The sequence below is a fragment of the Squalius cephalus genome (assembly GCF_949319135.1).
Source record: "Squalius cephalus genome assembly, chromosome: 1".
NCBI lineage: Eukaryota > Metazoa > Chordata > Actinopteri > Cypriniformes > Leuciscidae > Squalius > Squalius cephalus.
The window spans coordinates 11779931-11852019 of record NC_137122.1 but is presented as its reverse complement, the minus strand read 5'-3'; the positions used below and the strand labels follow the sequence as shown (position 1 = coordinate 11852019).

Here is a 72089-nt window from a genome sequence, read left to right as displayed (position 1 = left end):
CACCGGCCTCACGCCGTTCTCCCACTGCCCTCAGCCTCGTCCTGCTCGCCACACAGAACAAATTATAAGAAATCCTTTAGATTACAAGGAAAATGTTAAATATATTATGCTGTACAAAGACAGTGCTGCAGTAATCAATGAAGTAAACCTAACTCAGAGATTAGGTTTAAGGAGACGAAGCAAAAAGAACAAGGTGAGCGAACACTTCCTCGATGTTGTCCAGCTTCTCTCAACATGATTTTTGTATATTTTCCTCTTGATTTTCTTCTTGAGTTGTGTGATGATATGCAGTTCTTCATGAATTGAGCTCAAACAACATGCTGTAATAATTGTGGGTTGAAACAACTGTGATGTTCATTCAGGTTCGCTGTGATGATAAAGTGACTTATGCTTCCATCAGAGGAGCAAAAGCTGGAGCTCAGGAGAACTGCAGTCAACTTTATGCCTCTGTGAACAAGAACAAATCAGGCAAATAATCATACAAAACCCACTTGAGCAGAGGAATATCAATCTAATATAACTCAATCCTAATGGGTTCATTCATTGTTAATACTTTCAAAGTCTTTTACATGTTAACAAACAAACTGTATCAGATTGTTGTATTTTGTCCTCTTTGTGTTTTGGCTTTGAGTTCTAGCGCTTCCAGAACTATTTTAATAACCTTTGGTCTAGTTTTAATTGAGCAATGTGGAACTAGTGTGACTACGTATTTTCAGGAGTATTTTCAGAGCGGTGAACTCACTGTTGAGGTTTGGGAACATGTTTCTGCTGAGTGTGAGAACTCTGTTAGTTTAACCACACGTTTTTAGAGAAACACGTGTGGTTAATGAAGAAAGAAAGAAGAGGAACTGACATCTTAACCCACACAGAACTGATCATCTCTGAACCCAGTTTGGACTGAACCTGGTCAAACAAAAATAACTTATTTAATGGATAAATACAAGTATTTGTCTGGTACCTTTTATTTGATGCTGAACAATACAAAACATTTTAAAATGTACTTATTATTCAGTCCCATAAGTACATAAAAACAGTTATTTGTACATAATCACATTAATAACCTTATTAATATTGCAAGAGTAAATTAACTTCCATAAATTGCAGATCCTTTACAGTTTCATGTTTTCAGATTCGAAGTTTATGTATAATCTTATTACTCTTTTAATTCTTTTTATAACTGTATCCACTGTATGTCCGACTGATTGCACTGTATTCCTCCTCTTGATTCTAAACTGAACTCAAATGGCCCTGAGAATTGGGTAAGAGACAAGCATAAACCACTGAATTGGGGAACTTGAGAGATGAAACCCTGCTGATGGCCTGGGTCTGTGGTTTAGTAGTTAGTTTGAGTTTGATGTGTCAGTTAAACTCGAGGTTCTGTGGGTGCGGACTGGATCGACTCCATTCCTAGAGCTTCCCAACAAATGGGTTTTTGGGGGTTGGACTGATGGGTTAGTGAACCCGAGGTTACCCCGTGAGTCAGTCCTAGAGCTCCTCCTGTCCGAGTTTAGGGAAAGGTCCATCGGAGACGTCCAATAGATTTCTTAGGCGGAAGAACTCCTCAGACACAGTGAAATCACAATGGGAAAATCTCACAGTAAAACTGGGAGTTGTGAAAAATAAGACAGACCGGTGTTTTGCCAGATGAGAAGTTTATATATGCATCATCTTTTTACTCTTTTAATTCTATTTATAACTGTATCATATATCTCTTTTAATTTCTTTTATAACTGTTTTAATTTTCCTTGGTTTTATTTTGTGATTATTTTAATTCCTTTCTGTGTAAAGCACTTTGAATTTCCATAGTGTATGAAATGTGCTAAATAAATAAACGTGCCTTGCCTATTTAATATGATTTAAGGGTGGGAAAAAATTAAGTTTGAATTGAGGCTGAATGAACGTACATTTTGAAATTGTGAGAAATGTACAGTATGTGTCATAAGCAATCGCTTCCGCCTTCTTTTTGATCACATATATTAGATGATTATACACTAGGCTATATATTGATAGACATTTTTAACACACTGATTTGAAATAAGGTGAAATAATACGTCTTTATTATTAATTAATGGTCTGCAGGCTAGAAAATGAGGACAGTTTTACCGTCTTATATCATTCTCATTAAATCATCTATGTTCTAAAGCAGTTCATTAACTGTCATCTTGCACTTATTATGAGAACAGGCAAAGCTTGATGATGTTTTAAGCGTTTATCACAATATGACAGGAATGATAATTTGGTGTTTGGACCCCACATAGCAAACAGACTTGGCCCAAATGTGGCCTCATCATGGCACTGTTGGCGTGTTGCCGGCACTGGCATGTCAGCCAACTGTGGGCCATGTGTGGCAATGATGGCATTGCATGCATGACGGCAGACAACATTTGGGCCGATTGTGCATGGGAGGTGTGTGGCCCAGATCAGTGTAGCGATTATGGGCCATACTTTGTGTACTGGACAATTATAAGCCTGCTACTATATTTTCAAGGCAAGATTATTCTCCCCTACCCGTTCTGAAAAAGATGTAAAGATTTTAATAATTAATAATAATAATATTAATTGACTTATAAATGAGTCAGTGTAAAAATATATGTCCAATTGTTTAAAAAATGATCAATGTTCACAATGTTTTTTTTTTATTATTATTATTATTTATTTTAATTTGTTTTTATAAATTTGTAATAAAAAATAAAAATAAAAAAATCCACATACAAGTCTACGTTTTCCATACTTTTTATTTTAAGTACCACAAAATCATGTTAAAAACTTAATATCTATATTTTTTTCTAAATAACAGTTTATTTAAAAATATGTACAGTTACAACTGCAGTCAACTATTGTTTATTTTGGCGCGATCTCCACGGTAACAGCAGCTTTTCTGGTTGGTGAATGAGGTTCACATGATGCGTCGGTTGAAATTTCTCCCGCTGATAGTCCAGGCAAAGTAACTCATTTTGGAGCCAAAAATAGAACTAATTGTAAAAGAGTTTTTTGCAGCTTAAATCATTTCTATGTGATGTCCAGAACAACATACTAAAAATTCTAAGAAATCCTAGTTGAGGAAATATGTTAAATTCTCATCAATCCAAGATGTGTACCAATAAGGCCAGGCAACAATACATCCCAATGGGGCTATTTTTTTTCCTTTACTCCTATCAAAATGAAACTTCACACAATGAAAGTACCCATGAAAAGTAAAATATTTTGTATTACAAGTTTCTTTGAAAATGAATTTTAATATGCAAATGAGCTATACACTAATCGAATATGCCCAAAATACACCCAAATAGGCTTAATGTTTTCCTTTACTCCTACCACAATAAAACTTTACACAATAAAAGTCTACAAGAAAAGTAAAACATTTTGTATTATAAGTTTCTTTGAAAATGAATTTGAATATGCAAATGAGCAATATAATAATCGAATATGCCCAAAATACACCCTAATGGACTTATTTTTTCCTTTACTCCTATCACAATCAAACCTCACACAGTGAAAGTATACATGAAAAGTAACATTTTTGTTTTACAAGTTTCTTTGAAAAATCTATTTTAAATATGCAAATGAGCTCAACACTAGGCCTAATTGACTTATGGCTGAGAAACCATAAAGTCACAAGTAGAAAAAACAGGGGCCAAATAACTAACACATTCATGTCCATTCAGTAAGTTAACCTATGCATAAACACGATAAATTTGAAGTCACTTGCCACACTTACCTGGGTCACTTGCCACAAAAAGACTTATATTGACCTTAAGAATTGATTGCACAATCTTGCCTCCAGTTGCTTTCAAATTTTTTTTTTTTTTTTTTTTTTGTTTTTTTGGCGAACAAGCCTTACCTAATGACATTCCCCCACAGATAACATCAGAAGAAAGTCAGAATAGCCACCTTAGTCATTAGTAACATGGTGAGATTAAATTTTGGGCTGGTAGATTTACAAATGATTGGTATTGTTGGTAAGATTACGAGATTACAGGCAGAAGTCATTCTTACCAACTAAACGATTCACTCTCACACAGAAGACAGATGAAAAACCAGATAGACACACTTTCCAGACATTCCAGCTCTTTAAAATAATTTTGCCAGACACCAAAATTGCTTCTCTTTTTGTAGTTAGCAAGTATTTCAGACCAGGCGGGCCACATATCAGACTTCCACCGTTTGTAAAGTAGCTTTGCAGTGTTATGAGAAGCTAGCAACAGCAATATCTAGGTCAGTTGAAGAAAAACTAAAAAAACACCAAAAAGAAACCTCCCCTGTTGTTGCTACCTTGTCGTGGTGGGGAGGCTTGTGTGCCTCCGTGACCCTGAAGACTATATAGGCGGGGGTTATACCCCTGGCAGGTACCACCAAGCCAGGCAGTTTTCAGGTTAGAGGCCAGTCTAAAAGCAGCATTGCCATCACCCATTGGCAGTAGGATGATTGGATGAAGATCGGGCCGATGTATTTGTCATACATATGAATGGTGTTTCTGCCTATGCAAATTAGGACATATTCAATAAGTGTGGCACTCATGTGCATATTCAAATTCATTTCAAAAGAAACTTGTAATACAAAAAAACTTTTCATGTATACTTTTACTATGTAAAGTTTTATTGTGGTAGGAGTAAAGGAAAAAAATTAAGCCTATTTGGGTGTATTTTGGGCATAATCGATTAGTGTATAGCTCATTTGCATATTAAAATTCATTTTCAAAGAAACTTGTAATACAAAATATGTTACTTTTCATGGGTACTTTCATTGTGTGAAGTTTCATTTTGATAGGAGTTGTAACAGGCTCAGGCCTGTGTACTACTACTACACTCCACCAGAAGCGATAGGGTGCTTTAGTGGATGGTATATAACCAGATGGGTAGTAGAACAAGTCAGATTTGTTGGGCAGAGGAAGCATGGCTTACCTGTTGTGATACCACAAACCACTTTAAGTCCTGATTAGGGATGGCGAAAACTAAAAAATTTCTTGACCGACCACCGAGCCTCATTAGCCGGTTGAAACCGGTTAACCGATTAGTTTAAATTAATATGCTACGCTATTTGAAATAACAGCCATTTAGAGCCGCGCCTGCAATTTCGCAACTCTGTCGCATCTCTCTGCCGCTCTGCCTCCCGCTCACGTCACTTTTTTTAAATCCCCTACAGTGCGAAACATGAGTCCTGCAAACGCGGCGCCGAGGAGCTTTTATGTAATCGGAGGACAAATGGCTCCTTAGTTTCGAAATGGTTTGGGTACAAGGTGATCGCGTTGAAAATAAAGGCGTTGTTTGTCTAGCGTTAGAAGCTCATTTGAAACATTGCCGCGGCTCATTTAAGAAAATGACAGCTCCGAAGAGACGCCGCTTTAGTTTGAGGTAGTGCTAACAATAATAAAGAAAGATGATGATCATCATCACCTGTATCATAGATGATGTGCTACTACTGTATTTAAGCACTGTATCACACAAGTTGCAACTTACATCTGTGTCATTCCTTTTGGTGAAATGGTCCAACACACTACTTTTCTTTGCACGCTTCATCCTGTCATCTGCCCTGGCTCTAACCTCGAGTGTTTTAGCCTGTAGCCTTTACTTTTCACAAACCTTGTGAGCACGCGAACCCAAACGCTGTGACCTCGCCAAATGTTTTTATTGGTACAAACAGGCGAGTTATGAAAAATTGAGTGTGAGGGATTTGTTCACTTCACACAAAAAGATCTTGGAATGAGATGGCTAACTGTAGTAGAGTAAAGTCCACTGTCTATAATAGCCTAATTTAGAGATCACTTTTTTTTTTTTTTTACCGACTACCGAAAACTTTGATCGGTTAACGTTGATACGGTCAACCATCGGTTAAACGGTCATCGGTTAACATCCCTAGTCCTGATTGGGAAACTTTGGTTTCAAGCTCAATCAAAGTAAGATTTATTTATTCTACATATTTTTTGGGTGTGGTTTCTGTATTAGTTTGTAGCCATTGCACATACTTTTTCTGTGTTCTTTACGATTGTTTGTTAACTGGGTGCACTGCTAATGTCAAGTTTGTATCTTTTTGTTGTTGTTGTAGAAGGACTCTTTGTAGCCACTAACCCTTATAATACTGTAGTTCATCCATTGGAGATCAAAAGAGGATTTCCGTTCACAAACTGTTTCATTACTTCACTTTGTGGATCGCTTGGATCTTATGCACAAGGATTGTAACGAGACCACCATCTTCATCTTCAACAGGCTATATTGTGTATCCATGGACTATACCAGATAAGGCTTTCATGTAACTTTGGACTCATGCTATGTGGTTGCACTGACTCCAGATCCATACCCCATGCTGCTGAGCCTGTTTACATCAAAACAGCTGGTTTTCTTTCTTCTATACTCATTGTTTGTTTTGTTTTCCACATTCACCCAGGTCTACTGTATTTTTGGGTGGTTTACATAAACTGACAAAAACACATTTTACTGCCTGACTCGTTCATGTAATTTATACCTGGTTTAGTTTAGTACTATGTAAAAGTAAGTTGGTGGTTCCCTTCCTAAAAATCAGATTTATAGCAGTCCTAAACTTAACGTGGTTGAGGCAGTTATAGAGTAAAGGAAAAAAATAGCCCCATTGGAGTGTATTGTTGCCTGGCCTTATTGGCACACATCTCAGATTGATGAGAATTTAACATATTTCCTCAACTAGGATTTCTTAGGACTTTTAGTATGTTGTTCTGGACATCACATAGAAATGATCTAAGCTTTAAAAAATTATTTTACAAATAGTCTGTCGTAAAACGCTACTTTGCCTGGACTATGAAGGTTGAAGAAGACGTCTCAGACAACCGCTGTTCAGGTAAGTGAAGTTCACTCTCTTTTTTTTTTTTTTTTTTAATACCTTATTTCAAACTCGGATGCCACTTTTTTCTTTATTGAAGTGAACTTTTGCCTATATGGTAGCTGATTCACTGCCCCTGAACTTGAGAATGCCAATACAGATGCGAACGGGGTGCGATAGTACAATGTAATGTACTGCTGTCTGGTTTGGTGTTTCAGGTTTGGTTTGGTGTTTCTGCTGAGTGTGAGAACTCTGTTAGTTTAACCACACGTTTTTAGAGAAACACACGTGGTTAATGAAGAAAGAAAGAAGAGGAACTGACATCTTAACCCACACAGAACTGGTCATCTCTGAACCCAGTTTGGACTGAACCTGGTCAAACAAAAATAACTTATTTAATGAATAAATACAAGTATTTGTCTGGTACCTTTTATTGGAGTCAGTGACGGTCGGTTTAGCCAGTCTGTCTGCTAACTGAGCTGAAAGACATAATCATGTTTCGCTCAAAGTTGCATTGGATTATCTCCTCAGCGTAAAGGTGTTACGTTATAACTAAAGGTGAGGACTCAAATGCGGAAAGAATGATTAATTTAAAGGTCCCGTTCTTCGTGATCCCATGTTTCAAACTTTAGTGTGTAATGTTGTTGTTAGAGTATAAATAATATCTGTAAAATTATAAAGCTCAAAGTTCAATGCCAAGCGAGATATTTTATTTAACAGAAGTCGCCTACAAAAAACGGCTGGATTGGACTACATCTCTCTACTTCCTTCTTTAATGACGTCACTAGAACCGTAACCTCCACCCACATGAATACAGGCGTATTGATGGCGAAATGTCAACAGGCGTATTGATGTTTATCTATAATCGGATACCGCAAAAGTTTAATTCGAAGTTGTTAGTTTGCTCTGTCCATTTCACCACGGACTGTTTTTCTAACCTGGGATAATATCAAGCAGGCTTCTCTCAGCGTTTCATACTGACGAAGGGGGCAATTTCAACTATATTCCAGCAAGCGGTAAGTACAAGTAGTGATTTAATATGGAAGTAGCGATCAACTTCACATCGTTTCTCTTAGTAGGATGAAAATAATCTTACTTAAACTGTGATTAATATACAGAAAGCGATCACAGAACAATCCCTTTCCAATCGCCCAAGCTGTCAATCACACAGCGCGAGTTTATATGGACACTTGCCAAAACTCGTTATGAAATCAATGACGCTGTTACACTGCACAACGAAGCTCTTACTGTATTTATATGCCTCATGTTTGCATTGGTGAAATCATTAGTGAGTGCAGAAACTGCGTTGCAATAAGATCTTTTTTCACGCGATCAATAGGCTGTCATCTGCTCAATGCTCATAACTGCAAACTTTATGTGATGGTAATAGATCTAAATACTTAAACTTCTCACGATTCGTTAATCCCGATAGCTGTAATAGTAAAAACGTATAATAGCTGTAATAGTAAAAGTTTTCCAGATAGTTCCACATGTAATGCCAGATATTTCATATGCAAGCATGTCAGCCAATCACAGCAGAGGGCGTTTACATTGAAGTCTCACAGCAGACACGCCCCTTCAAACAGAGCGTTCAAATCAGGGAATGAAATCAGGCTAGGAAATATGCCTTTTATTTCTAAATTATAAAAAATTTTGATCTAAAAAACATACTAACATTATAAGGGCACCCCTGGAAAATTATAAAATAATCCATGGAATGGGACCTTTAATAAAAGAAACAAAGTAAAACAAAAACCCACAAGGGGGAAAAACATAATATAAAACAAAACAACAGACAACAAGACAACAATCCGACACAGACTGCAAACAAAGGAACTTATAAAAGGGACAAATCAGGCAGGTGATGAGGGAACAACAGGTGGGGAAAATGAAACCAAAAATGAGATAAGGAGGGTTGGGATCAAGACAGAGACACCAAACACCACATGTGCTACACGAGACAGGACAGGCATGTGACAAAAAGTTAAGAGGTCCATCTATTTCATGTTTTCCATGTTCGTCGAGTTAGTTTCTGGAGTAAATATATGGGCTATAATCTGTGCGTTTACACAGCTTTTTAAAAAAAATGACGGGTGCCATTTTCAGCCAATTAGCGTACAGTAACGTCACGATAGTTGCTATATGCTGATTTCACACAGCCGTTATTTTGAAATCGAAAGCGAGGCTCCGGTGGGAAGAAAACCGGAAGTGTCGCCTTTAATCACAGGAGAGTCGTGAATGCGATGGCGTATTGTTGTGTTTAATGATGTTGTGTCAATTCTAAAATTGTACATACATTTCTTTTATACTTTAGACTATATACAGTGAAATTCATTTATAAATAAAATATTTTTTTTATATAATTCAGAAAGTAAAAAAAGAAGCAGGAATGAACTATATACATATCCTATATTGGATATTAACATCCAAAAGTGTAAATCGCGGCAGCAGCTTCAGGTTGGTAGTCCAAAGGCATTGTTGTTTATCTTTACTTCCGGGGTTTTTCCCACCGGAGCCTCACTTTCGATTTCAAAATGGCGGCTGCGTGAAATCAGCGTATAGTGCTGGTTTAGACCCAACTCTGAAGTAGGAGTAAATGAGTTCCTCCAAAAGGAGTTCCTAAAAAGATTATATATATATATATATATATAATGTCCTGGCTCTTCCAAGCTGTCAGGTTTGCACACATGAAGCAGACAAGATGGTAGGTTTGATATTTTAATAGCAGAATGGATTGGACACAGCGTGAAAGGTGAATAAACAGGAAGTAAATAATCAGATGAAGCTTAACTGAATGATAACCAAGTCTATCTCTCTTTAGCAGATGAAGCTGATGAAGTTTCTCTGAAGACGGAATGAAGACAGGCTGAAGAAGATCTGGATCGCCGGTGAGTATGCAGGTAGGTAATGTAGAGGGTCTGTGTGTCATGAATCAACAAGACCAGACGATGACTGAAGGGTGAGTGCTGAATATAAAGGGGTGAGATGACGAGGTACAGGTGATGATGATAATTACTCAGGGGAGAGTGAGTGCAGGTGCGCCAAAGAGGATCCTGGGGAGTGTAGTGCAGAGAAGACAGACAGTGAAGGTGGTGAATGTGACACAAACTTTATAAACATATTATGCCTTTACACTCAGATCTTGAAGAATTTGCAGTCCTGTGGCTCCCTCTAGTGCACAACATTAGTGGGTTATGAGTCGCATTGATATATATGGCATTTTTTTTTAATAATTACACATTTTTTAATGATTACTTTTTACTGATACTATACCCACATTAAGCTCAAATTCACTAATTCGTGGAACCTTATTTCATGCTTTAACAGTTGAATTATAAACTTGCTGTGAACTCTAAACAACCAAGTTTTAAAAAAATAAAAATAATTTTTTTTTTTTTGTGTGATCATGTTGATGTTTATAGATGTTTTATCTGTTTTGTTCATTTATTATGACAGACAAAATATGTTTAAAACACAGGCATGAAAACATAATTTCAAAATCTCCTGTAGACATCACATGTATGTTAAAATAATGTATCAATTTAGGCTATAAGAACTATAAAAATTGAATAAATAAAAACAGAAGAATAATCAATATTAACAATTAAAACAGATAAATAACTCAATTCTGCTCATTCTCCTTACATTTTTTGTTCTGATAGCTCTGTAAACCTCCAAGACTTACAAAATAAAGAGTGTTTTCAGCAAATCTGTTAATATTGATTAAGAAATAACAGTATTATCTTTTTTCAGTCGAGCAGTTTTAGTCTTTTATCATATATCCTAATTCAAATAATGTGTTTCTAGCAGAAAACATATAAAGTATAAAAACAAACCCAGTAACTGAAATATTTTTGATTTTGGCAGATCAGCCCCTCCCACACTGTAATTCATCATCAGTTAAGCTCCTCCCACATCAGTCACATCATCAGTGAAGCTCCTCCCACATCAATTATCCAATAAATGCTGGAATATTCCCATCAGCTAGTGAAGTGAAGACAAGCATCAAGGAAGAGCTGAAATCTGTAAAGACTGAGTTTATTAAAGAGGACAGTGAGAACGTCTCGGTTACGTATGTAACGGCAATGAATGCCATGGGTCTGCGGAATTTGCAATTTTCTAATATATTGAAGGTGATAGGCTTTCTAAGTGAAACCCCATTCGTTGTCACTGACGTAACTCGTAGTGACCACGAAAGGGAACATGAGTGATCCAGAACCCTGCAGAATGAAACACACTGAAGATCCTGAAGAACAAAGAGGTTGGTGTTTATTCTTCATTCATTCATGATGCTGAACAACATTCATGTTAGAAACGTTCAAGCACTTCATCACATTATACTCTCTGTTGTCCATGTTTATTTGTCTGGACACAATACAAACGCTGCCTGGTATCGGTTGTTGGTTTCGGAACATTTTTACGAGTACGAGTACATGAGCTCAGTATCGGGCCCGATAGGTATCGGTGCATCCCTACTGTTTGGCATACACTTTTGTTGTGGTTTTTAATTTAGCTTGGTAGGGTTCAACATTGACTGTGTCATCTTTCAATTTTGACCATAATTTTGAATTCACTTCCTCAGCTGTAGGCCCCTGTGTGTGTGTGTGAATGGTGCTCAGTACCTGTGGTTTCCTGTTCAGCAGTCAGCTCAACCGCATCTTCTAAATTTGGTAATGGCTCAACAGAAAGCTACAAGCTTGAGAGAAGAGACAAACAGACTGTTTTTTCATCAAATGTAGATTCCATTCCTAACTTATGCTTAATATTTCTTCCTAAAAGGTTCAAAGGTGAGTCAGGAATTATGGTACATTTATGGAAAAAGGGTCTCCCATCAGGAGGTTTAACCTCCAGCGGGGGTGTCACTGGGCAATGTACGTCAGTTCCAGATATTCCCACAGAGCATACAATTTGGTTTGCAACTGGCCCCTCATATTCAAGCCCAGAAATTGAAGAACTTTAATTGCAGAACTGAAAAAACTTAACGTTAAGACTGCTTTCATTTCCCACTCTGTTTTCATCTCCCACTCATTTCCCACTATTTCAATTTCAGGTTTTACCTTTGCGGATCATGCAACCCTAATAACAGACCAACATTGAATCAACATTGACAAACAAGATAACAAACAACTTAACAAAATAAATCAAGATCAACATAAAATCGATATTTGTTGAACTTAAATTAAATCCTTTCATTTACATTGAATCATAATGAAAACCGTATCAAATCAATCTTGCTTTATGTACAGCAGGATTCTATGCCAGTATATCTATTTTTTAAATAGAGTTGTATGTCTTATTTATTCTTGTTATGAATAATAATACCATTTGGTTCGTTAGTAGGGCTGGGTATTGACACAAATTTCACAATTCGATTCAATTTCGATTCACAAGCTTGCAATTCGATTCGATTTCGATTACGATTCGATTCGATTCAATATCGATTATTTTGGATATCAGGTACAATACATTGCAAATTTTCTCAAGGAAAACAAATCTCTTAAAGGAGAACTCCGGTCAATTTTAACATTGAGCTAATTTTTTTGTACATTTGGAGTGCTGTCAATACAGAGAACAACGACAAAAATCGGTGTTGCCTACACCGAGTTATTCTATTTTTAAAATTTGCACCCTGTTGACTTCAATGGGGCAATGTTTAAACCTGCTTTTAGCCTCTTAACATCCTTGATGTGTCATTACAAGTGCACAGAAAATGTGAGTGATTCCTTCTGAGTGAACACGAGTGAATCTGACTGCAGTAGATGTGAAAGAAATGTATAAAAATTATGTTATTTAAGCCAGCGCAAATACCTTTGTTTACATCCTGTTTTTCGGTTGAAGTCCAAAGTAGTCGATTGCCGAGTTCACGCGCGTGATCATAGGTATTAAACCTATGCGTGTGAACTCTGCAATCGACTACTTTGGACTTCAACCGAAAAACAGGATGTAAACAAAGGTATTTGCGCTGGCTTAAATAACATCATTTTTATACATTTCTTTCATGAGCTCAATGTTAAAATTGACCGGAGTTCTCCTTTAACTAATGCTGTAAACTATGGGAGTCAGTTGTAGCCTAGGCTTCATTAGCCTATTATAATATTGAAGGTAAAAATTAACTGATTTGTATACAAACACTTAAAATACACATTTTTATAATAATAAAGTTATATGAAATTATATAAAAATTTAAATGGTGGCTGTCATAAAAAACTTTCCAGATTTATTCAAACATGCATTAAATATTGAAGAACATTAAACATTATAATGAATATGTAATATGGTGCATATTTAACTAAATGCTCCTCTCTAGAGTACATTTTTCTAGCTGACTAACGAGTTTATGGTCACTGGATATATGGTTTTTCTGAGGTAAATGTGACGTTACATGACATTGTTTACTAACGTCTTTCCACGGTTGAAACACAGATTGAGCGATTCCATGTGACATGATACGGACTTCGATAAGTTGTACTCTATCTTTTAACACACTTTCAGATGCTCATTCATGTTTATTTCGCGCTGTAACTGGTATTATTAAGGCGGAAGTGAAGATCATGTGCGCTCCGCGCTGCTGCTTCTCTTGAGCTGAGCTGCGCCAGAGTGATCTCACGCCACAGCGCCAAAACGGTAATTATGTTTTTGAATTTCGTAAGAAAATGGACGTAATTTGAAATCTGAGACTTTGTTTCATATCAATAATAACAAAGCACAAAGATGATTGCGATTTATTGGATTGGATCGGATGCGCGCAACAATGTTCCATTCATTCATCAACTGAAAACAGGATGACTAATCGATTCTTGGGATTTAAAGGGGTGATGAACTGAGAAATCAAAGTTTCCTTGAGCTTTTGACATATAAGAGATCATCATACTATAATAATATCCTGTAAGTTTCAGAACTGAAAACTACCTTGTTAGTCCAATAAAAGCTTTTATAGACATCAGGCTCAGCAAACGACTCGTTTTTCAAAGTGGGGAACAATGACGTCAAAGAGGATAAAACACCGCCTCCACAAAAGAAGATCAACGCCTTCTTCAACACGGCCTGTTTAGCCCCGCCCACCGATTCGCACAAACATGCTAAATAACATAGGACGACATGATAATTGCTACCGGATCGAGCTACTTCCAAGCAATAAACATGCTGTTTACTAAATATTGTGCGTGCCTGTTTGTGGAAGAAGACAGTCTGCATAAGCTTCCTTCGGATTCCAGCATGGTTAAACTTTATTAAATCAGTCAATCACAATTTCCCGACACGGATCTGCCAGCAACATGTAAGTAACCATGTGTATTCTAATGCCTGATCTGCGATCAGTGATTTCGGTGTAATTATTCAAGTTCAGATATTTCTCTTAAAATCGTTCAATACTGTTTATGCATCAGTGCTAAACGATCAACTTCACATAATTTCTCGTAGTATTATGAAAATAATCTTTTTTTAAACTGTTATTAAATTATATAGCCTACAGAAAGCGATCAAAGAACGATCCCTTTCGCCCAAGCTGTCAATCAAACAGCACAGCGCGAGCCGCGAGAGGTATCTGGACACTTACCAAACTCGTGATGACATAATGACACTGTTACACTACACAACGAAGCTCTTACTGTGTATTCACATCGTGTTTGCATTGTGATTTGGTGTAAGCATTTGTGAGAGTGCAAAAATTGCGTTGCAATGATAAGATCTTTATTCACGCGATCAACAGACTGTCTGTCATCTGCTCAGTCAGTGCTCATCATGCTGCAACCTTTCATGTGATGGAATAGATTTAAATATAATGCTTTAAACGATACTTTTCAGGATTTGTTAATCTCGATAGCTGTAATAGTAAAAACGTAGTAAAAGTTTTCGAGAGAGTTCCTGTAATAATAGCTATTTCATTGCAAGCATGTCAGCCAATCACAGCAGTGGGCGTTTGCACTGCAGTCTCACAGCAGACACGCCCCTTAAAACAGAGTGTTCAAATCTGAGGCTGAAATCAGGCTTGGAAAAATGGCTTTTATTTATAAATTATGACAATTTTTTATGTAAAAATCATACTAACATTATAAGGGCACCCCAGGCAACATTATAAAATAATAAAACAATCCAGTTCATGACCCCTTTAAGAATCGATATCGTTTCGTAAAAATGAGAATCGATTAAAATCGAGAAATCGATATTTTTTGCCCAGCCCTATTCGTTAGTCTGTTGGGTTGGTTTCACTCCTCAAGCAAACCGCCCCAGAGTTCATTTGCAATTGGGCCAAGACCACCTCATTCAGGCGGTCTAGTAGCGATTGTTTTGGTGCAGATCCGAGCGTGACTGCCGTATGCTTAAATGAACCGAACCAAGCGAGACAATGCACCAGATCCCGAAACAAACGCACATGTGTTAAAGCACCCTGAAATGGCTAATGTCTCACCCAAACATGTCTGGCCAGCTGGCTCAGTGGGCTCTCCAATTGCAGGACTCCTGTACTTTGTGGATGACAAAGCGTTCACCCTATGAAGCGCCTGAAACTGCCCACCTACAGCCATTAATGGATGGAATCTCATGGTGTTGTATATAAACGAAGCCCTGAAGAGGTAAGAAATAAGTGGAGGGACATTGGAAATGTCACAAAGCGGAGGGTTACAGCATAAAAAAGAGAAGCAAACAAGACTGGTGGAGGAACCAGTTCTGCTCCTCCTCTGAGTACCGAGGAAGGGAAACCTTTGGCCATCCTTGGGCATCCGAGGCATTGGAAGGGATCTGTGGAGGCATAGACCCATGTGCTTTAACCAGCAATGTGATTCCCCAAAAGTCTTTTGTAATATGAATTTTTTAAATACGCTTTTCTAATAAAAATGTAAGCAATTGTTAAATGAAGCTGAAGCATGTCGTAAATGCTTTTAAAGGGGTGGTATAATGCCCTTTTCACAAGACGTAAAATAAGTCTATGATGTCCCCAGAGTGTGTATGTGAAGTTTTAGCTCAAAATACCCCACAGATATTTTTATATAACATGTTAAAATTGTCACTTTTTGAGGGTGAGCAAAAACGGACCGTTTTGTGTCTGTTCCTTTAAATGCAAATGAGCTGCTGCTCCCAGCACAGAGGGCGGAGCTACAACAGCTTGCACTCACACAGACATGCAATGAAAATTTCAAAAACTTTTAGCCTTTAATGTTCAACCCGGATTCAGACAAAGATGGAGAGACTCAAGAAGTGACAACATGTAGAAGCAACAGGACATTTCTGAATGGTTAGTTGATGAATTTATGTAGCTTATGTGTAGATCTTCTAGTCATTGATTAGCATATTCTGTCATGATAATCTATAAATCGTGTTCCGGGGGTGGGGTTTATGTAAATTTTAGGGTTGGTGATGTCACTAACTCGGGAGGAATGTTGTGTAGTCTCTACCAGCCGTTTGTTGAAGTCCTTAAAAAGTGATTTCTTTAAAAGCAAATATCTCCCTTTGCTTTGACCTTTGAGCATTGCAACTTTGCAGATGTTGTTTATGCTCAAACAGCAACATTACACACTAACTAAAGTTAGAAAAGTGAAATCATAATCAACCACCCCTTTAAATGATTAAATGCCTGAATAATGTGACTAAAATATGTTGATTATGAAGCATATGCGTGAAATGAAATAGAAACTTTAATTTTCAGCATAAGCCACCTTCACATACACTACAACCAGCAAATAACTGAAGTTGGCTAAGTGAAGATTTTGTCAAAACACGTCAAAAACAAGCCAAACATGACACAAAACACATCTTTGATTGAAGCACTCGTTTAATTCTTAAGAGTGGTTTTCTTAAAGGGGACATATTATGCCCCCTTTCACAAGATGTAAAATAAGTCTCTGATGTCCCCAGGGTGTGTATGTGAAGTTTTAGCTCAAAATACACAACAGATCATTTTTTACAGCATGTTTAAATTGTCACTTTTTGGGGCTCAGAAAAACGCGCTGTTTTAGTGTGTGCCCTTTAAATGCAAATAAGCTGCTGCTGGACGGCACAGGGGGCGGAGCTTCATGAGCTTGCGCTCAGTCTGTCCAAGCGTGCCGCACAAGCCCTGAAAAGTGAAGCCAAAACGTCTTGATCGCCCCCCGGTGACTGGTCCTAGTATAGGTCATAAGCCCCGCCTCCCCGTGTTATTCAACGGGACGTGAGACCAACTAAACAATTAAATTACACTTCAAATATCTTTTTTCCAAAGGTGGTTTCTTTCATTTGCTGTCGTTTTTATCATGCTGATGTAAGTTCAAGTGTCTGTTTCAAAAATAAGTTGGTTTTTAGTTAGTTACGTGATGCGGTGGTGTAACGTCATGATTGACAGCTGTGATTGACAGGTTCTCTGAGTGAAGTAGTCACTGAAGCACCAATGGACATTTTTTTCGGGACTGAGGAGATTGTATTTACTTTATTTTAACAAGCCTCTTGTCGTACTGCAATCAATTTTTAAAAAAGTGTGCAGAATCCACTCTCCCTGAGCGCATTCTGCGAGAGTGAGGGCGGAGCGTTGATTTCACGGCTTTACTTCCTGCTCACGACTGCGCAGGTCTGGTCCCGAGATCGCTACTGCGCAGACTCAAGTTCCAATATGTCAGCGCCATATCGGGACACTAGCGGCTTCAGTTCTCATCAATGGAAGAGAGCGAAGGGGCGTCGTCCATCTTTTGTTACAGTCTATGAGTCTGTCTCAGGACAATATCACCTCACGGAATGATGATAATATCAGAAACTCTCAGTAACGGTGTTCACTTCGACCCGGAGTTGGACAATAATGCCTACAGATTCAGAGTGCTGTATGAAGTTGGAACAGGTATAGTTTAGTTTAATTACGGTTATAACGTATTTGTCATCTGCTTGTATGTATCCACTATTAATATTAATAGCCTACAAGTCTGCCGTTTCGGACCAGGTCCGAATGATGATCAAACTGATGAGTTTAATAAAGTTTATTGTACATCACACAAAAGATGAAGCGTCAGTTTTACTTCAGAAAATCACTGTAAGAGCTGAGTAAACACAGTAAGTTATAAGAAGTGTGCAAGTACATAAACGAATTTCGGTAGAGTTGAGGGAGCATTTTCTTTAAAAACTAAATAATTCCACCTCGTCTTCAGCGGCTGCCTCAGATTTTGGGAGTAAATAGAGAGAGCTATGTGGATTAATACATCCAGCCACACAACACCTACAACGCTTGGGAGACATTCTCGTCAGTGCAGCAGCTGTGAACTTGATCAAGGCGGGTCTATGTTGAAACGGCAGTGTCTGTCAACACTCGTCGGGGGCGGGGCCTGTGCTGTAGTGACGTCACTAAAGCCGCATTATGAAAACAGGTCGTTGGGAGACACTGCTGATGATTTATGGGGATTAATAAAAAATGAGTGAGTGGATTTGTATCACTATTGGGTGGTTGTCTACACACACTGCCAACACACATTTATGTCCAAACAGCATGCAAAAGTGAATTTTGCATAATAGGTCCCCTTTAAGTCAACACATGAAAACTATGAAAAAACAGCATGACAATCATTGATCCCATCATTGATGAATCTCTAACATTTAGTTAATTTAGAATTATTAGCCTCTGAGGTGTGTCTGTCCATCGCTCAGGTGAAGCAATTATAGCAATAAATGACCTCTAAATGTCTTAAAACCAAAGATTGGGCATTGATGGTGGACTGGTGTTGAATCCAGTTGTTTGACAATTGATTTTTGGTGTCATGTTGAATGTGCATGTTTGCATAACTTTGTATTATACATGACTCATAAGAAAATCTATGTTGGTCCCTTATTTTATGTGACATCAAAATTCTAAGAGAGAGGTTTTACAACCAGCTGTTGTAACATACAGTATGATTTATCATCGAGGTCCTCATGATGATGTCTCGTCCCTACTTTGCATCCCTGGATCTTATGTCATAAACCACAAAAGCAACAGCAGCCACGCCCACCAGAGCAGTGATAACCAATCGGGTCACAGGTTCAGTAAAACCACAACAGTAGATTTCTAAAGGAAAAAATTAGAACTTCAGTTTAAAAAAAAATAATAATAATTACTGTAATTTATATTACTGTAGTTACCAAAGAAACGCTGACATACCAGGACATGGCTGACAGAATTGACTGATGTCCAGATGTTTGGTGTGGTTTCTGATGGGATTGTTGAGCACACAGCTGTAGGTGTTTGTATCCTGACTTTCCACCTCCAGATGTAAAGAGATGCTGCTTCTGAGATCAGACACACTGATGCTGGACAATAAACTGTTTCCTTTGTACCAGGAGAGAGTCACATGATTCACATTCAACACTGAACACAGCAATGAACAATTTGATGATGACGATGATGACGAAGAACATTGTGAAGAGTCTCTGGTGATGGCAGGAACAGGCAGACGAGCTGGAGAATAAACAGAAATAATCACTTTTGGCTAATACACCAATGTATTTGTAAAATACAGAAAAATATTTATTTAAGAAATTAATCATTTGCAGTAATCACTGGGTATCAATTGACACTGTATCTGTGTCCGAATTCAGAGGCTGCGTCCTTCGACGGCCACATTTGAAGGCCGACTGTGTCACTGTGGCACAATGAATTCTGTTCCAATTCAAAGTGCATTTCACGGGTAGCCTAATGAATGATTCAACAGATGGATCCTGTGCGGCCTCCCTTATCCCAGAATTCATTGCGCGCCAGTGACAAAAGTATTTTTTTTTTTTGAGAAATTGCCAAATTACACCTTAGACACACATCTGGTACCAGATGTGGGCTGGATCTGGGCTGTCTGGGATTTTAAATGTAAGTATTAGGTTCTACTTACTCGAATAATGTAATGTATCTAAAGATACTAATTTAAAAGTGAAAAAATATATATGTATAAAGTGGTTAAAATGTTGACATTTTACCAAGATACGATTTTATTTTGTTTATACTCGACACAAATATAAAGTATCCTCAACAAACTCGTCTCCATACCAGCGTAATGACTCCAATCTTCAACCAGATGAACTGGATAATATTCTGAATGTTCCAATCCAATCTGACTTCTGACCTGTAATGCTGCCTGGATCATAATCATACACTGTTTGCGCGTTGGCCAGAGGAGAACTGAGCGACTGAGCCTGGGTTATTATTTTTTTTCGGTTTTGTCACTATTGGCTTTTGGCTTGCTTAGTTGGGGGCATTTATTTGAATATTTAATATTATTACATGGCTTGGTTAAATTCTAATGTAAAATGCAGTGTGTTATTTCTTGATAACAGACCACTGCTAAGTATAACACACTGTTGCCATGAAAAATAGAGCGTTGCTATGGACGCAGGATTCTAACCATAGAGACGGAACAGACTATTTTCTTTAGCGGAAGCAATACAATCCTTTTTAAATCAATATTTTGTGTCAAATTATTGATTTATTTGGTGGGTAGCCATGTAATAAGCAGGATAATGTAGAGCGAGGCGGTTGTTATAGCGAATACTACATTTTTAATTTTAAATTTTTTTTTACAACAAAGCTTACTTCAGCTGGACTGTAACGCTATTTTCTTCTGGAAACAAACTTTGTTGCATTATTTTCCTGTTATCTCTGGAAAGCTGCTTTGAAACATTCTGTATTGTAAGAAAGAGCAATCCAAATAAAGGTTTTAAAAAGTAGGTTTTCCAGAAAAATAAAAAGGAAGAAAGTCCATTCAGGCAAAAATTGAAAACCAAATGCACGTGACTCGGCATGAGCCCTCGAAAATGAAGTTTCTTGAACTGAAACATCTCAGTTCTAGAAACTGTAGCAATAACAATACTAACATGAACACATCCTACATACAGTAGGTGAACACATCCTAAGACCAATGCTACAAAAAATGAACAAATTGTTGATTCTGTATCTCATCCCATCTATTTTATTATTTTAAATCATATTTCAATATTGTGGTTTTGTACCTATAAAATAATTTGAAATGGACTTTACTCACAATAGACGGTAAGATTAAATCTCCTGACTTGGTCTCCTGCTCCTCCCTTGATGTTTAATTCATAAGCTCCAGTGTCTGTGGTTCTGGTGTTTGTGATGGTCAGAGATCCAGTGTGATTCAGCTTCAGTCTGTCTTTGAATCTCCCATCAGGACCATCGAATAATGAGATCTGTCTGGCATCTATGAGAGCTACGAGAGCACCTTGATCTCCAAACTTCCACAGTATCTTATTTCTCGGTAGTATAGTAACACCAGGCTCTAGAGTGACTGAATCTCCCTCCGTCACTGACACGGACTTCACCGCATCTATATCACCAAACACACCTGCAAAACAAAACAAACTTATAGACAAATGAGCACTAACCACTACTACTTTAACTTTAAATCGAGCACACAAACACACACACATAGGCCTAAGGATTATACACACATATAAAAGTCTACAGAATTACATACAGTAGATTAAATTGTTAGATAATAACGACAAAACAAAAGACATTTACAAAGGTATCTAAATAACAGATGTGTTTTAGCTAATAAAAAAGGTACGTTGCTTAGAGGACATAGTAGTTTTTTTTTTCTGTATTACTGAAGCCATGATATGCTTACCATCGGGATTCCACAAACAACAGAGCAGAGCAAACAGACGAAGCATTTTCCTCAAAAGTTTGCAGACGTCTGCAGTAGCTACTAGCCTATCAATCGGCATTAATCTCCTGAAAACTCTTCAAAGCCCACAAGTTTTGTAATTAAAAGAGAACAAAAGTTGTATGAAGTGATGCTTGTGAAAGTCAGCAGTCAGAATAAACTCCTGCGCTGGTCTTGTGTCGAGTTACACGAATAAAACCACAAAGCACGACGTCATTTCCCTTTTATTAGAGATAGTTGTAATAGGAAATGAGAAAACAATCCTTTTGCTTTAGTTTCTGAAATGCGTGCTATATAAGATATGATAATAACTGAAGAGTGTACACGTGAAAAAATCCACCTGTAGTAAATTTAGTAGCCTATTTACTATAGTAAAATGTAGTAAATTGTAGTATACTGTAGACTATTATAGTATTTACTGCACTTTATTACAGCATGGCAGGGCTCTCAAGTTTTGAAGACAGACGAGAGTGACATCCCCCCCCCCCCCCCATAATAACTAATATTATTATTAGTGTTTTTGTTGTTGTTATTAATAATTGCTCATATACCAAATACAAAGTATTTATTCAATTTCTGCATGCGTGCGTGTGTGTGAGAGAGAGACAGAGAGAGAGAGATAGAGAGATAGAGATAGAGATAGAGATAGATTATAAGTGGTGTTGTTTATTGTAAGTGTTTGTTGCCTTTTTGGACTTGTTGCCTTCCACCTGCAATGTCTCTTCCTCCTCTAATGGGTCTACCGTTTTCGCCACTTTCTCTGGGCCAGCATCCTCTAACCTGGCCTTTTTAGGGGACTTTCCTCTCAGGGCGAATGAGAGGATGATTAATTGCTTTTTACCTGACATCTTTGAAAGACAGATGCAATGATTAATGCATACATGGCCAGGATATAATTATAAAATATGACATGATTTTAAAAGTGACCTATAACATCGACTATGCAATACACTTTAATTTATTTAGTGCTAATAAAATTATTAAGCCTATTTGGAGAGAGAGATGTTTATAATGTGACTATGTCAGTCATCGTGTGATAACGAATATATGACTATGACTGTTGTCAGTGAACAGACTGTAAAACTGTTGGCTAAGTTACAGACATTGATGAAAAACTGATGCTATCTGGGAAACATTCTCTAACAGCAGTCAAGTTGTCACTATTTGTGTCAAACAAGTTGTGAATTTGTTGTAACATTAAAACAGGAGATCATGACTTACTCTGTGCTCAAAGTGATGCTCGGAGTGATTTTCTCTATGGGTGAACGAAACTTTCGTGCAGAATCACGTGAAAAATTCCAGAATATGCTTTTTTTTTCATTGGTTGTTGCATTAAATCTTACCCAGATACAATAGTGCTATTTTCTGATTGGCTATTGTGTGGCCCCACAATACTGATTGGCTATTCTATTGATTGGCTGATGTAAGTGGCAGGCTCAACTAGAATTCCAGGGGAGACGCGCTTGATTCCTGCCGTTTCCATAGTGAGAACAGCGTGGCCAGAGAAATTTTGGGCGCTGCGGCATATTAAATATATTATAAATAGTTTTTCCACGTGAGAAATACAATGTGTGGCGGGAGTGCGTGACAAAAGACCGAAATGAGTGACTGTCACGCTCAATGCGTGACACTTGAGAGCCCTGTGTCCCGCTGGCAGTGTTTCAGAGCTCCGTATGTTAATGGAGCGTTTCATAGTGTTTGAACTTGGACTCAAATATAAAGAAATGCGGTCAGTGCTTAACTCAAGGAGTTCAGTAGCCTGGGAAAACCCAGACAACTTCCGGCAAATTTGATTTGCTCTGCAAGTAGTCTGGCAAAGAGCTCATTCAAGCCCATTTCCATGCCGTCGAAATCGCGGCACCAGTCAGAAACGTTAAGGCGGCCTTTACACGATGACGATCGCTCTGATTGGTTTTAGGTCTAGCCTATCCAATTGCGCCCAGAGGCATTTGAGTGACGTCCACTCCGTTGGTGAAGCGCACCAACTTTTAAATGCATTATTATATTCAAATTGCAAACACATGAGGACAGTCTCCATGAAAGACCCACTGGCAGATGAACGTGCTACTACATTTCTCTCCGAAACGGTAGGAAATTAAATTAGATTTAATAGAGGATTTTAACTGTGACAAGATGATTGACAGGGCAGTTTACGTGACAAGATGCACACGACAGATCCGTCCGATAAAGATGGCGAAGTAGTATGTCCCAAAGCTTGCCTACTTTTTTGCTACACATTCAAAAGTATTTTCTTCACAAAAAGAGTAGCCTACATACTTCTATGGCGTAGTGTAACTTAGGCGAATTGGGACGCAGCATATGGCTTTACACGATGACGATCGCTCTGATTGGTTTTAGGAGTTTTAGGTCTATCCAATTGACCTTTCGCCGAGCCCCGCCCCCCTTAGTTACTGTTGCTACGTCCGACAAACAAATGGTCAAACACGACCAGAAGAGGTATACCCGTGCGTGTCAGTGACCATTTTTGGAGCAATACCTCCGCGATATCCTCCAGATCGAGACAAAAGGGGTTACAGTATGCAGTGGAGGGATATATTCAAAATATAAAAATACGCAATGAAGGAGACACGACTACTATCTACGTCTCTATCGAGGCTAATGCTTACCAGTGTTCATACACAGCATTTGTGATATGACAAAGAACGAGGAATCAAGTGTTTAAAAGCATTGAAAGACACTTACTGTTGTGTTTTTGTGTGAAAGAAAAAACTCTCTGAAAATAAAAGTGCTGTCAGCAATAATTTCTTATGTGTGTTTTTTTTCGCATAACACAATGACTAACATTTTAAATGCTGCAAAACACATGGGAGTTAACGTATATTCCCGATGCTGTAGTTTATTTGATCAGTCACTATATCATTAATCAAGCTTAATTTGACTTGCAGGGTGAACTGAAAGCTTTTACAATCTTTTAGCTATAACTTATATCATTGACAAAAGTATGTGGTGCATTTTCTTCCAAAAATGATTTTCTTTCTCAAATTCATGCTTCAAGTTGACAAAGCACAATAAACGAAATCACACAATAACTGTTTAACCAGACATAGCCTTAATTTGCATCTAAATAACTTTCCTTGATTGTCTTTCATAATGCACTTACCATAATATTTATTAGGGGGGCAACGGATCACAAAAATCGCGGTTGAGACCATAATATTTATTAGTGGGGCAACGGATCATAAAACTCGCGGTTCAGACAATATTATGTTTGAGTTACAGATAGGATAGTTTTTCAGATCAGAAAAACAAAACAAAAAAAACTTTAAGTAGCCATCGATACCACAGCCAGCAGACGTATTTATGCTTCGTAATGTTCGACACATTTAACTGGGAGTGGGGCCGTCCACACTGTTTGTGTTTTCGGCTTTGGGAATGGAAAGAACACAACTCCTCCAGACAATCTCTCGGGGTATCTAGTGTCCGATTTACAAACGCCATGGGCGCACGCTTCACCATCTTGCTAATGTTTGTCGGACCTGCTCACATAGTAACGGTTGCTATGATGTGTGATTGGACAATGGCCGTTTTGGGGGAGGGGCCGGCGAAAGGTCAATTGCGCCCAGAGGCATTTGAGCGACGCCCCTTTGGAAATGAGTTATTAAAGAAGCTTTGCCAGACCATAACTCAGTTACTACTGAGAATGGTCTGGTTTTAACCAGGCTAGGGGTTCAGTGAAGTTGGCAATATTCACATAGGCTATTCGAACTTCCCTATTCTTGAGCTAAACGTTGTTAAAACACAAACGACACCTATTTACAATCACAGTAACCTAGACAACGAGCTACAACCCAATTCTCATCAAAACGAGCTTTATAATGTTCATTTGTCTCTGTAACCAGACGAATGAGAGACAAGTCCAAATAAGGGGCCGTCTGCAAAGTGCAAATCCCCAAACCCTTCTGCACATTTTATATTATTAAACATATCCAATAGCTTCACTGTGACGCACTGTACTGTCACCAAATTCAGTTCACACATCACTGCTCTCCTGCTGGTTATACTACATTACTTAGTTTGATAAAAAATGCATAATTTTTATGATTATTATGAAATAAAATCAATAACTTCACCCTTTTTAGAAAAAAATATCAAATAACTGTACAGTGTAATGCCATCAAATTCAGTAAGCAAATAATGCAAAAGCTGTGTACAATACCAATATAATTTGTGTAAAGAATAGGCTTACTTATTTTTTATGTGCAATTACTTCCCAAACTAAGTGTTGTAGGCAGGCCCGGCTCCAGATATGAGATGAAAGGTGGACCAAGTGATATTCCAGGTGGGCCGGTGTATTTATCTATATATACTTTATATATATACACTGTTAGACTTTTCAAGGGTTTTTTACAGTAACTTACTGGCAACACTGTTGCCAGTAAGTTACTGTAATTAAGAGTTACAGTACCAAACCGTATTTCAGTTTTGTGTAAATACAGTGCATTACTGTAAAAACGAAGCTAATCAGTACAGTGCATTACTGTAAAAACTAAGCTAATCAGTACACTACTGTAATTATTTTTATTTGTACTAAATATAAATTAGATTTGATAATTTTGATATATGATTAATTTTATTTTTTATCCCACATAAGTACTACTTTCATACAAATCAATTAGACAAAGTTATCACAAAATACCATTTTTTTATTTAAAACATTTCGTATATATCACAAAATAAACATGCCAATGCTGGAAATGATGTGTGAAATTTTTACACATTAATGGGTGAGTTTAGAGACAACATTTTTTTGTGTTAATTTTAACTCATTCATTGTGTTAATGATTTTAACAAAGTAAATATGTCAGAGTTAGCACAAAGATGTGTAAACGTGTTATATTAACACATTATGTGCTGTCCTTCACTGCAAACATTTTTGAAAACATACATAAAACCATAAACAAAACATTAGCATTTGACTAAATGAATGTAGAGTCATTGGTTGTTTAGCTTATACAAGTATTATAATGAAATATCAACCATTACATTCATAAAACTGCAGAATATAAATAAATTAAGCATTCAAAAAGGAAATGTCCAAAACAGGACAAAACACAGTTCTTTTCACAATACATGACACATAACCCCACCTTAAAAATAATTTCACTTATTTCCAAAAATGTGTTGGATTCATGTACACTGGTGGCCAAAAGAAGTATTTAAGTGTCTTAATGTTTTTGAAAGAAGTCTCTTTGATGCTCAAGAAACATTTCTTATTATTATCAATGTCTGACTGTCTACTCCATCTTTTCTACAGCATAGGAGTAAAAATCATCATCAAAATAATCTTTAAAAAGCCAACACAATGTTTTTGTCCACCTTTGTGAATAAATGAACTTCTCCAAAGATTGGTTCCTGTTCAGAACTTGATTGACAACATCAGAATGTTCCCTGGTCTGCATGCGTGCCCACAAACACAAATGTACTCAGTCCTTCAGAGGAGATCCCGGTTCCAAAACTATATGAGAGAGAGAGAGAGAGAGAGAGAGAGAGAGAGAGAGAGAGAGAGAGAGAGAATATTAGTGTCACATTATTTTTAACCTCCTTTTTTGTTAATTTTTATTATTATTTTCACAAAAACTTAAGAATATATATTTGTAAACAGCTTTTGTCAATAAATAGCATACAAAAGAACTAAATTAAATTATGCCAGATTAAATTTTAATACTTACAAATCCTAAATTCTGTCCAAAAATGCTGAGATCCATAGAAAAAAACGACTGAAATCGATGATTTTAGCCCATTTTAGCTTGTCTGCAGTGAAGGAGTACCTGTTTGAGACAAATACACAGTGAGATACATGCAAGAAATCACTGTGTGATGTTCGTTCTCCTTCCTACAGTATAACCCACCTGTGCGCTGATATTAGGACCTTCCTAGTCAGGTGGGACTGCAATGGTAGAGTCTTCTGGCTAATAAAATATCAAAATAATGCAAAAATATAAACTTAAGTTGTTTAGAATGCTAGATTTGGTATGAATGAATTAGTGAGAGTTTTACTGCAGTGTTTACCTGGATACATTTAATCTGGTGAGACTGAACAAAGACAATGGTCCATCTTCTGATTGGTTCATTTGCTGTGTAATAAAGTTAGACATAATGCAAAGGTCACTTATTTGATATAAAGTTTATAGAGATTTTATAAGATATTGTAAGCTACCTAGTCTGCACCAGTGGCTCAAAGCAATTTTCACATAGCGTATGCTAATCATTTCAGCAAACTTATCTCAAAATATATCACAAATGGGCTGCTTTACCTCTGGAATCTTGCTAAGTCACTGGCGCGAATTGGCGCTTTGTTGCAGTTGCCTTTAAACACAAAAATGGAAGTATATATTAAATTCCATTAAAAAAACTATAATATGGTAACGTTATAGTTTGAAAAATAATGCTAAAACTATAAAGGTTCTCATCAGTAGGCCAACATTAGGCTATAAACAGAATTTCACATTAGTTTATTCACATTTATTGTTTATGTAAACGCGTTGCTCGTTGGCATATTTTAACTCGACAATTCAATCTAACAAAGTGTGTAAAATGAAACGTTAGCTCAGTTTACCATGGTAAAGTTCGTTACCGCCATGTTGACGACGAGTAACGTTAGGCTAACGTTAACGTTATAACATTAAACTGGGCACAATCCTGTCAACACACACAGAAGTTTTTTTTTTTTTTTTTTTTTTTTTTACCTTGCTTGCTGATCTCTCTCTCGGTGAAGTGAATTCCGTCTCTTCCCCGGGCCAGACACGAACGTCGCGATCCAACAAAACACAGACCCCATTACCTACACTGGATGCTCTGACGCGCCACGACAAATCCCAGACAGTGATGCGACGCGGCCGTTATATTTCTGACGTAGTCCGATACGAGTCCAAGCGCTCGCGCTATTTCTGACAAGGGACAAACAGGTTTGCATTTAAAGGTCCGGTCGCTTCAATGTGTCCAATATAGACAGCCTCTGGCTATTATAGCGTTGTAGACACGCGGTGTAAGGCAAAAATTAGGAAATAAAAAGCACGGTGGAATGGTGCCAGCCAGAGAGGCAGTTACGTCAAATACAGTAGTATACAGCAAATTTAAAAAATACAGTAAGTCTCTGTATGTGGTGTTAGACGTCACAGAAAATTCCCATGATGCAATGGGAATCACAGTTATTTACTGTAAAGAGAAATAGCAGTATAATACTGGGGGATTTAAAGTAAATAACTGTAGAAATTACAGAAAAGTCTAACAGTGTAGATAAAAATGGTTAACATGTTTATTTTTACATTCTCTCTTTTTGCATTTGTAATATTTTTTGATCCCTTAACAGATCTTGTATCAATTAAGTAACTTTAGATTTGATAAAAAGGGGCAGTTCTTTTAAAATAACTATTTACATCAACTAAAACAAACTTGTTACAAACTTTATTTACAAACTTATGTAGGCCTATATTTAGGATTTTATTTTTTTTAACCACACAATCTTGAATCAGTTTAGTGTCTTTAGATTTGAGGAAAACAGGGCAGGTCCTGAAAAAGATCTACTTCTATCACTATAAAATTTACTTGCCTGAAAAAATAGTGCAGGGAGCCTGACAAGTCAAAGAATCTTTTAGCACAAGGTTCACTTTGAATCGCATGTATGACAGTGAGGTTAGGTGGTTAAAGCAGTGGATGCAGGGGATATGCCTGCCCAACCTTTGGGACAGAATTGCTGCATCTTTGAGTGGGTGTATTTGTGCTTTTGACACCATCGGAAGCTGCAGATGAACCCGACTCATCCATTTCTCCGACCTCATTGCCGCGAATGGATGCCCAGATAGCAATTACATCTGGCCCGGATCCGTTTTAAGCCCCTTGCCTCCGTTTCTATCTTAGAGACGTTTTCTGATTGTGAACCAGATCCGTGCCAGATAGAGGTTTCAGCTTAAACATTCTAACTGCCATCAGTTCAGTATTTATATCATTTTACAGATCTGGCCCAGATCACTTTTCCCATAGGTAACCGAAAGACATTAGCTGTGTCTGACACTGATTTGGTCCAGATCTGCAATATGAATCTGAGCCGATACTGTTTTCACATAGGCTACACTGGTGTGGCCCGAATCTGTGATACATATCTGAGCCGACTGCATTTAAAAAAGGGCTAAAAACTGCTCTGGCCCATATCTGCAAAACGGATTTGAGCCAACACTGTTTTGACAGAGACTACCTGATGTGGACCACATCCGAAATACTTTTCTCAAACTGTGTGAAGAACTCCGTGGAATAAACATTCAAAACAACATGGTTACCTGTCTGCATATTTTTTTTTCTATCTAGAGCATGAGATAAATGCATTGTCATAAGCTGAGCAATATTATCAGTGTTTAAAAACAATACAGAAACATTTTGTGATGCTAGGTCCGTTACAGCACACACTGTAAAAAAAGTGTAATTTTACAGGTCTGTATTTGTTTACAGATTTTTACCGTTTTGTCATTATTACAGCAAATATCTGTAAAATAAAAGGCTGTGATTTAAAGGTCCACTGTTAAATTTGCAGGTAATTGCTTGTATTTTGGTTTTACAATTTTACGTTTTTTAAAATGAACTTGTCTGTATTTTTACAGAGTTATGTGTAATTTTACAGGAATTATTATAATATTTTACAGATTTTTTTTCTGTGAAATTAGAAAACAAAGTAAAGGTATATTGCGAAAATCATCATCTATTCAATATGTTTTCCGTACAGATTATTAAGCATGTGGGGGTTAAAGTGAGTTTTTTTTTTTTAGGTTAAATAATAGTATTTGTGCATACAGTACCCTACATAGGCTACAGTAGGCCTGTATTGAATTATTTTTTATTTCACATTTTATTTTATACTCATTTTGATCATTATTTCATTGTCTTATTCTCCCATAATTTCATGTATATTTTATGAATATTTTTTCCAAATCTCCGTTGCTGCACATTCAGGGCTTTGTGTGTGTGAGTGCGAGCGCGCGATGACGCAGATTCAAATTCGCCGCCATTACTTTTCCGCTGTTTACTCCCGCCCACAACGGTTAACGTTAGTCGAGTTTGGGCAAGCGGGAGATTTGAATTCAGTCTACTCTCGTGAAGTGGATTGTGAGATCAACAGTGGTTCAAAGCAATCGTATTCGTCAAGAGCAGCCGTGAGCAGGAGTTCTGTTTCAGTCAGTCCGTTTGAATTATTCGGAAATAACGCCCTTTTCTGTGAGCCTTGTTCGTCACGGCGGACATCATGCCAACCGATCACTGGCTGAGGTAAGAGTCTCATTATCCTAAGTTACATGTGAACGATATTTTATATTACATTTGTGTACGTTTACAGTTTTCAAGCTAATGCTATAGCATTCTTAAAGTATGTTCAGTCATAACTGGCGAGAGCTGGAGGGCAAAACACTGAAAATGTAGCATGCGTCTTTACATTTTCCATCAGTTTTAAGAAAGATCAGCTGAACCCACACCTCAAAAGACCTAAAACAAGCTTTCGTAGACTTGTTATACATATCAAAGTCCGTTTAATTGTGTATAAAATCTTTGTTAATTGTGTATAAAATCTTTGTTAATACGCGATAGTATCTGTCAGTAAATCAATCTCTTAAATGGCGGGACATTTTGAAACACCGTCTGGAAGCTCAAAACTCTTCTCTTAAAAAATATCCTCGGTTTTAATTATAGTAACCACGTTTTTGGCGTATTTTTATTACCATTTTTAATAACTACAGTTATACTACAAATACAAATAGGCCTACCATGTTTTTTGTTTTGTTTTCTTTGTGGTTAAACCATAGTTAATTTTCGTTAGGGTTAACATGGCTATCTCAAGACTGGTAAGAAAACGAATTCAGTAAATACTGTACTTGATGATACAGGAAAGCACATGCGACTAGAATATGAACACAACATGATAAATTGCATATTCTGGGTGCATCTGCTTGCCAACAGGTAGCTATGCATATATTAGGCTTATAAAATAAAAGTTGATAGAATGTTTGTGTTCTGATGAAGAATTTAACGTATCTACATTTTGGATGACCTGGGGTCATCATAGTAGCCTTTTCATAGGATACTTTTGATCATTGGTTATGAAAATTGCATTGATCCAGATGAACAGACAGTTAACTTACACCCCTAACGTTAAGTGTCTCGTCTCAGCTCAAAACTTCACTGTTAGCCTTTCCTGCTCAGCTTCCAGATCATAGTCAGGTTTTGCATTGTCTCAGTGGAACATATTCTTACATGTGTAAATGTAATACTGAGTGGTTCATTTTTTTTTATTTTTTTTTTTGTGATTTCAGGTCAAGTGGAAAGCAGAATGATCATGGCAAACAAGGTATGGGAAGAAGTAATTTAAAATATTGTAATGGCCGAGTCTTCTGATTCCATATGATTGCACTAAAAGTGGCAGAAAATTTAATTTGTTTTATACTGTATTTTCCCATGTGAATATTCATTTGATCCTTGTGAGGCCACTGTAGCTGCACAAGGCTTGGTTTTACTACAGTAAAACCACGATTGTGTTAGATTCCACCCATCTATTTAATTTTGTTTTTTTGTTTTTTTTGTAGTGTAACTAGGCTTTGTCATTTAGAAACATGACTTTTCCTATCACTTAATGACACATATCTCTACCTTTCATTGCAGCCAGAGGATCTGACGGTTGCTGCTTGTATCTCAGCCTACCTGATGGAAAATTCTTGCTGGATGAATGACCTTCACCTTCAACTCAACCTTGCCAAGACAGAACTGCTTATGGTTTCAGCCAAACCATCCTTGCTGTGTGATCCTGCTGATTTGCCTTATACAACATCAGAAAGATTCGGCCCTTCCAATCGGAGCCACACAACTCCTTGTCTAAGCTCTTGTTCTATCCACACTGGACTATTGTAATGCTCTCCTGGCAGGCCTTCCAGCATCAGTCAAACCTCTGCAACTGATCCAGATGCTGCAGCAAGACCTAAACTCACTGCTTCAGATCTATGTGTCTCCAGAAGCTTGTGTTCTGCAAGTGAACAGCGCCTTGTGGTGCCATCATCCCAAAGAGACACAAAATCACTTTCACTGACCTTTACCTGGACTGTTCCCTGCTGGTGGGATGACCGGCCCAACTCAACACATTTTCAAGAAACTGCTAAAGATCCATCTTTTCATAAACACTTGACACAATAATACTAAATCTTTGTTTTAATAAAAAAAAGAAAAATTGTGCACTGTGCTACACTAACTGGGACTTGTCACTGCACTTGTTGCTTCTATTGTTCTCTTAATTTTAAGTCACTTTAGATAAAATGTAATTGTAAATGTTTAAAATAAGTTATATTAGAGTATAAAGGTATACAGCAATTGTCTTTTAATGTGGATATTTTTACATGTTCTAAATTATATACTTAGCTTGTATTTCCTATCATTCACGTATCTTGATGTTCAGTGTTGTTTAATGAGTAATACTGTAAATGTGCAGGTATTCCGTACTTGTACGTTTAGTTAATTTAACAGAAATTGACTGTACATTTGCTATTATTAAGTACTTAAATAGAGATTGGTCGAAGTTGTAAAACGATCTGCAAAAATTAAAACTGTAAATATACAAACTTTGTATTTGAATTTATGTACTTATTGCATTTTTATACATAATTTCTTATTTTACACAGAAAAACTATGTGTTAAAAGATAATTACTGTAGATAGACAGAGCATTATTATAAAAGAACTTTATGTATGCCTAGGTAGCATAGGTTACTATGATACCCTAACTGACAAAAATGCCGAAAATAAGGCAAAAGGACAATCCAGTAGTGATTTAAGCGGAATCGTAACACATCCGGCACAGCGCCGGTAGGCGGAATCGTTTCACGCACCCGTTACGCATCTGTAACGGGATGATCAGGCGGTGCTGGATCGGCGCTGGCACATATCCGTAACAACCCCTAAAAACAGATCAGAAACGGCTTTGGCCCGATGTGCGTTTGGACTCAGGAACGAGTCCGTGAGGCGGATGCGGGACAGACCCGGCTCTATCGTTTTGCGATTGCGGCCCTGTTCCGTTACAGCGTCCAGTGGCTATCTGGGTGAGGAGGTGGTAGCTGTGTCCTGGAGAGCTAAAGTGGTTTTCTTTTGTCCTTTCGGAACAAGAAATCTGTACATGCATTTTATTAGGCTACTATAGTGTGGTAATCGAGTTCACTAACAGTTCTAATAAAGTTAATTAGCTGTTAACTGTCGTTTATTGCTTTATAATTCAGCACGTCCGTTTACCTCAAAGGTTGCGAAGTGAATGAGCTAAGTCTGTCTGTCTCGGAGGGAAAAAAAGAGGGGGTTGGGCAGAAATTAGAAAATAACGTATCTCGAGCTGAATTGAATACCACACCAGTTTTCTGATTGGCTGTTATGTGGTGTGGGGCCAGGGTGGGCCAAGCCTCTGATTGGGTGGGCCAGGTCCATCCTGGCCCCCCCGTGGAGCCGGGCCTGCTTGTAGGCCTATAACCAACATTAGAGCAGTGATGTGTGAACTAAATTTGGTGTGTTACAGTGAAGTTATTGAATATTTTTCATAATATAAAATGTGCAAAAGCAGTGTAATATGACCAGTGGGTCACCATTGATGTGTAAACTGAACTGGGTGGCACTACAGTTTGTAACATTGAAGTTAATGACTATTTTTGTATTTTTGACTATGAGTTGATGCTGTAGTTGTTTTTTGGGTTATATTGCACTTTGCAGATGGTCCCTTTGAATTGTCTCTCAGCCGCCTGCTCATAGAGATCCATTTAGCCTAAATTATAAAAGCCTGTTTTGATGAGAATTGGGTTGTAGCTCGTTGTCTAGGTTACTGTGATTGTAAATAGGTGTCGTTTGTGTTTTAACAACGTTTAGCTCAAGAATAGGGAAGTTCGAATAGCCTATTGCCAACTTCACTGAACTCCTTGAGTTAAGCACTGACCGCATTTCTTTATATTTGAGTCCAAGTTCAAACACTATGAAACGCTCCATTAACGTACGGAGCTCTGAAACACTGCCAGCGGCGGGACATTAAACAGGAAGTGTATGTCCGAGTGTCTGTCCGAGAAGTTTTGCGTGGGAACGCAAAAGATTAAAAAAAAAAAAAAAACAATTCTCCCAACCTAAAATTTTTTCCACCACCACGTCCCTTTAGGGGCTCCAAACTATTGTATTCACTAGAGAAAATTATTATAGAATTTTTTTAATGTGGGATATGTACCCTTAACCTACGGAAATTAACCATGGTTTTACTATAGTAAAACTGTAGGCACGGCATGTTTGATTTATGTAGCACATTTAATACACAGGGGTAATTCAAAGTGCTTTACAGAATAGTTAATAAAATCACAGATAAGAGAACCAGCTGTAGAACTAGCTGTGAAACATCGGATGTTATCGGTTTGGTTTGACCACTAGATGGCCATAACGTACACCATGTTGAAAAGCTTCCAGTTGTGAACCCTTTAAAGGTGGGGTAAGCGATATTTGAAAACGCTGTTTGAAAGTTGGTCGGACCGACACAACCAGACACAACAACAAATGTGTAGCCAATCAGCATTAGGGGGCGTATGACTGTGGAGGAGAGAGAGCGAGCAAGAGGGAGATTTGAAGAAAGACTGTAGAAAGAGAGATGGCTGAGAGACATTACCAAAGAGAAAAGCTCAGAAGAAATCACTGGAAAATGAAGGGTTATGATCAGAAAGAGCTTTAGCACCCGCGTTAATATTAGCAAAGCTTTCCAGCGCTGGAGAGAGCGAAGCGGGAAGGCCTGATAACCGACGCGGATGTTGCTTTGATTCCGTTTCATACGTGAGTAACACTGGTTTTCACAGAAACAAGATATGCTGTTGTTGTAATGTTAGCTATAGTAACAGGACAGTTTTGTGTGTCACTGTTTGTCTGGAGCTGCTGTGCTTTTGGAAACTAACAAACCCTTGTTTGTATTTATTCTTGTGTATGTATGTTCGTTTTATGTCCTTCCTTGTCGTTCGTTCATCATCTTCGCTTTAATTTGTTGCGCTTCTTCTTTGATAAATAGACATACACATTGCGTTTGTAATGGTTAGCTAGTGAGAGTTGACTGCTTGAGAATGCGGTGTTTACTGTTTGTTTAGCGCCCTTGTTAGTGCACCCAACTAAGGAAAGCTTCAGTGCTTCACAAAGCTTTGTTCAACCATCATTACAAAAATGTAACACACTCACAGAAATACTCACATTCCCCTACATGGAGTCTACCATGTGCATCCGGAGGTGAATATTAACATGAATTTCCTTATATTTGTATACAGTAGGCTATACATATTAATCATATAATCTTCAGCATCATTACATATATAAATATTCATCATACAACAGAACATATATAATATTCATTGCCATTCATTAACCTGGGTCTTGTTTTCACAGCTCTCCCCCAAACTAACAACATTTAAGTCGGTCCAGTCACAGGAGCGATTGCGCATGCGCAGTGCGGGATTTCGGCGGTGGGCGCGGTTCAGGAATCTCAAACACTCAAATCACACGGTGGAGATTTATATCCATAATCGTCCTTATCAAACTCACCTTTCACTCAACTTCTTATCAAAATGAAGAACGTGTTTTCTATTTGTGTACTATTTTGCTTCATCATACAAGGTAAGTGTTTGAATTCTGGTTTTCTGCAATGCTTTCGGTTTCTATTTCTACCTGTCAGGTGTGGCAAGTGCTGTCTTTAAATGCCTTTGCTTATGAAGTACGCATTTTAAACTACATATTAAACTATGATTGATGATGTGCTTGACTCATTCATTTAGAAATTTATATGAACCTATCCTCCAAACATAAACGAAATGTTCTGCTTTAAAGGAAACTAGTTTATTAAAGTTGACAACATATTCACAGATTCGAGTTTCCCGGATCAATAACAATAACAATGTTACACACTGTAGTGCCATTATATTCAGTTTACACATCAGTAATCTCCTACTGGTTAGCCTATACTATATCATTTAGTTTGCATAATTTGCTTTTGCATAATTTTATGAGTTTTTATTATGAAAATATTCAATATCTTCACAGTAACACAATGTACTGTCACCAAATTCAGTTCACACAGTACACACATCACTGCTCTCCTGCTGGTTATACTACAACCCTAGTGCAGTGTGGTACAGTGAAGTAGCCTAATTGATTGCATTTCAAAATGTAAAAAACTAAGTGTAGTTTAACCAGCAGGAGGGCATTGTTGTGTGGACTGGATTTTATGGCATTACACTGCATTAGAGTGAAGTTATTCAATATTTTTCATAATTTAAAGTAATAAATTATGCAAAAGCAAAAAAAAAAAAATCAGAGTAAATGTCTGCAAGATGTAAAGTAAGATGTCTGTTAAAGATCTGTTAATCTCGAAAGCATCTGCTGTGTAAAAACATCTAATAAACGTCTTAGAAAAGCAGTTTTACATGCATTCTAAATCTCAAACATCTTAAAGACATCTTCTAAATGTCTAGATGACATCTAACAGGAAACGTCCGAGAGACGTAGTGCAGATGAGCAAACAAAACATAGGCCTACATCTTGCAGATTAGTGTTGTCACGATACCAAAATTATGACTGTGATATGATATCAGATTAAAATACCTCGAAACTGAATCGATTTCACGGGGGAAAAAAACGAGACATAATTTACAATTCATTGTTTTATAAGTTAATAATAATAATAAAAAAACTAAAAAACTAATTTGACCAGCATGTTCCTGCCCTGCTTTTTGACTATTCCCTCCCCTTTATTTTAAATAATAAATAAATAAGAAGAATTACATGTCAGTGTGTGAACGCGCTAACAGAGAGGTTTGCAACAAGCACATTATTATCAATCATGTTAACATTCGCTAACCTTCGCTAACCTGAGTGTAATTTTATTATTACAATACAGATATTTCACTTTATTTTATCTTTGTTATTAAAAAAATAAGCAAAAATGCAAATTACAAACAATATGACAAATACTATAAAATTAAACAAATAAAATAAACAGCTACAATAAGTCTATTTAACAGTAGAATTCAAAACAGAAATTAAGTCTTCACTCTATAAATTAACCATAGACTGATTCTTAATAAATAGATTGTATTCAGTCAAGCATTGGGTGATTGTCTTTTTTAATATTGTCTAACATTAATCACACAGAATATTTAGGCTGCCGGTCTGGCCCTTTAAAGGAGAACTCCAGTCAATTTTAATATTGAGCTCATTTTTTTGTACATTTGGAGTGCTGTCAATACAGAGAACAACGACAAAAATCGGTGTTGCCAACACCGAGTTATCCTCTTTTTAAAATTTGCACCCTGTTGACTTAAATGGGGCAAGTTTTAAACCTGCTTTTAGCCTCTTAACATCCTTGATGTGTCATTACAAGTGCACAGGTCATGTGAGTGATTCCTTCAGAGTGAACACGGGTGAATCTGACTGCAGTAGATGTGAAAGATATGGATAAAAATGATATTTATTTAGCCAGCGCTCATACCTGTATTTACATCCTGTTTTCGGTCAAAGTCCATAGTAATCGATTGTCGAGTTCACGCGCATGATCATAGGTACTAAACCAATGCGCGTGAACTCGACAATCGATTACTATGGACTTTGACCGAAAACAGGATGTAAATACAGTATGAGCGCTGGCTGAAATAACATCACTTTTATTCATATCTTTCACATCTACTGCAGTCAGATTCACCGCGTGTTCACTCTGAAGGAATCACTCACATGACCTGTGTACTTGTAATGACACATCAAGGATGTTAAGAGGCTAAAAGCAGGTTTAAAACTTGCCCCACTGAAGTCAACAGGGTGCAAATTTTAAAAAGAGGATAACACGGTGTAGGCAACACCGATTTTTGTCGTTGTTCTCTGTATTGACAGCACTCCAAATGTACAAAAAAATGTACGGAGTTCTCCTTTAAGGCCTGCACGGACTTAAACTGGAACACATCCGATTTCTAGATGTACAAATCTAACTTAAATGTAAACACCGCTTTTGTGTCTTTATCAGCTTTTCCATATATATACTGGCCCTGATAATCATCACAAATACTTACGGCTTGCTCCATTTCTGTAATCTGTTTTTATGAATGAATGAGTCTCTCACCCGTTGCTCTATAGTGTTCTTTGTCGACAGCCGCTTGCGCCTCCTGCTGGTGAGGTCGACTAACAGCTATGGAGATTATCAATCGGCAATCTACTGCTATTCCTGCCGTTCCCGGATGTCAAATGTTGAACTTTCTGTCGAATTTGAACCACTTTATTTTGTGGAAGCGAAATTTAATTGACCGAAAATTAACTGTCGAGTATTATAGGTTGTATTTTTAAACAGAATGAATATTTTGGAAGTGAAATCTGAAAGGTGAATATGGATTATTGAATTTTTAATTATGGATTTCTATTTTAATATACTTTAAAATATTATTTATTTCTGTGGTGCACATCATCAATTACTCCAGTCTTCAGTGTCAGAAATCATTATAATATGCTGATTTATTATCAATTTCAGATTCAACAGTTGTGCTGCTTAATATTTGATTGGAACCCGCGTTACTTTTTCCATGATTCACTGATGAATAAAAAGTTTATGGAAACTTGTTCTATTATATTTTTTTTCTATAAAGTCTATGGAAGTCAATGGCCACCGGCAACTGTTTGGTTACCAGCATTCTTTAAAATAGCTTCTGTGTTCAACAGAAAATTGGAAAACAGGTTTGGAACAACAAGTTCCAACAAGTTTAGTAAATGATGAGAGAAGTTTCAATTTTCATTTTTGTTTCCATTTGTTCTGCAGGCGTGTTTGACGTCGATCCAGACGAAGTGAAGACGGCGTTCGAGGGAGATTCTCTTACTCTACAGGCTGATTTCACTGAAACACAGAGAGACGGTCTGGCAGAGTGGAAATTTAACGAGACTAGGATAGCAACAATTAACAAAGCAACTGGCAAAGTTGAATACAGTGATGTGAAGTTGATGATGATGTTTAGTGGCAGACTTAATTTGGATCAAACTGGCTTTCTCACCATCTGGAACATCAGAATCAAACACTCTGGTGAATATATAGTAGAGAGTATCAGCAGTGTAGGGACCAAATCCAAGACATTCAAAGTTATTGTGAAAGGTGAGTAAATTAAATCTGAACTTCTTTGTGCGTAGGCAAGTTGCATTTGAATGAAACGAGAGAGTGCGTCCGCTGTATTCATTTTACCGGAACTCTTCGACCGTTTGCACTAGCAAAACCATTCAAATTGGCCCTGACAGTTAACAACATGCGCTTTTCGGCAATATACGGCAATATTTCATGCTTATCGATATAAAGCATGAAATATAGCTTTCTGGCAGAGTGAGAAGGAAGGATTTGAACAGAAAGATACGGAGTGCGGCAGGTTAGAGTGTTTTGGATTGACAGCAGAAGAGGGGATTGGGATGATTTTTAATTAAACTTGGGCGGCGGATGGCCGTTACTCTTCCACGTATCTTAGCATGTGTATGTGTGCGTGTATGAAAAAAGTGTCCTGAATGAAAACTGTGCAACCCAGTGTTACAATAAAGACTTGTCTATATGTATAGTTCATTTTTCAACTTTAAAGTGTTAGTTTCTTTTGTTCCTGAATTTTTCTGTGTTTTTTTTTTCTAAATAAAAATCAGTAAATTTTTTCTCTCTTTTTTTTTTTTTTTTTTTGTTTTGTCTATTTAAATTCTATTTACAAACTCACCACACACAGTAATGGTCAATAACTGTAATTTGTTGAAAGCTAATTTTTCTCTGAAAAAGATGACACCTTGCACATAAAGATAGGACATTGTTTTAGAATTTAAAAAATCAAAATATGTGAAAAAAAAAAACTATTTTAGCTTCAGGTTCTAAAGGGTTAATGTCTATAGCCGCGTTTCCATTAAAAATTTGCGCAAGTCTTTTGCGATATTTTCCAAATGTCGATAAAAAAAAAAAAAACTTGCGAAATGACACCATTTCCGTTAACCGATGTTATGTGACTGAAACGTAATTTTTTCCTCTCGCGATACAAGAAGTCATTCCAACAAGTATGGCAATGGATGTTGATAGGTTTATGTAATCTCAGTCACCGCACTAGCCATTATTATTAATGGAAGGAGACGTACGTGTGTTTTTCAAGCATTAATGGAGAGTAAATCCCCATATACTGTGAGCGGCGCGTTTCTGGTGTTTCTCCCTCATTTCCGCTTCATGATCTTGATTAATTGTGGCATTTCTTTGTCGCTTAGAATCCAGTATTCCCGTAATTATTTTGTCTTTTATGAGTTTAATAAAGAGCTCTGTCTTGTCTTCTGTCCAAACACACCGCGTCATCCTTAATGAATTATATACTTGCGTCAGGTGACCTGTAAATAGGAAAAAACTTTGCAGTTTTGCGCAACATTTCTTTTTCGAATTGCCTGAAAAACCGCCTCATGCGAGCATAAAAACTTTTTTGCAGTAGCCTATATGGTAGGTTTTGTGAAATTAGCCACGTTTCCATTACCCTTCAAATTGTGCAAATTGAAATTGCGAATCGAAAATACGCCCAATGGAAACACGTAATTTTCGCAAAAACTCCCATTTATCGCAAAAAAGGTTTTACGCTCGCATGAGGAGGTTTTTCAGGCAATTCGAAAAAGAAATATTTCGCAAAACTGCAATGGAAACTGTTTTTGCGCATTTGCAGGTCACCCGACGCAATGACGCGGTGTGTTTGGACAAAAGAGGAGACAAGAGTTCTTTATTAAATTCATAAAAGACAAAAGAATTACAGGAATAATGGATTATAAACCTCAAATAAATGGCACAATCAAGACCTTGAAGCAGATCTGAGGGAGAAACACCCAGAAACTCCTCATATGTGCCGCTCACAAGTATAAGGGTCGTTCTTTACCATTAATGCTTGGTAAATGCTTTTTAAAACACACATACGTCTCCTTCGATTAATAATAATGGCCAGTGCAGTGGCTGGGATACAGTACATAAACCTACCAACGTCTGTCGCCATGGGTTTTGGAATGACTTTACTGATCGCGAGAGGAAAAAATTAAGTTTTAGTCGCATAATATCGGTTAATGGAAACGCCGTCATTTCGCAATAGTTTTTTGTTGACATTTAGAAAAACATCGCAAAAGTTTTGCGCAAATCTGTAATGGAAACGCGCCTATTGATGTATTTCCATTGGTCGTATTTTCAATTCACAATTTCAATTTGCGCAATTTGAAGGGTAATGGAGACGTGGCTTCCTCCGCAGCGGCACCGACCCATATAAAATAGTCCCAATATAAACATTATTATAGGCGTATCGTAGTGATACTCACTCATTATATACATTTTAACACAAAAAAGTTAGTTACTGCAGTTTTAAAGAAGTGCAGAGCTGCTAATTTTATTTGGTGTTTGTTGATTTTCAAAAAGAAAACTTTTCAGTGTGTGTATCGGCCCTTTTCGACCATTTTCATCTCATTTGAATAAACCGTGATAATATTGATAATCGTGATATTACATTTTCACACCGTTAGATCTCTGTTTGTGAGAATATATAACCAACAGTTATGACATTATGAGATGTTATTTTTGCAGAATCTCCACTCAAGTCTGTTGAAGATAATGAGGAAATAAAGGCATTGTTGGCCACAAAGGGAAACTCTGAGACTCTACACACTGACACTGAACTGCAGAAACGTGATCTAATACTGTGGAGATTTGGAGCTGAAGGATCTCTCATCGCGAAAGGCGATACAGAAGACGGTCACGCGTCACACTATGATGGTGACGATGGGAGATTCAGAAACAGACTGAAGATGGACATTAACACTGGATCTCTGACCATCACTGACCTTGAAACTGAACATGCTGGAGAATTCAGACTGAAGATCGTTAGTGACAGACGGATCTTATTCAAGAGATTCACTGTTACTGTCTCTGGTGAGTTGTGTTATTCTTTCAGCACAGCTCTGAAACACTAGCGTCTGCTAGTACTTGAGTTGATCCAGGTGTCTCTTCGTCTCTTCAGTGCCAGGTCTTCCTCCAGGAGCGGTGGTCGGGATATGTGTTGCTCTGATGCTGGCGGCTGTGGCTGCGGCGGCTGCTGGTGTCGGGATTTACTGTCGACGCCGCGATTCTGAACTCAAGAAACTCATACGTAAGTCATCCAGATGATGAAGAATCACTCAGTGTCTTCTCTGTGTCTCATCTGTTCATTCATCTCTGTTTCAATGTGCCGCCGACATGAAGCGGAGATCTCCAAACGACTAGAGCAACTGCGTAAGTAGTACAGCTGATACAACAAAACAATTTACTCTATTGTGCTACTGTAGATTATAAATGATTTTTCAGAGTCAATATTTATCATTTTCACCACAAGTTCTGCTCGTTTGGTTTAGTGCAGTAATGAAGTGTGTGAGTATCCAGTATTGAGCTGCATGACATTAATAAACTCATGAATGAACTCACTTATAATCTCATTTCTGTTTCGATGTGCGGCTGCTGACATGAAGCGAAGATCTCCAAACAACTAGAGCAATTGTGTAAGTGTTACAGCTGATACGCATAGTTTAAATGTGTAATATGATTTTTTCATAGTCAGTGTTTTTTATTTTTGTCATAAATTCTGCTTTTAAATAAATCATTAATTATTTGTGATTGTCCAGCATTGAGCTGCATGAATTTAATACACTGATGACTGAATCATATACAACCAGTGGTAGACATCAACAAAGTATTTTTATTTCATTACTGTGCTTTAGTACATTTTGTATTTTTATTTGTAAATCTTCACCCGTGTGAAAGTGTTTCCGGCACTAAATAAAAATAAAATAAATAAAGGTAATTTTCACTCTTTATTGCACTATTGTGAATTATAAAGTCAGAAATGCGTGAGTAAAAACTCACAATTCTGACTTTCCAACTCGCAATTGCGTATTATATAGTCAGAATTGTAAGATATAAATATATTTTTTAATATATTCTTCACCGAAAACAAGCTTCCATACCCGTGTCTGATTCTTGATCGGGCTTATTCTTCTCAATTAACCTGTTAAATCAGTAAAATCAAAGAAAATCATACTAACATCACGGACATTAACATGTTCACCTGATCACTCATTTTGAATCTCCTCTTTTCTGTTTCTATGTGCTGTTGTGTCATGAAGTGAATCTCTCCAAACACTTGTGTAAGTATTAAAGCGGATACAGCAACAGAAAACTTTGCTTTGTTGTTTGATATAAAAACATTACAGGTGTCACACATCACTGAATTACTTTTAAAATATATATAAATTAATATTAACCAATAAATACAGTGATAAGTATTGTTGGTGACACTTTAGTAAATGATTAGTATGCACTAGTGAACTAATGTTAAGAAATTGAGCTGTTTTGTGAAGTTTTACTGCGTTGTTTATTTTGTTAAATCACATTAATGATGGATTTTACTGATGCATGATGATGGAAATAATGTATATTGCATACAAATTTACTGTAGCCTAATTGTTACTGATCATTAATATAAAGTCTCATCATTTCTGTTTCTATGTGCTGCTGTGATGCGAAGCCAAAATCAATGAAACAGAACTGGGTAAGTGTTAAAACTGAAACAATAGTTCATAAATGAACTGAAAACCATATCTTTTTTTAATACGTCTGTGTGTCTAGTGGATTACACATTCATCCGGTATTTTAGACAATAGTTTGGAGTATATAAAACAAAAAATAAAATAAAAACATAAAAAAATAAAATATTCACTTGTTCCTTTTTTTATGGCATTTCGGATCACATCAGAGGATTATGTTTGTTCGGAGCATTTGACTGAAGATATAAAATATGCAAATAAGTATTGCTTAAAAAAACTGTCAGTTGTGATTTCACAAACAACGTTACTGTAATTGTGACAGACCATTAAGATGAAGTGATTATCGCACAGTATCTTCTCAGTGTTTCTTCATCTGTTCCTCATTTCTGTTTCTATGTGCTGCTGTGACATGAAGCAAAGGGCTGTGAAAATGAAATAGGTAAGTATTTTAAAGTAAAAATTATCTTTCATCTGTTCATTCACTTATAATCTCCTCATTTCTGTTTCTATGTGCTGCTGTGACACGAAGCAAAGATCTCGGAAAAACTAAAGAAAATGTGTAAGTATAACAGCTGATACAGAGAAAAAGTTTGCTTTATTGTGCGACAGTACAATTTAAATGTACAAAATAGTTTCCATAGGCAATATTTCTTATTTTTAAACCATATGTTTTGCCTGCATTTGATTTAGTACAGTAATTAATGAACTGTGTGACTGTCCAGTATTGAGCTGCGTGATATTAATATACTCATGACTGAATCACATAAAACATGTGACATACGGATTTAGTGATTTGGGTGTAATACAGGAATTGGCCCAATACAATTTTTAATGTACATGTTACAAATAATAGCTTTCTTTCATGTTGCAGAGCCCTTGTTCACATGTAAATAGGTTTTAACAGTATTAGAGTAGGTTGGACACTTTGGGGTAATTTTAACTTATTTTAATTACAAATTTCAATTAAATTGAAGGAAGTTATACATTTACACACTTAAGGATTATTTGAACAAAAAAGTGAAGTGTGCCTTTGTGGAAAGTAACTGCGCATGCACGCTCAGCTTGAGTCCTGCGAGTAAGCGATATTTATACAAAATAAAATATAATACACACTGTTGCTCAGTATTTAATTAAAGCTTCAGGTGCATGATATTATCTGTTTTATTTTTTTCCTAATTACTTTCATACTCGTCATCCAGAGGCATTTTGATATTGTAATATCTGGGGATTTTGATCATGTTACTCCTGCCTCCCTTCTGGCTGGTTTTATAGAGTATGTTGACTGTCCATACAGCCATAAAAAACTGACATATTCTTATGAAAATCAGAAGAATATCTATTAGCCTATCTGTTTATTTTAATATGATCATTACATATATCAATTATTACATTTTTTTTTAATTGCATATCTCTAGGTAAATGTTATATCGCACGTAATATTGTTATTGCAATACTCAACAATATTGTATAAACATGAATATCTATTGGTACAATGTGCGTCACATGACTACGTCTACACATTTACGTCATCGTTTTTAAATACCACCGGTTTCACAGTCCACACACTACAACGTGAAAATGGCGTTTTCAAATGTGTACACTTAGGAGTGCGTTTTCAAAAAGCTTTGTTTTCATTAATAAAAACGCCGTCTAAGTGTGGACGCAAGGCCAAAACGTAGAGAAAAATATACGTTTTCAAACGAAAACTTATCTATAACTGTTATGTGTGAGCTGAGATAAAGTGTGTGTGTGTGTGTTTGTGTGTGTGTGTGTGTGTGTGTGTGTGTGTGTGTGTGTGTGTGTGAATTTACAACAACTTCATAAAGATCTGTGTTTGATTATGTCTATTTGTGTTATTAGGGGTCAAGCATTAGTCATTTGTAGTGTTTACATAAATTTCACATTAATGATGGATTTAACTAATGTGCACACATACAACATTACTGTAATTGTTACTGATCATCAATATAAAGTCATGCAAATGATGAAGCTGATGAAGAATCACACAGTATCTTCTCACTAATAATCTCCTTATTTCTGTTTCTATGTTCTGCTGTAACACGAAGCCGAGGACTGTGAAAAAGAAATACGTAAGTTTCATTAAGTTAAGTTACATTATGCTTTAATGTTCACACACAACTTTACTGTAATTGTTACTGATCATTAATATAAAGTCATGTAGAAGGGATTATTAGAAGCTCATGAAGAATCACTCAGTGTCTCATCTGTTCATTCATCTCTGTTTCGATGTGACATGAAGCGGAGATCTCCAAACAACTAGAGCAACTGCGTAAGTATTACAGCTGATACAACAAAAACATTAACTTTATTGTGCTACTGTAGATTTTAAATGATTTTTCAGAGTCAATATTTATCATTTTCAAGTTCTGCTTGTCTGTGATTGTCCTTTATTGAGGTGCATGATATTAATATACTGATGACTAAAACATATACAACATTACAGTAATCGTTACTGATTGCTAAAATGTTGATTTAAATAATAATAATAATAATAATAATAATAATATCTGTGTTTCTGCCATGGAATCTCACAGAACTGCTGACATTTAGTGCCAATTGGCCTAAAGTCACAGTCCTGCTGACTCTGGATCTGTTATTTTGAGATTTGATCAGTGTTTCTGTTCATCTGATCAATCACTATAATCTAGTTTCTCTGTTTCTATGTCCTGCTGTAACAGAAGAAGAGAAGATCCCAGAGCGACTGTGTACGTATTAAAAATGATGATAATAAGCTTTATTGTGCTACAGCAGAAATTATTTTTCTTAGTCAATATGTATAATTTTTCACCACATGTTCTGCTTGTGAGAGATTAATATACTGATGACTGAATCACATACAACATGTGATTTACAACATTACTGTAACTGTTACTGATGCCGAATGATACTGATACTGATGAAGTCATGCAGATTATATGATTATTAGAAGCTCATGAAGAATCACACAGTATCTTCTCAGTGTTTCTGACATGTTCATTCACTTATAATCTCCTCATTTCTGTTTCTACGTGCTGCTGTGACATGAAGCCGAGATCTCTGAAAACATAAAGAAAGTGTGTAAGTATCACAGCTGATGCAGTGAGAGAAAAAATTGCTTCATTGACAGTAGAGTTTAACATTAAGACATCACAGGTGTGAAACTCTCCTGAACTAATAAACGCATTGCTATGAAAAGTATTATTTGATAATTCATGTTAGTGATGGATTTAATGGATTTTACTGATCATTAATAAAAAGTTATTATGAAGAATCACACAGTATCTTCCCAGTGTTTCTTTATCTGTTCACCCACTTATATTATACTTATTTCTCTGTTTCTGCTGTGACAGTTGAAAGCAAGAAACCTGAAAATCAAGAGCGACTGCGTAAGTATTACAACTAAGACAGCAAGTGTAAAATGAGTGTATGAACGTCTGCATGACATGTCTTTCAGGAGACTGTTTGCTGCTCGCCAATTATTGTTATTGTTTTTAATAACTATAAAAAAGTGACAAGCTTCAGGCTGATCACAAATGTTTGTCTAAAGTTATTTCTGCTTATTAATATGTTTGAATTGGATTTTACGGATTTTACTGATCATTAATAAAAAGTTATTAGAAGCACATGAAGAATCACACAGTATCTTCCCAGTGTTTCTTTATCTGTTAACCCACTTATTGAATATATTCATAATATATATATTCAAAATTCACATATATTATTATGTCCTCATTTCTCTGTTTCTGCTGTGACAGTTGAAAGCAAGAAACCTGACAATTCAGAGCAACTGCGTAAGTATTACAACTAAGACAGCAATTGTAAAATGAGGAGACTGTTTGCTGATCGCCAATTATTGTTATTGTTTTTAATAACTACAAAAAGTACCCTTTCACACCAAAAGTGAAATAAGCTTTAGACTGATCACAAATGTTATGTTTGTCTAAAGTTATTTCTGCTTATTAATATGTTTGAATTGGATCCTTGAACTGGTGAGATTAAATACATTAATTATATTTGTTTAATTTAAAATATTTAATTATAAGTTTTTATTTACTTTGATGAAGTGATGCTAAATGCTAACATTTAGTCTAGAACTGCAGCACACATGCACTTACTCACGATTTCTCTCAACATGAGACAGGAGAGCTCTGTCAATATATGTAACTATAAATGAAAACGTAACTCAGTACAATTTAAAAGTAATGTGTTACTTTACTAGTTACTTGAAAAAAGTAATCCGATTACATAACTCAAGTTACTTGTAATGTGTTTCACCCAACACTGTTAATAAATGTGAATTCCCATTAAAAATTTTGGGTTAATTTTAAGTAAACAATATAATATTTTTTTAAACAATAGTTGAGCTAAATAAAATAATTTCAAACATTTAACCCAGCTGCTGATACTGTTTATTGATAATTCACATTAACGATAGATTTAACTAATGTTCACACACAGCATATAGTCATGCAGATGATGGAGCGTTTATTAGAAGCACAGGACGAATCACACAGGATCATCTCAGTGTTTAATTCTGTCATGTTCATCTGATCACTCACTTATAATTGAATTTCTCTGTTTTTATGTGCAGCTTTGACCAGTGAAGAAGAGACGTCTGAACACGAAATACGTAAGTATTACAACTGAAACAGCAAGCGTGAAATGTGTTTTGTTGCTGGGTCGGGCCGATAGGCTGACAGACATCACGATGTTGAGCCGACATTTATAGGATAAATATTTTGTTGACTTAACTAAATTTTAAAGAGAAAACTGAAACTTTTACTCTGATACTTTTCTCCAGACCCTTTAATAACATGTGTGACTGCAAACAACACCTGCAAGAAAAGCTGTGGGTCATTGTTAGTGTAGTATCAAATAGACAAACCTTTGATTCACTTTTAACACTTTTATTCATGGCAGACCATTGAAGATCGCCACACACGAGACTCTCAGAAATCAGTTTGAAGCCAGGATTTCTGGAATTAAACATGTTTTTGGCTATTCTCATTACCGCTACAGCCTGAAGAAATTAGTACAATTAAGAAAACTAATACAGTTCACATCATCTTCACGGTTTTAAACTTGAAACTATGAAAATATTCTGATAATTTTGACTAATTTATTTCATTACCTCAATGGCTATTGCAAATTACAACTTAATTTTTTTATATATTTTATTGAAACCTGACATATTTTCAAAATGATGGCTAAATGAACATAAAATGAACACATGTTGCGGTCATGACACATATGTTGCGGAAATGAGAATTTCAACAGAAAATGCAATAAAATACAAACATTATTCATTCCTGTGTTAAAATTGCTATTTGTGCAAGGTAGACAACAGGGTTGTCATCAAAGTTCAAAGTGTATTGCCATTTGCACAGGTACGTTTCAGTACAGGTACATTGGAATTCTTATGCGTTTCTCAAAGTCAGGTTCTAAATTAAAAATAATGTATAAAAAGTAATATATATATGCATACACCCACACATAGCCTACATACATACATATGTTGAGAACAAGATCATTGTCCTCCCCATAGACAGTGACCCCGTGAACCATGTCCCTATATGATGATTCATTGCCGCCTTTGATGAGACCAAGGATAGTAGTGTCATCTGCATATTTAATGACGATATTGTTATTGTCCGAGTTGGTGGCACAGTCATATGTATATAGTGAGAAAAGTATAGGGCTGAGACAGCATCCCTGTGGGGCTCCTGTACTCACTGAAAGCTCAGCTGAGACCTTCTTTCCCATCCTCACCAATTACCCAATTACAAGTTATCTAATTACAAGTGGTAGTTGGTACTCCCAGTTCTATCAGCTTGCCGGTCAGCTTCGTCGGCCGGATCGTGTTAAAAGCGGAGCTGTAGTCCAGAAACAATACTCGTACATATGTAATGGGAGCTTCTCCATGCACTTCGTGGCGACCGATGTAAGCGCCACTGGTCTAAAATCATTCATTGCAGTTGTGTTTGTTTTTTTTCGGAACCGGCACTATAATAGAGGACTTAAAAATACGTGGAACTGTTTCTTGGAGGAGAGAAGTGTTAAAAATGTCCGTGTACACCTCCGCCAGCTGTTCAGCACAGACTTTAAGGACTCTCGGAGCCACACCATCGGGTCCTACAGCCTTACGGGGGTTCACCTTTCTCAGAGCTTTAAGGACCTGTGAGTGCGTCACCTGCAATGCAGTCTCCTCTGAGTTATGGGGGGCTTTCAAGGGTATGTCTCTATTGTTTTGGTCAAATCTCGCAGAAAACGTGTTAAGATTGTCCAGTAGAGAGGAGTCTTGGATCACAGTTTTGTTTGCAGCTTTCCTGTAATTGGTGACTGACTGTATTCCTTGCCATATCCTTCTGCTGTTATTTTCTCTGTAACAGTTCTCGAGTCTCTGGGTATATGCCCTTTTGGCGGCCCTGATGGATTTTTGGAGCTCATATCTGGCATGCTTATACTCCATGATGTCTCCTGACTTAAAGGCTATACTGCGGTTTTTAATTTTGATGCGCACATCCGCATTAAACCAGGGCTTCTGATTAGGGAGAACTCTAATAGTTCTGGAGGGGATGCAGATGGAAGTACACCATTCAATATAGCTGCTAACAGTATCTGTATATTCGTGGATGTTATCTGAGGCTTCTCTAAAAATGTTCATATCTGTGGCCTCCAAACAGCCCTGCAGTTCCTCCAAAGCGGAATCTGTCCGCATATTCACAGTTCTAACTGTGTCTGGGTCCGCTTTAAGCCTCTTGATGTAAATGGGCTGAAGTAGAATTGCAAGATGATCACATTTCCCAAAATGTGGCTTGGAGACAGCAGTATAGGCATTTTTAATGTTACTGTAGCATTTATCCAAAGTCCTATTTCCCCTAGTGGGAAAGTTAACAAACTGATAAAATTTGGGAATAGTTTTTCGGAGGTCGCAATGATTAAAATCACCATAGCAGCATCTGGATATGAGTTTTCGTGCCTACTAATCATATTGTGTAGTTCTTTAAGTGCATTATACTCGTTAGCCGCGGGATGAATATACACTGTGCTTAATATAACACACTGCAGTTCTCTAGGCAAATAAAAGGGCCTACATTTCACAGTAATATACTCCATATTTTCAGAACATGACTGTAATATTACCGTGTTGTCGGTGCTCCAGGATTGTTTGACGAGGATAGCCGTTCCACCCCCGCGAGTTTTACCGCATTCTGTTTCGCTGCGGTCAGCTCTGTAAAAATTGTAGCCTGCCGGTGTTATGGCTTCATCGGGGGTCCTCTGTCCAAGCCATGTTTCACAGAAACATAAAACAGAACAGTCCTTAATGTACCTCTGCGTAGCCATCCGACAAAAAAGATCGTCCATCTTATTTACTAAGGACTGAACATTGGCGAAAAGTATTATCGGAAGAGTTAGCCGGCCTTTGCTAACCAGTCGGCGGAGTCTTCGTCCCCCTCCTCCTCGCCTACCGCGCTTCCGTGTCGGCCTCACGGTGCCAGGAAATCCCCCTGTTGTGGCCTGGCCTGGCATCACTCCAGCATGGAGATGTAGCTCCAGGAAGGAGTTGAGAGCATTTGTATCGAAATTACCTCTATAATTCAGTTCTCCTAGTTGTAACAGAGTCACTCGATCATACTTAATATGAGCTCTAGCATACCTCACATGAAACGACAGTAATGACACTACCAATACAAAATTTAAATTAAAGCTGCAAGCAGCATTTAGCGGGGTTCAAGCATTTGAGGCCTTTAAGCACATAAGTCAATTTAGTGAGTTGTCTGAGTTTTCGTTTAGGATTTACAGGCTTTTGAGTGTTTTTTGCCATACCCATTTTCTAAATGATCCTGTTATGGCTACCCAAAGGGTAAAGTTTAAGTTTTTTTATATAATTATTGATCTAGAGAGTCCAGAGAATTGTCCTAGACTGGTCTGGTTCCGATCGGGCGAAAAACCAGGGACTAGTTCGCAAAAGTAGGTTTTGGACAAAACTCGACATAGCGGAAAAGATAGAGATAGCCATTTCGTCCGCCTTGAGCCAGGGATCACAGTGGAGTAAGGCACTTGAGTCTGGGTCAAACGGTCTAAGAGTTATGAGTGATTTTGTACTTTTGGTTGCTGTAGCGCCACCTATGGGCCAATCGGGGTCATACTCTGATAGGTTGTCCCCGAATTGAGGCCTACCATCTGGCCAGGTTTCAAGTCTCTAGGCCTTACGGTTTGCCCTGCACGATGCGTTTTACAAATCCTTACAATTACAATAGGGTTTCAGCATTTCATGCTTGAACCCCTAATAAAACTTGACTCGGAGAGCTACGCTATGTCGCACACAAGGGAGCGCCATTAGTCACAAACAATTAACATCATTATAATATTTCTTTATAGTAGTAAATTACATGTTTTATTTTTAAAAATCTTTCCCGCTGTGGTGTTTTAATGGTTTTGTGATAATCACGCAGCTAAAACTTTACACTGTTCTGTTGCTGACCTGCATTCATAACTGTTTTCCTGAGCTTTTTAGATACATTTTTTGTTTTTAATGCCGCAAACCAAAATGGAGACCATAATATGAAGAACACAAATCATGTACAAACTGATAAAATCACTTCAGTGATCTTTGTGTAGTGATTTCAATCTCTGATGTTCACATGCAAACACTTGATCTAATGTCTACTTTGGCTTTGTATGTCTCTGTTTCTAGATGCTGATGTCACACAAGAAGAGGCATCGAGATCAGGGATGGAGAAAGGTGCATTCATGCTGAAGAAGTCAAGTGATAGGTGTTGATAGGATATTCAGAGACAGTCTTTGGGATGTGCTGGAGGAGACTTTACAGAGTGCTCACCTCTTGCATTGTCAATTCAAGATCTTGAACAAAAATCGATGCACTTCTTGATGGAAATAAATATTGTGATGTTATTTCCATCAAGAGATTCATCAGATTTTGGTCAGTATCTTGTACACTGCAATTTTTGTACACTGTCTCGTTTCCAGTCCAAATATCTAAAAATTCTTAAATCAAGATGCATTTACTAGATGAGTAAAATTACATAAGATAGTATGTCCTGTTTTCCGGGGGAACTAATCAAAATTAAGTGAGTTGATATTTAAAAAAGCAAAATTATCTGCCAGTGGGGTAAGAAAAATAATCTTAATATTCAAACAGCAACAAGATTATTTTTTCTTACCCCACTGGCAGATAATTTTGCTTGTTTTAAGCAACAACTCGCTTAATTTTTATTTATTTCCCAAGAAAACAAGACTTATGTCATTTTACTACTTTAGTAAATGAATCTTGATTTAATAAATGTTTGATATTTGGACTGGAAACAAGACAAAAATACAAAGTAAGAAAAGCATTGTTTTGCAGTGTATAGCCCGAAATACACACGTGTGTCAAACTAAATAAATTTTGCATGATAATTAATGGTTAAATGATTACAGATTTTTATTATTTAACTTTTTCTTTGTATTTCTCTATTTCAAGGTGCTGATGTCTCAAAGATGGAGAAAGGTGAAGGGGTACGGCGCATGATTGTTGCAGAGACTGCCTTAAGTCGAGCGATAGGTGCTAACATGACATCCATAGACCGACAGGGCAGGAGGAGCATTGCAATCCGTAACCCCAGTACTACACATGCTGGAGATCAGGGTGAGTCTTTTGATTTTTTTTTTAAAGTAAGAAGGGTTTGTTCATTCAATAGTATTTGCGTATAGTTATGATTGTTACTGCCAGGTGAAAACAGCCTCTTTGTCCACATAACCTGATCATACTGAAATACAAATCTCCATGCCGTTGAGTGGAAAGTGTGTTTTAAGCCTTGTTTGCCTACAGTCCACAACTTGTTTGACGAATGTTTTTTACTAAAGAGCCAGACTCCTGCTGACTGGACCTGTAAATAAAACAAAATTATCATTTGTATGAACACTAAACCACTGAAGGTTTGCAGATGCCCCCTAGTGCTCAACGGCCCCTGCTTGAGAAGAACTATTGTTTTAGACCTCATTTTATGTCTAGTTTTCAAGTGACCATCATGTGTAATGAATGTAAAGTTTCATTGTCTAATTCCTCTGTGATTTTTGTTAAAACAGGATCAGATGGAAAAGCTTGTCAAAATGAACTGAAAGAGCTGAAAGAAGGTGATATATTTGTCATTCAGTATCGCTTTACTTTTAATAAGTAAATGCTAATATTTAGTCTAGAACTACAGCAACCGTCATGTTTACACAGCACACACACACACACACGCACACACACTCACACACACCGCTCTGCACTTACTCACGATTTCTCTCAACATGGGACAGGAGAGCTGTCAGTAAATAATATATGTAAATATAAATGAACAATAAATGAAAAAGTAACTCAGATATTTTGTTGTAAATTTAAAAGTAATGCGTTACTTAACTAGTTACTTGAAAAAAGTAATCCGATTACATAACTCGTTACTTGTAATGTGTTTCACCCAACATTGTTAATAAATGTTAATTTCCATCAAATTCTGGGTTCAATTTAATCAAGCAATATAATAATTTTTTAAACAATAGTTGAGCTAAATAAAACAATTTCAAACATTTAACCCAGCTGCTGATACTGTTTATTGATTATTCACATTAACGATAGATTTAACTAATGTTCACACACAGCATATAGTCATGCAGATGATGGAGCGTTTATTAGAAGCACAGGACGAATCACACAGGATCATCTCAGAGTTTAATTCTGTCATGTTCATCTGATCACTCACTTATAACCGAATTTCTCTGTTTTTATGTGCAGCTTTGACCGGTGAAGAAGAGACCTCTGAACAAGAAATACGTAAGTATTACAACTGAAACAGCAAGTGTGAAATGTGTTTTGTTGCTGGGTCGGGCCGATAGGCTGACAGACATCATGATGTTGAGCCGACATTTATAGGATAAATGTTTTGTTGACTTAACTAAATTTTAAAGAGAAAACTGAAACTTTTACTCTGATACTTTTCTCCAGACCCTTTAATAACATGTGTGACTGCAAACAACACCTGCAAGAAAAGCTGTGGGTCATTGTTAGTGTCGTATCAAATAGACAAACCTTTGATTCACTTTTCACACTTTTATTCATGGCAGACCATTGAAGATCGCCACACACGAGACTCTCAGAAATCAGTTTGAAGCCAGGATTTCTGGAATTAAACGTTTTTTGGCTATTCTCATTACCGCTACAGCCTGAAGAAAACAGTACCATTAAGAAAGCTAATACAGTTCACATCATCTTCATGGTTTTAAACCTGAAACTATGAAATAATCCATATTTAAAATTTAACATTTCTGTTTGATTTTGACTGATTTCTCTCATTACCGCAATGGCTATTGCAAATTACAGCTTTTTTAATATATTGTATTAAAACCTGACATATTTTCAAAATGATGTGGCAAACCTGAAAGAACATAATGTATATTAATCATGTGCATTTCAAATCAAATGACTACATTTATTAAATTAACATAAAATGAACACATGTTGCGGTAATGACACATAAGTTGCGGAAATGAAAATTTCAACAGAAAATGCAATAAAATACAAACATTATTCATTCCTTTGTTAAAATTGCTTTTTGTGCAAGGTAGAGAACAGCGTTATCATCATTATAATATTTGTTTATAGTAGTAAATTACATGTGTTATTTTTAAAATCGTTACCGCTGTGGTGTTTTAATGGTTTTGTGATAATCACGCAGCTAAAACTTTACACTGTTCTGTTGCTGAACTGCATCCGTAACTGTTTTCCTGAGCTATTTAGATACATTTTTTTGTTTTTGTTTTTAATGCCGCAGACCAAAATGGAGACCATAATATGAAGAACACAAATCATGTACAAACTGATAAAATCACTTCAGTGATCTTTGTGTAGTGATTTCAATCTCTGATGTTCACATGCAAACACTTGATCTAATGTCTACTTTGGCTTTGTATGTCTCTGTTTCTAGATGCTGATGTCACACAAGAAGAGGCATCGAGATCAGAGATGGACAAAGGTGCATTCATGTTGAAGAAGTCAAGTGATAGGTGTTGATAGGATATTCAGAGACAGTCTTTGGGATGTGCTGGAGGAGACTTTACAGAGTGCTCACCTCTTGCATTGTCAATTCAAGATCTTGAACAAAAATCGATGCACTTCTTGATGGAAATAAATATTGTGATGTTATTTCCATCAAAAGAATAATCAGATTTTGGTCAGTGTCTTGTACACTGGAAAAATGCTTTTTTTTTTTCTTTTTCTTTTTTTTAGTATTTTTCTTCTTAGTATTTTTGTCTTGTTTCCAGTCCAAATATCTAAAAATTCTTAAATCAAGAAGCATTTACTAGATGAGTAAAATGACAAGATATTATGACCTGTTTTCCGGGGGAATCAATAAAAATTAAGTGAGTTGATGCTTAAAAAAATAAGCTTGGCTTATTTAATAATCTTACCCCATTTGCAGATAATTTTGCTTGTTTTAAACAAAAACTCACTTAATTTTTATTTATTTCCCCAGAAAACACGACTTGATATCTCATGTCATTGTACTACTTTAGCAAAATGGATCTTGATTTAATAAATGTTTGATATTTGGACTGGAAACAAGACAAAAATACTAAGTAAGAGAAGCAGTTTTTTGTTTTGTTTTTTGCAGTGTATTGACGTCCTGGAATATGGTCATGATACATATTCCTACATGGTTGTTTAAAAAAATGTTGTGAGAAGACATTTCTTTCAACTCTAATAAATGAAAATCTAAAGTATTAGCCTATTAACCCCTTTTTTAAAAAGTGTTTATCATTACATATCACTGTCGTTGTACATCATCTATTCATTCACTATAATCTAATTTCTCTGTTTCTCTGATCAGCCTTGACTAATGAACTGGAGAACTCTGAAAAAGAAATATGTGAGTATTACAACTAAAACAGCAAGTGCAAAATGTGTTATGTTGTGCGACAATAAATGTTCAATGAAAAAGAAGTTTGTTGCTTTGCTAAAACCCATAAGCTTGATAAAGTCTGATCTCTATAGCTGCTATAGCCCACAATACTGTATGTGTCAAACAAAATACATTTTGCATGTTAATTAATGGTTAAATGATTGCTTTTTAAAATCTTAAAATAATTATAATAAAAATCTGTATAGTCGTGGTTAAAATGATGCATTTAGTCACACAGAACAGAATTAAATATATTATTTTATTTTTAAATTGTAATCTTTGAAACGCCTCTCGGGCATCAAGTGCAGCTCCTATCTCTTTGAATGGGGAAACATCAAATTCTCCAAAACTGTTCACGAAGCTTATGATTACATTTCATAATTGAAAACACCAATGAAACTTGATAACAACAACAACAACAGTCTCATAAAGCTTGTTTATTATGTTCAAGTAGTGTTAAAAAAGCTTGTTTTGCGATGCGATGACTTAACTAATCAACGATTGGCTGTCATTTAGAAGGCGGGGCTTATTCGCAATATTGGACGTTGCACTTTCTCCCATTCATAAGTAACCGGAGTGTGCCCTCTTCCTATATATGAAGTCTTTGTCTTCACACAGAATATGGAGGAAGAACAGGCTCCTCATGTGATGGGATATTCCTTTTAAATCTCTCTGAATCTCCTATCCTTTAGTTTTCTTTATTCTTTATTCAGATCCCCTTTAGCTCCCACAGAGTGGTTGATAATCTTTCTGGGGTCCACAGAGCAATACAAGACAAAAAAATACAAGTATTCCAATCAAATCATCAAACTATACATCTTAGCAGTAGCAGCACATCCAACATACTAGTTACAACATACATCTACATATTTGAAAGCATATCTTTATATAAACACATGAGTGCTTTTACTCTTTAGGACGTTGATGGGAACCAATTTCCAAGCAAAAGAACTTCGATAAAGCAAAGTTTTTTTTCATCAAATTTGTTTGTGGACAGGTTAAAAAGAGTTAAGCCTTACTCACTTGACGTGTTTTATAGTCCTAAAAATCCTGGTGATCCTCTCTGACTTCTGTGTAGTAATTTCAATCGTTGAGGTTCGCTTGCAAACACACACTTGATCTAATGTCTACTTTTTCTGTGTATTTCTCTATTTCTAGGTGCTGATGTCTCAAAGATGGAGAAAGGTGAAGGGGTACGGCGCATGATTGTTGCAGAGACTGCCTTAAGTCGAGCGATAGGTGCTAACAAGACATCCATAGACCGACAGGGCAGGAGGAGCATTGCAATCCCTAACCCCAGTACTAAACCTGCTGGAGATCAGGGTGAGTCTTTTAATTATTTTTTTTAATGTAAGAAGGGTTTGTGTATTCAATAGTATTCGCGTATACTTATGATTGTTACTGCCAGGTGAAAACTGCCTGTTTGTCCACATAACCTGATTACACTGAAATACAAATCTCCATGCCGTTGAGTGGAAAGTGTGTTTTAAGCCTTGTTTGCCTACAGTCCACAACTTGTTTGACTAATGTTTTTTACTAAAGAGTCAGACTCCTGCTGACTGGACCTGTAAATAAAACACTAAACCAGGTTTTAGACCTCATTTTCTTCCTAAAGTTGACCATCATGTGTAATGAATGTAAAGTTCCATTGTCTAATTCCCCTGTAATTGTTGTTAAACCGGATCAATAGGAAAAGATTTGTTTTTTGAATATATGAACAGATCAGAGTGTAAAATGGCGTTTGAAATCTGAACGAATCATATGAATGAAGCTACATCACCCACGACAGATCATGATCATGTTTTAAACAGAATATCACCTTCTTTCAGTTCATTTTGAAGATCATTTGAACACAAGCTGCCAGATGGTCATCAATGAACGTAATTGAATAGAAAAGTGATTGTCCTGAGAGAAATGGGCAAGTTGTAAAGCTTTTAATGCGTCAATTAAAAAAAAAAAAAAAAGTACATTTGAGTTTGCATGACTAAAGTATGTTTACAACGAAAACAGACGACAACGTTGTCAAAATGATCCCCGTTCACACGTTCATCTGCCAAAACGACTAAAAAGGCTGTAATATGCATGCCAGGCCAGTAGTTGGCAGTATCACTTTGTCAAAAAACACCTCGCGAAAATGTAATACTCATGTGTGAGCACATAAAGTACATGTCTTCACTGTTTTCACTGATTCACATTTTTGTTGTTTACATGGAGAAGGTAAAGGCACAGTTTTTGAAAACAGTTTTGAAAAGCTTGTGTTTTCAGGCCTCCAAAATGCTGTTGTCGTGTAAATAAACGGCAAAACGCATACGTTTTCTATTATAAATGTCATGTTCATTGATGAGAAAAGAGCAAGTGCCCAAACAATGTGCTATTGGCAATGTTTTCAAATTATTTTTGTACATTTAATTTCTATTGGTAATTTGATGGTAAATTATTGACATTAATTTTGATTTCTCATGAACGACTTGCGAATTGATTTCCAGATTCCTCTCTTATATTAATTTCTGTGATTGTCTCTGTTTCAGGAAGAGAAACACCTTCTATTAGCCAAACAGACGAGGATGGAGAGAATAATCAGTAGAAGAAGAGTTCAGTTTGATGAGATAAGACACGCCCACCAGTGTCAATCACCGTGACATCATCAGCATTTCAGCTCACTCTTTTATAAGCTTCTAGAAACCATCCAGTGAAAGTGAGAAAGAATCAGTGTCTTTTGAGCTGTTAAAGTCTTGTGTGAAAAGCTTCTTTGGGTTTAGATGTGTTGATGGAAACACTGCCATATATAATTGTATTATTTCTTCACTACATGCCTCACCTTTAAAGTGTTACTCTTAACATAATACTAAGTTGACTCTCACAGCTTTGATCATTGACAATGATTGTCAGAAATATCACATACATTTTAAAGATGTGTTTTACCACAGCAGTATCTCTCAAACCATTCAATGTGCTGTTTTATATAATTAACACTAGTACAAGGAGTTTTTGGCCAAGTAAAAACAAATAGCGATATATAGGGGGGCGTACGTGTGTTAACCAATCATTAATGGCGAGGAAAGACCCTTATACTTGTGAGCGGCACATACGAGGTGTTTCTGGTGTTTCTCCCTCATTTCTGCTTCGAGGTCTTGATTGTGCAATTTATTTGAGGTTTAGAATCCATTATTCCTGTAATTCTCCTGCGTCATCTACGTCAGGTGACTGAAAAACCACCTCATGCGAGCGTAAAAACTTTTTTGCGATAAATGGGAGTTTTTGCGAAATTGACATGTTTCCATTGGGCGTATTTTCAATTCGCAATTTCAATTTGCACAATTTGAAGGGTAACGGAAACGGGGCTAGTGTCTGCCATGAAGAGTCATTAAAGGGACAGTTCACCCAAAAATGAAAATACTGTCTTCATTTACTTGTTCCAAACCTGTATGAATTTCTTTGTTCTGCTGAACACAAAGGAAGATATTTTGATGAATTTTGGTAGCCAAACAGTTGATGGACCCCATTGACTTCCATAGTATTATTTTTTTTCTACTATGAAATTCAGTGGCTACTGTCAATTGTCTGGTTACAAACATTCTTCAAAACTTCTTCTTTTGTTTTCAGAAGAAAGAAACTCTTACAGATTTGGAACAACATTCGGTGAGTAAACGAAGACAGCATTTTCATTTTTAAGTGAACTATCCCTTTAAGTATTGGGTTTGTTCAACTATATATTGATTTCTTCAACGACTGTATATGTTTAGATACATCGGTTTGCTCAGGTATATATTGGTTTGTTGAACTATATATTGGTTTAGATACATCTGTTGGATCGAGTATAGATTTTTTTTTTTTAAGTATACATTGATTTGTTCACATATATATATATATATATTGGTTTAGCAAAATATGTTTTTTCAAAAATATATGACTATATGAATATATTTGGCCATTCCTATACCAAATGTATGAATGGCCGAAATCTTTTTAGTAGAAAACATTTACATAAACATTTTGAAACACATTTTAGTAAATATATGTTTGCCTTTTTTTTTTTTAAATATCTAAAAATATATTTGAAAAAAATACATGGTGTATATTTTTATCTTGTGTATAACAAATTTCTTGTGTCTCATTTTGTAAGTCAGAAATTTCCATGTATAATGAGCTTTACTTTTTTCCAAACCCTCAGATGCTTAAAGGGGGACAAACTGATTGCAGATTATTATTATTTTTTTTATTTTTTTTTATTTTTTTTGATAAAATAATTAAATTCCCAAATTATTCTGTGTATTCTTCATTTTATTTTTTTTCATCAAACGACATGACTAGAATATCTGTGCACCCCTGCTCTACATATATAATGTAATTTGTCATTTTTTTCAAGCTAGTTAACAAAAGCACAAGCACACCTGCATGTACTGAAGTATTTAGCCAAGAGACTATCACTGTGCTGAGGAGAGCACAGACATTACTAATGAGTATTGCTCATTTGTAAGTAATTTTGGGTAAAGACATCTGCTAAATAACTAAATGTAAATGTAAAATGTAAATTTGTATTAATAGACATACATGGTCAATGCATATATTGCAGTATATAAAAAATATAAGCACTAGTTTCCCATATATGGAAATGTATTATGTAATATATAATATATGTAATATATTTTGCAGTATATTCTGTATCATTAATGTTTATTTGTGAAGGTCTTGTTCTTGTTCACAGAGGCGTCAGTTCCTCCTCCGGTTGATCTTCTCTTCCTCTGATGGCAGCATAAGTCACTTTATCATCATGATCCTGAAAGAACAGCACAGATTCTGTCCATCAATGTTTGAACATTTTATTATTATTATTATTATTAGAGCATGAGCTTCATTTATTAATTTATTTCCTAAACTTCTGACACAGTCAAACTCTAGATGAGAGAAGCTGCTGTGATTTTCTCTGAATAGGACTTAGGTTAGTGGACACAGTAAGTCACATGATCATTTGTCTGCTCCTAAACATCAATGCAAACGTGCAGATAATCAAGTTTAACACACAGAATAGACATATTTCTCACTATAATATGTAGAATAACACAAAAGCCTTTAATAAATCACATTATTGAACAGACAGTGAACGTAATGTTTGATGATTTAGTGGACTCACATTGGCTCTTGCAGCGGGAGGAATGGACATGTTGATCATCTCATATGTCCCTTTATGTTCATTCTCATCTTTGACCTTCAGAACAAACAGTTAAACTGCATGAATGACACTTTATTGAGCTTTAAAGATATTAATCAAATCTAAATCAATGCATTACTGAACTCACCGCTGAGTCGTCAGTCCCTCTTTTATTATCTGAAAACAAGTGCCTCATGAAATATGAGTTATGATAAAACACACGTGCAAAACACAGAATCTAAACAATACGTTTTTTTGTTTTTTTCAATCATTAATGTGAGTAATAAAAACGTCTCAGTTACTTACATAACCTCGGTTCACTGAAATAACGAAAATGAGTGTTGCGTCTTTGGAACATGCTATGGGGAAAACTCCTTTTCTCTGAATTTTGAAGCCTTTAATTCAAAAACGAAGTGCCACTGCACATCTATAACAGTGCAGCGATCTGAGCGTGTCTTTTGGCTGGTCAGTGGGAACTGCAGTAACCTATGGCAAAGCAGCGTGTCTGTGCGAGCCAATCATGGCACATCCTGCGAAGAGAGCGCAGAGCCTGCCGAAAGAGGTGGGGCATCTGCCTATAAAAGCAGCTCATATTCACCATAGGAATCAGGTTTAATTCGACTGAAGCGACAAACACCAGTCTTGTAGCGACATAGCGCATACGTCTATGCAATACTCCCGTTATCTCAGGGAACCAAGGTTACGCAAGAAACGAGATGTTCCCTTTCGAAACATTTAATCGAATTGCATATTTGCGAGACACTATGGGGAACCAATCCAATCATGCTGTGCTATGTGAGCATAACGACATGTTCCCAGCCTAGAGGAGGGCAAGTTATGGCGAGCAAAAAAGGGGCTTGGACTGAGAATTTGTCAAATCTGGCAAAGGTGGAGGCGAGGACCAACCCGCCACTGCACAGATGTTGCCAATAGACACTCCACTGGACCAACACAGTGGTGGAGTGTGCTCTGACTCCTATGTGGCATTGAAGGCCCACCAAAGCATAAACCAACGTGATAGTGCCCACTATGTAGCGGGATCACTGATTCATGACCGGAAACCCACCGAAGCATACAAAGAGCTGCTCTGACTGTCTGAAATAGACAGAGCGCTGTATATAAACTCCTAAGGCCCGAACAGGGCAGAGTAAGTGAGGTTGATGCTCGTCTTACGAATTGGGAAGAGCGGACATCGTAAGAACTTGAGCTCTGAACAGAGTAGAGAGCACTTTGGGCACATAGCCATGCCTTGGCTTGAGGATGACCTTCGAGTCAATAGGCCCAAACTCGAGGCAGGAAGCGCTGACGGAGAGAGCTTGCAGGTCACCCACTTACTTTACCAATGCTAATGCTAGCAATAGTGCGGTCTTAAAGCGGGGCTCAGTAACTTCGGGATTTCTTCGCTGTATTCTCGCTTTTTGCTCGCAGGTTTCTCTCTAGAGCTCCTCCCACTGCTTCGGAATAGATATTTGACAACACTTGTAAAAACTCGTAGGCGATTCTCGGACACCAGAGGCTAGTAGATCAACGACATCAAAGCAGATGGGACATTCTTTAAAACGTTTTCTTCATTCGGGTTCAAACAGCGTGAGGGAGCGCAATAATGACAGCTTTTTAGCAGATTTCTTTTGGCCGTAAAGCAATTGTTTACATCGCGAGACCTGATATCACGCGAGACTTCCTGATGCGGCGGCCGGCGGCCCGCCGGCTCAAAGTTGCAAGTGCGTATTTTCCGCTCACGAGCACCAGGGGGGTGCGAAACGACCACCATTCAACCCGAAATAAGTAATATAACCATTCCAATGACTCCGAAGCTGTTCAGTTAAGGTAAAAAAGTTACTTAGTTCACCTTTAAGCAAAAGTGGCAGGAGCCCGGCCGATTGTAGTGGTTCGAACAGGGGACCTTTTGAGGTCCCTAAGGACCGCAGATAGATCCCAAGAGGGTACGGTAAGAGGACGAGGCGGGTTGAGACTCAATGCCTCTTTCAGGGAGCGGACGACCAGGTCGCTTCTACCCAGAGACAGGCTGGCCAAGGGAGCGTGATGTGCTGCTATGGCCTCCACATAGACTTTTAGTATGGAGGGGGTGCCACCCGCGTTTTTAAGCTATAAGTGCCACCATTAGTTACCACCTATTTTAAGAAGAAGAGTAGGTCACCAGAGAGAGGTCACCAGAAGGATGACATACCTGTCTTCCCTGATACGTTTAATGACCTGAGGATGCAGCACGACCAGAGGAAGGCATAAAGGGGGAGGATGGGCCATTTGAGTTCTTTGTAAAGGATATTGGGCGGTTTCGTTGTGCCCAATATAGAAGGCGTTGGGCTAGTCTGTACACAGGCCGTGACATGAGTCAATCTTGGTGGTTTATTTAGGACACTACCGCCATGTTGTCTGACTGGACAAGGACATGGTGTCCTATTAGCTACATGGTGTGGCTATAGCTACATGGTGTGTAGCTGACCTTCACAGATCACATTTCAAAGACAGCTCGATCATGCAGGTTTGCACTGCACAACATCAGGAAGATCAGGCCTTTCCTTACTGAGCATGCAACACAACTTCTCGCCCAGGCCCTGGTTATTTCTAGGCTTGACTACTGCATTGCTCTTCTGGCTAGACTTCCATCATGTGCAACCAAACCTCTACAAATGATTCAGAATGCTGCAGCTCGTCTTGTTATCAACGAGCCCAAGAGGGCCCATGTCACTCCTCTGTTCATCTCTCTGCACTGGCTACCTCTCGCTGCTCGCATCAAGTTCAAGGCATTGACGCTTGCTTACAGATCCATCACAGGCTCAGCTCCCTCCTACTTTCACTCACTCCTACGAGTCTACATTCCTACCAGAAGCCTATGATCGGTCAACGAGCGGCGTCTTGTGGTTCCATCACAGAAAGCCACAAAATCACTTTCCAGAACATTCTCATTCACAGTTCCATGCTGGTGGAACGCTCTCCCCACCCTCATCCGGAATGCAGAGTCCCTGACAACATTCAAAAGACAGCTGAAAACCCATCTCTTCCGTGAGCACTTAACCGCATAAAAAAAATAAAAAAAACCCTTTCCCTTCCCTTTAAACCTCACTTACTTATGCTGCCCTGAATAATGCCTGAACTTCGTATTTTGAGCACTTCTTGCATTGTTTTTTTGCCTCCTCATGATGACTCGCTTAATTTAGTCCTAATTTGTAAGTCGCTTTGGATAAAAGCGTCTGCTAAATGACTAAATGTAAATGTAAATGTATTAGGTCTAGTAGGAAGGTTTTGAGGGCCAGAAAAACCGTCATTATTTCCAGGCAGTTGATTTGCTGCTACTTTTCCATGCTGAAAGAGAAGCCGAAAGTCCGTCTGCCCTCGCACAGAGCTCCCAAACCTGTGTTGGAAGCATCTGTGTTGACCACCTTCCTTCATGAGATCAACCACGGATGTCTGATTTCTGAGGTCTAGGACAGACCTGAGGCCATCATCCTTCTTGGGAACGAGGAAGTAGCGGCTGTGGAAGCCTGACTCGCTGTGGAGAGGAGGAACGGTTTCCATGGCTCCCTTTATTAGTAAGCTCATTACTTTGGCACGATGGATTTGTGCCACAATGCTCCTTACCAAAGTATTGACTATGCACGCAAAGCAGGGCGGTCTGCGAGCGAATTCGGAGCAAGTAACCTCATGTCACCTTGTCCAGTACCCATTTTGACAACGGGGATGGCTTTCCATGCCTCGGCCTGGTCGTCTAGTGGCTAAATCATTTCAGGACACAGTTCATTGCATCTGGGCAGGGAGTCTACACCCATAGAGTTTGGAAGAGTAAAGTGCTCTCTTTTAGAGTATTTTTGTTTTTTATTTTGTTCGCTATAACAGCGAGCGGGCCCATAGTTTGCAACTGCAACATTTACTCCCAACAGCCGGAACTGAACATGGTGTTTGGAGGAACACTCAAGACTTTTTGGAGAGTGGTCCAGCCACAGCGATACTTAACCCTCACCTCTTCCTTCCTGGCGGATCAGGATTACTTCTGAGGCACAGGGTACAGTGTTATTTTAGGCTGAGGTCGAGGGAGGGAAGCGTGTAGGCTGCTGTCGATGCTCAGGCTAGGTGGTGGCTAAGCGGTCGCATGCGCTGACATGGCTGCCTGCAGAGTCTGCACTATTTTCTGGCGACTCAGTGTAGCTGAGTTGGAGTGGCGCATTGCTTGTGAAGACTTCTGTGCCATTGTGAATCGCTCAGCGAAGCCATCAACTGCAGGGCCAAAGAGACCAGTGGTGGGGATTGGGGATTCAAGGAAGGCAGTCCTGTCTGCGTTGTCTAGCGCTGTGGTGGTCATGAAATGTGGCTGCGTCTGGTCCAGGCTCATCCATAGGCCCAGAGGAGTTTGGCCTGAAATACCTGGAGGACCACCATGGTATGAAGAGCTGAGCCTGCTTAGCCAGAGGATGTGTAAGCCCGCCCGGCGAGGGCAGATGGGGCAGAGTGAGGCACACGGGGGCTGGGCCAGCATGAGTTTGCTTGTGTCCGATCGTCGGAGCCTTTTCAGAGAGCGGAGAGACACACTCTCGCAGTGAGAGCAGCTCGTCTCGGTGACCGTGGCATTTCCCTAGATAGGCAACGCACTCACTGTTCTCGTCAGTGGGGTGCAGAAGGGCTCTGCATGTGCCGCAACCACCATGCGACATTTGCAACAATGTTGCAGGAATTCAGGGCTTCAATGGAATTCAATGTTTTCAAGGCAGGGGATACAGTTTAGTCTGCTGCAGCAGTGCTGAGTCATCTGGCCGGACCGCGTGCTGCTGGCACTGACACTCAGCGCTTATATGGGGCGGCGTGCTGAGAATAGCGGCCGGCCAATTCACACAGAATCAATGACGTAAGTTTTACACTGAAGGAGAATAAATCTAATTCCTATGATGTATATGAGCTGCTTTTATAGGCAGATGCCCCACCCCTTCCGGCAGGCTCTGTGCTCTCTCTGCGAGATGAGCTGCGATTGGCTGCCGCAGACACGCCGCTTCGCCATAGATTCATGCAGTTCCCACTGACAAACCAACAGACGCACTCAGATCGCAGCACTGTTATAGATGTGCAGTGGAACTGGGTTTATGAATTAAAGGCTTCAAAATTCTGAGAAAAGGAGTTTCCTCCTTAGTGTCTTGCAAAGACGCAATACGTGTAAACGTTTCGAAAGGGTACGATTTTTGTTTCACTTGATAACTCTGTTATATTGACTTTACAGGAATTCTCAGCAGGAATAAACTTCTGTTTGAGAATTTCATATAATCCACGTTTCTATGATACTTAGAATCTGAACATGATGTGCTTTTTTGCTCATCTGAACTGTTAATTCTAAAACTGAAACCTTTAAATCTGAAAAAAATGTAAAATTTAAATCTGAAAACTCACAAGCTCTTTTTCTACAGATCAGCCAGAGAAGAGCAAGAAGGAGAACAGCGACTGCAGCAACAGAAATCACTATGACTGAAGAAAAGATTGAGCTGTGAATTATTCTAGAATAGAGATTATTCTGTGAATAAAATCATCAATGGCGTAAAGCATCAGCATTATAATGTACCTTGTGTAGAAGGATTCACTGCTGTCGTTGAATCAGCTTGAGCTGTAAAGGATGAATGTTTGTTCAGATGATTCATACTGCACGATATTACCATTATATTTTAAGTAGTTAACACAGGATAACTTATGACACTGATCCATGAGACTATTTTCTCACCTGAATACTTGACAGTGTATCTGACTGAGGTCTTGACTTGATTTCTGTAAGTAAGCTGACATCTCCACTCTCTGTTGTCATCTTCATTCAGGAGTGTTGTAGTCAGAGTGATGATACAGTGATATTGATCTGATGATGATGATAATATCTGATATCTGGAGTCTGTCTTCAGATCAACACCAGTCTGATTCACCCACAACAGCTCAAATCCCTCAGAACGAACCCGATAATTACAGGAGAATCCAGTATATAAATACAACTGACAGGAGAGAGTCACAGAGCGGCCTGGACTGATCTCAGTCTGTGAGGATGAAGATGATGATGATGGAGACACTGAAACTGAATAAAAGACACAAATCTCTTCAATCATCATCTGAGTTTAAAGGGGGAATCTGCCCTTTTTAAATTGACCACATAATCATAAACTTACCACGAAGAACATGCAGAAAAACACGTGCATTAGTTCCTTGTTTCTGTCCATTCACATATTGTTGGCAGCTGTAAGATCCATAATCTTCTTCTGTGACGTTCTTGATGTTCAGAGAGCAGTCAGACTCCAGACTCAGTCTCTCTGTGTCTTTCTTCTTTATCCCTAAAGTAATCAGTTCAACTTTTGCTGGATGTCTGAATCTGTTAGAGTAGATCCATGTAGTTGATTTGCAGTCAAAAAGAGCATTATTACAGGACAGACGGACATTTTCACCAGAACTGATGAACTCCTCTTCTACTCCACTGGTACCTGAAACACAAGTTAAAAGCAGATGATTCAAATACAGTCTTTTTCCTCAAGCTAGAAAATCCCTTTTCTCGAGAACACTGAAGCCAAAAAATTATCCTTAATTTTGTATTAATGTAAAACGCACTTGCTGCACAGACCAGACACAGGCGAGGCAGCTCGCATGCCTATAGGTCGCTCTGCAGCAACTGCTACAACCTATCAAGAGGCTGCTCGTGATGTAAGCACCAATGAGGGCGCGGGCGGCCTGCTAAATTAACTTAGACTGAGAACAGTCTAGCCTGTAAGGCAGGGACTTCTAGGTTGTAAAACCTTATAAATGTAGACGGGGAGGCACAGCCTGCCACCATACAGATATCATGAAGTGAAACCCCGCTAGACCAGGCCCATGAAGAGGCCATGCCTCTGGTGGAATGAGCTTTAACACCCAAAGGGCAACAAAGGCCCTTGGATATATAAGCCAGCACGATAGCGTCCTTTGTTTCAAGGTAGCTAGCCCTTTGTCGCGGCCACCAAAGGAAACATAAAGCTGTTCTGACTGTCTGAAGGCAGCAGAACGGTCCATGTAAGTTCTCAGCACCCTGACCGGGCAGAGGAGATTTGCGTCATTCTCACTGTCATATCCAGGGAGAGCTGACAGGGAAATAACTTGTGCTCTGAAGGGGGTGGAGAGCACTTTGGGGACATAACCATGTCTCGGTTGAAGGATGACTTTGGAGTCATTAGGCCCAAACTCGAGGCACGTGGCACTCACAGAGAGCGCGTGCAAGTCACCCACCCGTTTGACTGAGGCGAGCGCCATCAGGAAAATGGTTTTGAGCGAGAGATATCGCAGATCCACAGATTGTAGTGGTTCGAAGGGGTTACCTTTCATGGCCTCAAGGACCGTGGAAAGGTCCCATACGGTAACCAACGGGGGTTGAGCTTGGTTCCTCCAGAGTGGCGCTACGAGGAGCACAGAGCACTCGTTCTCCCTGATTCGCTTGATTACCTGTGGTAACAGCGCGACTGGGGGAAAAGCGTACAGTGGGCGGCTAGGCCAGTTGTGGGCCAGCGTCCCTGTTCTTGACTATTGGGCAGTGAGAGTTGTCTGACGAAGCAAAGAGGTCGACTTCCGGTGAAGGGACCATTCCCCTGTGGGAACGTTGTCCCTGGACAGCATGTCTGGACCCAGGTTCAGACAGCCTGGCACGTGCGCTGCCCTCAGCGAGCGCAGGTTGTGCTGGGACCACACCAGGAGGCATTCTGCCAATGCGTGTAGGTTCCGTGATCTGAGACTGCCTTGGCGGTTTATGTATGACACCACAACCTTGTTGTCCGTGCGGAGTAAGATGTGATGACCCTTTAACAGGGGAAGGAAAATTTCCAGAGCGTTCCCGACCGCTTTCATCTCTAGACAGTTTATGTGTAGGCGCTGCTCTTGGTCTGACCACAGACCAAAAGTCGGCCTGCCCTCGTAAAGGGCACCCCAACCTGAGTTGGAGGCATCTGTCGAGACTACTTTCAGTTTCGAAATCGCTCCCAGATCCACGCCTGACTGATACCAGTCGATTGTCTTCCAGGGCTCGAGAGCTGTAACACAGTTCTGGGTCACCTTGAGGTGTGCGCGACCAGTCCAGCACTCGCATACCCCGTTGTCTCAGGGAAGTGTGAGCCGCGTCCATGCACATCGTAAATGTACAGTCTGCTAAAGACAGGCCGAACAGCAGGACGGTGTACTGATAAGCTTGTCCGTCGAAGGCGAATCTCAAGAAAGGCCTGTGACGGGGTGCTATTTGAATCTGGAAATAAGCATCCTTCAGATACACTGAAATAAATCAGTCCCTCGGGCAAACTTGTGCGAGGATTTTTCTGGTCGTGAGCATTTTGAACAATCTCTTCATGAGGGCTTTGTTCAGTCGCCTGAGATCCAGGATGTGTCTGAGACCGCCATCCTTTTTGGGTACTAAGAAGTACCGGCAGTAGAAGCCCGACTCACTCTGAGTCAGGGGAACGGTTTCTACAGCCACTTTTTTCAGCAGCTTCGCTACCTCTGCGCGAAGTAGATGGACTGCTTCGCATTTCACCGTAGTTTCGACCCTGGCTCGAAAGCTCGGGGGTCTGTGAGCGAACTGCAGTGAATAGCCCTGCTTTACAATGTTCAAAACCCATTCTGACACGCCCGGGATAATTTCCCATGCTTTTGCACATAAGGCTAGGGGAAGAATGGTATTTGGGCTCTGGTCGCTGTGTGACAGGGACCCAGAGACGCGATTGGGCTGATACACTGGCCCAAGATACACTGACACTCAGCGCTTATATGGGGCGGCGCGCTGAGAATAGAGGCCGGCCAGTTCACACATAACACTCCTGTCACGGGGACCGGGCAGTGTTTTATTGAAGGGAGCCCTGTATGTGTGTGTGACACATGGCGTGCAGTGTTTGTTAGTAAGCGCGAGCGCTGAGAAGCGGGCACACTTCTTACACTTGAAACACATTTGGTGTTTATAGATGGGAGCTCTAAGTGAGTGTGTGTCACTGAGCGGGCAGTGTTTATGAGTAGGGGTGAGCACTGAACAGCGCGAAGTAGGAGGCATCTGTCGAGACTGGCACATTTCCTACGGGGACATTTCGGGCACATTTCCTACGTTTGAAACACATGCGGCCTGAGCCGGTTTTATTGATGTGGGCTGTGAATGAGTGTGTCACTGAACGGGCCGTGCTTGTGTGTAGGGGTGAGCACTGGGAAGTGGGCACAATTCCTATATTTATAACACCTTCGGCGTGAGCCGGACAGACAGATATAATGCTCTTTATGAGATTTATCTGGGTCACCGTAAAAACGGCGTTTGGGTACAGGCGAGTGGGTTGTATAACAGCTTGTTGGCTGTAAAATACACTCCTCCAGTCACCTCTGTTGTGGGAACTGCGAGAGCAAAACGTGTTGTCTTCGATGGTGGTCTGGCCGCAGCGGGTCAGGAAGTTCTTACAGTGGTCAGGAAGACTTGGAGGGCTCAGGGTTCTGCACAATCTTGGGCCTGGGTCCCCGGGAGAAGGTGGCCTGTGGCGGCTCGAAGAGCGCGAGCGCTGACGAGAGTCCACAAGTTATTTCCCTGGGCCCGCCTCGTCCATAGAACGGAGAAGGTTGGGATGATAAATTTGAAGCACAGCCATGGAGTGAAGCGCTGAAGCAGCCTGACCGGAGGCGGCGTAGGTGCGACCGATGAGGGCCGAAGTAGCCCGGCAGACTTTAGAGGGCAAAGTGGGCTTGGACTGCCATCCAGCGGATGGCGGGCACAGGTGTGTAGCTACAGCTTCCTCAACCGGAGGAATGGAGAGGTAGCCTTTATCTTTCACGCCGTCAACATTAGAGAGCGTCAAAGAGACAGTAGTCCGAAGCCTAGCCTGAAAAAGGCGCCTTCCAACCCTTAGATAGCCCTCATTGGTGCTTACGTCACGAGCAGCCTCTCGATAGGTTGCAGCAGTTGCCGCAGAGCGACCTATAGGCGTGCGAGCTGTCTCACCTGTGTCTGCTCTGTGCAGCAAGTGCGTTTTACATTAATACAAAATCAAGGATA

At 38.2% G+C, this 72089-nt stretch overlaps 3 protein-coding genes and 1 long non-coding RNA gene across 9 annotated transcripts in view; 2 read left to right on the top strand and 2 right to left on the bottom strand.

Moving 5' to 3' along the window:
- Positions 1-1854, top strand: part of LOC307169114 (uncharacterized protein) — an 18593-nt gene extending 16739 nt beyond the window's left edge. Inside the window, exon 9 of the transcript XR_013823045.1 lies at positions 363-1854. The gene's annotated coding sequence lies outside the window, so the exon portion shown is untranslated. The remainder of the gene's footprint in view (positions 1-362) is intronic.
- A 14686-nt stretch (positions 1855-16540) lies between these two features.
- Positions 16541-21546, bottom strand: LOC307169235 (natural killer cell receptor 2B4-like). Its single transcript, XM_079889748.1, has 4 exons — positions 21351-21546; positions 20742-21065; positions 18875-19171; positions 16541-18781 (listed from the first exon to the last, which is right to left on the bottom strand). The coding sequence occupies exons 1-4, from the start codon at positions 21448-21450 to the stop codon at positions 18666-18668; spliced, it is 837 nt and encodes a 278-aa protein (XP_079745874.1). The 5' UTR covers positions 21451-21546; the 3' UTR covers positions 16541-18665.
- A 4734-nt stretch (positions 21547-26280) lies between these two features.
- Positions 26281-28207, bottom strand: LOC307161957. 6 transcript variants are annotated; one of them, XR_013821826.1, is made up of 5 exons: positions 28097-28207; positions 27665-27716; positions 27420-27484; positions 27260-27319; positions 27136-27178 (listed from the first exon to the last, which is right to left on the bottom strand). It is a non-coding gene; the product is annotated as an uncharacterized lncRNA (long non-coding RNA). The 6 variants fall into 6 exon arrangements; XR_013821827.1 differs by having other exon boundaries at positions 27420-27468; XR_013821829.1 differs by lacking the exon at positions 28097-28207 and adding an exon at positions 27967-28079.
- A 7672-nt stretch (positions 28208-35879) lies between these two features.
- On the top strand, positions 35880-59626 carry LOC307170669 (uncharacterized protein). The gene is made up of 14 exons (XM_079891875.1): positions 35880-36034; positions 39213-39539; positions 42000-42344; positions 42433-42561; positions 42654-42683; positions 46690-46716; positions 47039-47068; positions 47341-47376; positions 47746-47781; positions 54768-54806; positions 55957-56004; positions 56860-56898; positions 58090-58254; positions 59460-59626. Exons 1-14 carry the CDS (start codon positions 35986-35988, stop codon positions 59513-59515), a joined length of 1356 nt encoding a protein of 451 aa, XP_079748001.1. The 5' UTR covers positions 35880-35985; the 3' UTR covers positions 59516-59626.
- The last annotated feature ends 12463 nt before the right edge of the window (positions 59627-72089 follow it).

Bases quoted from the DNA above. Each gene is read 5' to 3' on its own strand.
- LOC307169235 (XM_079889748.1), bottom strand. From the start codon at position 21,450: ATGCCGATTGATAGGCTAGTAGCTACTGCAGACGTCTGCAAACTTTTG. The intron at 21,066-21,350 runs GTAAGCATATCA...TTTGTTTTGCAG, and splicing joins TTGTTTGTGGAATCCCGATG to GTGTGTTTGGTGATATAGAT. The intron at 19,172-20,741 runs GTGAGTAAAGTC...TTTATTCTCCAG, and splicing joins ATTTAATCTTACCGTCTATT to CTCGTCTGCCTGTTCCTGCC.
- LOC307170669 (XM_079891875.1), top strand. From the start codon at position 35,986: ATGAAGAACGTGTTTTCTATTTGTGTACTATTTTGCTTCATCATACAA. The intron at 42,562-42,653 runs GTAAGTCATCCA...GCCGACATGAAG, and splicing joins TGAACTCAAGAAACTCATAC to CGGAGATCTCCAAACGACTA. The intron at 47,782-54,767 runs GTAAGTATTACA...TTTTATGTGCAG, and splicing joins TGACAATTCAGAGCAACTGC to CTTTGACCGGTGAAGAAGAG.